The sequence below is a fragment of the Vitis vinifera genome, chromosome 11 (assembly GCF_030704535.1).
Source record: "Vitis vinifera cultivar Pinot Noir 40024 chromosome 11, ASM3070453v1".
In the NCBI taxonomy this organism is placed as follows: domain Eukaryota; kingdom Viridiplantae; phylum Streptophyta; class Magnoliopsida; order Vitales; family Vitaceae; genus Vitis; species Vitis vinifera.
This window is the reverse complement of record NC_081815.1, coordinates 7,818,319-7,887,794: the sequence shown is the minus strand read 5'-3', so window position 1 is coordinate 7,887,794 and position 69,476 is coordinate 7,818,319. Positions and strand designations below refer to the sequence as shown.

The 69,476-nt window shown below is 34.6% G+C and overlaps 3 protein-coding genes and 1 pseudogene across 7 annotated transcripts; 3 read left to right on the top strand and 1 right to left on the bottom strand.

The window, feature by feature from the left end:
* The first annotated feature begins 14,521 nt into the window (after nucleotides 1-14,521).
* On the top strand, nucleotides 14,522-20,153 carry LOC104880705 (elongation factor 1-alpha-like; annotated as a pseudogene).
* A 699-nt stretch (nucleotides 20,154-20,852) lies between these two features.
* LOC100248351 (sister chromatid cohesion protein PDS5 homolog C) lies at nucleotides 20,853-42,294 on the top strand. 3 transcript variants are annotated; one of them, XM_010658296.3, is made up of 14 exons: nucleotides 20,853-20,993; nucleotides 21,249-21,441; nucleotides 27,056-27,259; nucleotides 27,414-27,595; nucleotides 28,813-28,939; nucleotides 29,026-29,223; nucleotides 34,918-35,892; nucleotides 35,984-36,094; nucleotides 38,719-38,801; nucleotides 39,556-39,607; nucleotides 39,713-39,802; nucleotides 39,876-39,919; nucleotides 41,307-41,381; nucleotides 41,463-42,294. In XM_010658296.3, the coding sequence occupies exons 1-14, from the start codon at nucleotides 20,971-20,973 to the stop codon at nucleotides 41,905-41,907; spliced, it is 2,802 nt and encodes a 933-aa protein (XP_010656598.1). In that variant the 5' UTR covers nucleotides 20,853-20,970; the 3' UTR covers nucleotides 41,908-42,294. The 3 variants fall into 3 exon arrangements, with proteins under 3 accessions (XP_010656598.1, XP_010656601.1, XP_010656600.1); XM_010658299.2 differs by having other exon boundaries at nucleotides 20,862-20,993; nucleotides 21,287-21,441; XM_010658298.3 differs by lacking the exon at nucleotides 20,853-20,993 and adding an exon at nucleotides 21,013-21,125 and having other exon boundaries at nucleotides 21,209-21,441.
* A 7,187-nt stretch (nucleotides 42,295-49,481) lies between these two features.
* On the top strand, nucleotides 49,482-53,074 carry LOC100243222 (bHLH transcription factor RHL1). Of its 2 annotated transcripts, none has more exons than XM_010658295.3 (7): nucleotides 49,482-50,544; nucleotides 50,618-50,719; nucleotides 50,852-50,992; nucleotides 51,262-51,327; nucleotides 51,557-51,622; nucleotides 51,704-51,772; nucleotides 52,248-53,074. In XM_010658295.3, the coding sequence occupies exons 1-7, from the start codon at nucleotides 49,900-49,902 to the stop codon at nucleotides 52,677-52,679; spliced, it is 1,521 nt and encodes a 506-aa protein (XP_010656597.1). In that variant the 5' UTR covers nucleotides 49,482-49,899; the 3' UTR covers nucleotides 52,680-53,074. The 2 variants fall into 2 exon arrangements, with proteins under 2 accessions (XP_010656597.1, XP_010656596.1); XM_010658294.3 differs by having other exon boundaries at nucleotides 49,553-50,544; nucleotides 50,837-50,992.
* Nucleotides 53,075-61,133: 8,059 nt separating this feature from the next.
* On the bottom strand, nucleotides 61,134-62,597 carry LOC100255296 (uncharacterized). Of its 2 annotated transcripts, XM_002279674.5 has the most exons (4): nucleotides 62,417-62,596; nucleotides 62,196-62,333; nucleotides 62,018-62,093; nucleotides 61,134-61,607 (listed from the first exon to the last, which is right to left on the bottom strand). In XM_002279674.5, the coding sequence occupies exons 1-4, from the start codon at nucleotides 62,498-62,500 to the stop codon at nucleotides 61,600-61,602; spliced, it is 306 nt and encodes a 101-aa protein (XP_002279710.1). In that variant the 5' UTR covers nucleotides 62,501-62,596; the 3' UTR covers nucleotides 61,134-61,599. The 2 variants fall into 2 exon arrangements, with proteins under 2 accessions (XP_002279710.1, XP_010656595.1); XM_010658293.3 differs by lacking the exon at nucleotides 61,134-61,607 and having other exon boundaries at nucleotides 61,806-62,093; nucleotides 62,417-62,597.
* Between the last annotated feature and the right edge of the window lie 6,879 nt (nucleotides 62,598-69,476).

Here is a 69,476-nt window from a genome sequence, read left to right as displayed (position 1 = left end):
ATGGGAAAATTTTTCAAAATCACTTGAAATCATTAACAAAAAGTAGTCTTGTACACCCTTATACAATTAGTAAATTTGTCTTGTACAGTTAGTGTAATACCCTTATACAATAACTTAAATTTCATACATCATCTCATGAATATCTAACAATAAGTCGGTTAACCATGTTTGCATTGATTTTGTTTTAAAAAAGAAGAAAAATTATTGTATAATTTTGTTTTACAATCATCATAAGTGAGGTACCTATTCAAATGACCATATACAAGTTAGATAAAGTGCATAAGATGAATGTATGCTTAACCAATGTGTGTGAGGAATGTCATCTATCCTCGGTTAGAGGAAATAAACAAACAAGTTTTTCAGAATCACTTAAAATCCTTCATAAATAATAGTCTTGTACACCCTTGTACAGTTAGTATATTTATCATGTACACTTAGTGTAAATATCTTGTACAATGACTCAAATTCCATATACCTTTTACTCAATGTGTAACCATAGGTAGATTAACCATGTTTTCATTGGTTTGGTTCAAAAAATTGTGGAAGATGGAAAAACAAAATTTTCTCTCAAACATCATTAGTGGGATAAGTATTCGAATTGTCATATGCGAATGAAATAAAATGTATAAGATGAGTGTGTGATAGAGGAATGTGTACCTTGAGAATGTGCAATCCTTAGATGACAAGACAAAAAAAAAAAAAAGTTGTCCAAAATTGATTGAAATCTTTCACAAATGATAGCCCGGTATACCCCTTGTATAGTTAGAACATTTGTCTTGTACAGTTAGAACATTTATCTTGTACAGTTAGAACATTTATTTTGTCCAATTGAACGTTTACCTTGTATAGTTAGTATAACACTCTTGTACAATGGTGCAAATTTTATCCATATGCATACATTATGTTCACATATGATGTGTGAACCATGTTTCCAATAGTTTGATTTAAAAAATGATATAAAATGTAAAAACAAAATTTTTCCCTAAACATAATTATTAAGATAAGTATTTGAATTGTTATATGCGAGTTAAATAAAGTACATAAAATAAAAGAATTTGTGGTAGGAGAGCGTATAATCCTTAGATGACAAGAAAAAAAAAAAAAAATTGTTCAAAATATACAGTCTTGTACACCCCTTGTACAATTAGTGTAATAACATTGTATAATGGTATAAATTTCATATATATGCATAAATTATATCCATATGAGTGTGTAAACTATGTGCCCAATAGTTTGATATTTAAAATAATTAAAACAAATAAAACATTATTTTATTTTATTTTCAATGCAAAATGTAATTAAAAATAAGACAAAGAAATTACTTAAAAACTATTATTTAAGCTAAGTTTATTTATTTATTTCCTTTTATTTTTGGAAATAAAGAAAAAAGAATAAAAAATTTATTCAACCATAAAAAATATTAATATAAGATATGTTAAAAAATAGAAATAACCCCAAATTTATTTACTTATTTCATTTTATTTATTTAAATTAGAAAGTAATTTATTTTAATAGATCAAAATGTGCACAATTAATCTATTACTTTGTTAATTATGGATATATTAAAATTTTTTATTAGACAAAAAATAAAGAAAGAAAATAAAATTAAAAAGAGTAATAAATATATATAATTTAGATATTTAATTATTTTTCATATAAAAGATAGTCACACAAAAAACACATAATTGACCAATTCCTTGGTTTAATTGTAAACATACTATATTTTATTATTATTATTATTATTATTATTATTATTATTATTATTATTATTATTATTATTAAAATAACTAATGGAAAAAAAATAAAAATGGATAATCAATGAATAAAATTTAATTCTTTTTATTATTTTCATATAAAAAATAGTACTAAACAAGGTTTTCAATTTTTATTTTTAAAAATAGTTTTCATTTTTCAATTAAATATTTTTTTCAAAAAGAAAATATAAAAAATATAAATCATATTACCATTTTTTAGAAAGTATTTTTTAAAATAGTTTTTGAACATAATTTTTCTTATTTATAATTTAAAATAGAAAATAATGCTGATTTTCAATTATTTATAAAAAAAATTAAAAAAAATGCAAAAATCCAAATTATTAAAATAGAATTATTATGGTTGTGCGAATAGTGGAGTGAAAATTGCAAATTGTTAAAATTCAAATTTTAAAAAAGCTTATGTGAAAGGTCATTGGGTATTTTAGTCCATCATTATTTTATATCCTTAAAATGTAATATATGAAAATTTGAAGGGTATATTGGTCTATTAACATCTTGTATCATTTCTATTAATTATGTAAGTTATATGAACCAAATGTTAATTTTGGGCCCAAAACATAATTGTCTCAATTTTTCTTTTTTATGAGAAGTAATATTTTATATATATTCAAAAAATAAAAATAATTTTTAATAGAGTTAATTTCATTCACTTCATTTGAGGTTTTAGCTAAATACACCTAACCGTCAATGGTTTGAAATTTTATTAAATATCTTCCATATCATTCTCATTTCTAATTTTCATTCATCTTCCTTTTCACTTAAAATAAGGGAGGTATTTGATGAAAGTTCAAACCTATGAGGGCTATATATGTATTTAGCTAAAGCGTCAATGGAGGTGAATAAAATTAACCATTTTTAATATTATATATAGTTAGGATGAGTTTAGAATAAAGTAATTCCTAAATCCATCCTAAGTTTAAAAAAAATATTCAAAACCAACCCAAACTTGGTTTACATTTATTCCAAATTTGTAAGGTAGGTATTAAAAAAATTTCATTCCTCTGCCATCCTTTATAGGGACTGGCTACATGGGTTTAGACTAGGATCTTGAAATAAACTTTTAACTATTGAAATCAACTTTTCAATACCATACCTTTACAACTTGCATCATTTTTCTCATTTTCACATGACATTAAGTTGAAAATATATATTAAATCCATAACTAGGGTCTTAGCCTAATTTAAGTTAATTTGGATGAGTTAAGCCTTTTATATTGCATTAATCATATCATATATATGTCCCTAGGGGTACAAATTTTGGCTCTAATCATCCTTTCAACTTGAACTTTGCTAGTCTCTAGTGAATAAAGAGAGTAAAAAGAATGAAAAAAAATAATTAGCCTTAATAATCTGATTGGAGATGACCTAGCTATTATGCTAGCTAACCTTTGAGTTTCTTTTAATTTCAAAGGAAGAAATTGTTTTGATTTGGAAACAAAAGGACTTAATGACAAATTTGGTATAATTATGTAGTAATTTGATTAATTATAGTCTTCTTTTCTAATTAAATCATATACCAAATATATATAAACTAGTACACACAAGGCTAATCCTTGTTTTTTTTATCAAAATCAAGGTTCTTGATTTCATGATCAAAACACTTGCTCCATGAATAAGGTGGTTGCACTAATCTATTAATGGATTTGTGCAACTTGCACACTAGATGCTCTTAGCCCTTTGCTATAAAAACATTTAGTTATATCATATGGATGCTACTATCAAGATAAATGTTCAAGAACGTTATCTTGACATCCAATTTTCATATCTCATAATTGAGATGTGCTGCAATGGATAAAAGTACTTTGATAGATTTGAGTATAGCTATTGGTGAAAAGGTTTCCCATAATCGAAATTGCTGGGAATCTTAGATTGCTTCATTTCTTGGCCCTAAATTGAATAGGGTGTATGCAATCTATCACTAAGCTTTCTAGATTTAACGCAACGGAAATCATGGAGTCAAAAACCATATAATAACCTAGATCTAGAGATATATTGAGCATACTTACAATCTGGATGTTCCCAAATCAAATTCAATCCATTGAAGTTGTTAGAAAAGTCGTAGATCTCATCTACCTGATGTTTTTTTATTCAATCTCTCTTCACACGGATCCTAACACGCAAGAGAAGTGTGGGTTTCTTGTCCTCCTTAAGGGTCACTAGGGTTCCTCTTTGGAATATCTCTCTACAATATTAGAGGCAAAAATCTGAAGCCTTAACCCTTGAGGACGTATTTATAGGTTTCCATGTGGGTTCAAGTGACTTGAGTTCAAATTGTGCTTGGATCGCCTAATCTAACCCATTTTTAACTCTATTAGACTTCAATTAATTAATTAGCTCAATCTAAAAAAACAATTCATAAGATATAGCACAACTTTATGCTTTTATTAAAATGTCTTTATGCACACTTATGAACTGGAAACCTAAATCCTTTAAATATAATGTGTCACCATAAACTAGAAGCTCAAATGTGAACCATTGGAACCCACAAAAAAATATTGACTATCTTAGAATCCAATTCTGAAGTTGATTCAACACTCCACTAAAAAGAATCAATTGCACTCTAGTTTCCTATGAAATTACAGTGAGGGAAGGTTCAAATCCATGACCTAATATTCATTGCATGTAGATTCCCTTTGAACTAATGTTTGTAATCTAACAAGGTAGTACTATCAATTTATTAAGATTATCTCTTTGATCCTTGAGTTACAAATCATCTTATTATGTGATCAATTGACATACTCTAACTTCAACGACTATATGTCAAATTCCACTAAAAGAATTGCTATGACCATAGTCTTTCTAATCATATATCATTTGGATTGCCCAAGATGACACAATGTTTGAATTCTATGAGATATTATGATGTCTTTATTAATAATACCTATTGTAACCATCCTCTATCAAAAGTAACCTAATCGGTAGGAATCTGTAATCACATTAAGATCTCACCCATAGGTCAAAGCCCCCTATTGATTTTAACACAAACTCAATATCCTGTCAACATTGAGAATTCATGTTGTATAATAATTTCATGAATTATGACAACTGATAATCTTACGTTATGATTCACCATAGGTACTCCTATTAAATGTGAAATTATACACACTATGCAATCACTATAAGAACCTCATCTCATCAATTAAATAACTTAGATAACCAATTAATGTATGAAAAATAATAAAGGGAACCAAAAAACATAAATAAATAAATAAATTTATTAATGAATCTTAATTTGTTACATGATATCATACTTTCTAAGGCTTTATCCCAACATAAACGACGTCGAAGTATAACCTTTAGCTACAACCTTAGTCATATAAGTCTCAACCTTTCCATCTACTCATGTCTTCCTCTTATAAACCAACTCATACCTATGTGTTTTATTCCTTCAAGTGTTTCTATAAGATCCCAAACTATGTCAGAAATCAAGGATTTTAGCTCTCTCTTCATAGTTCCTTGCCACAAATGAGCATCAACTTTGCTCATCACTTCATCATAATCTATAGGATACAATCATCCCATTATGATGAGGTACTTGTGTACTAGAAATCTTGGGAATGGTATGTGCTTATACCCTTGGATCATAGGATCCTATGTAAATCTGAGAGTATCTTCTAGTGAAGGGAATTGTACATTTATGGTTCAAATGAGGTGTGCTTCTTTATTGGGGAGGAGATTGCACACTTATGATCTTGAGGAGGTGTGCTTGGTGGGGCCCGTATAGGGTTGGGTAGTGAGGTGCACTTTCTTACACAGTGTACTTAGAAGGCGTGTACTATTGAAGTGCTTGATTACTGTGCAAAATAAGTTATGCACTTAGGTCCATATTTATGACTATCGCTCAAAGGTGTATAATTCATAGGTGCACTTCTCTAAGCACCCAATTTAGGTTAGTGTTTCCAAGGAACACAATTTACATTAAGCTCTTCATAGTGAGTATTAGGGCCACACTTAAATTAGAGTGCACTATTGGTGAATGTTTACCTTACTTAGGTGTTTCATATCTTATGAACTACTGGAGATGCACCAAAAATGTGTTAATCTTATAAAATTCTCTTTAAACGCATCAAAAGAATTTTTTTTAGGGCACTAGCATCATGATGAAGCAATAAGATTATTTAGAGTGCCTTAAACACACTCAAATGGGCTCTTTAAAGCCATCCAAATGTTGAGTTTGAGTTCTCATCATAATGCTCATACAACTTGTTGCTAGTCCATTAACAACAAAATGTGAAAACGAAGAGAACTCAAACAAAACAAAATACAAGAAGTTCAAGCAAGGCAAGTTAGGCTCTAGTGGTTGATACTTCTTTTCCTAGTTATTAATCCTTTTACTCAATTTATTAACTCCTATCACTTAAGTGTTGACTAATACTCAACAATTTGGAGTTCATTTGAATTGAAGAGTTTTACAAAAGGTTTTTTTTTTTTTTTTCTAACCTAGTTTTTGTCATCTACATGTTGTCACTGTTTCCATCCCTAAACAACACAAGTTTCTTAGGGTTGAGGGGTGCAGTGTGTAGCGTATGAAATTATAGGAAAGAAAGATTGTAAAGAGGTTATATCTACCATAGGTGGTTCATTAAGTGAAGAGTTTATGGTATGAAATGTGAAACTTAGGTCCGTAAGGTATATTTCTTCACCTCATCCCTCTATTTCTTACTTATTATGCAAGAGCAAGCTTGGACTGATGCATTTCAATATCGCCCATTATTGGCTTTAAATGCTTATTATATGGCAATATTATCCTAGAAATTTCTTAATGATAAATAGGGAGTCAGTCATTATTGATACTTAAAGTTTAAGTCTTTGTTGCTTGAATGCTTATTTCATTGAATACTCTAATGGCTTATTGCGGTATCATGATTGCTACAACAATTGGTTCAGTTATCTTGGCTTCCACAATTTGACTTGATTATTCATTTTCAGCTTTTTGTCTTCCCTCATGTAGGATTGATAGTTTGGTTTTCATCATTCTTCAAAGCTACATGTTGTATTTTTGTATGTGATCATGTTTGATTGCATGCAGAGTGAAGCAAAAATTCGTTCTTTTTTTATAAAAAGAAATTAGAGAACTCTTTAGTTTTCTATTCATGCCTCAATTGAAGTTTTGATATTGGGAAACTACAACTCTCTTGTTTATTAAGGTATTGCATAGGAAAGGGTTTTTCCTTTAAAAAGGTTTCACAAGTGAATAAAGAGTTTTGAATATGGGAAAACATGCTTGCACAATAATCAAGGAAAGTACTTTGACATACACATGCAAGAGACTGTGCACTTGTGTAGCATGGGATAAGTTGCTTAATCTAAACTGTGTTCCAAAGTGAACAATTTAAATAGTCACTCTAAGGTACATAAATTTAAGTGCATTTCTCTAAGTACAACTTTTGAATTGATCACCCCCAAATGTGCAATTTAAATTCTATTTTCAAAGTGAAGAAATTGTTCCATGTTTTACAATTATGCAATCTTAGTGCATTAGTTGGGATAACACACTTGAAAGGTGTGTCACTAGCTTTCTATAGTGAGATGCCATTAATTTTCTCTTGTTCAGAAGGATGGTAAAACCCAAAAATACATTGAGAATTTTTTACCTAAGTTCCATGGAGGTTAGGAGATTACCCATTGGTATCAAATAGAATTTATTGGAGATGACTGATGAGTCATGTACTTTACAAAATAAGCACTACAAGAAATAACACTTTTAGTCACGTCAATAATTGTCACCATATGTTACAAACCCGTGACTAAAACCAATTTTTAATTATTATCATATATATATATATATATATATAGAAAGAGAGAGAGAGAGAGAGAGAATTTTTAATTAAATGAAATTTTATCAATTATCAAACACTATTAGAATTCTTTAACATTTAAAATTAATATCCACCTACAAAAATTAGCTACTTTAATTTTCCCATATGAATGGTAACTTAGTTTAGAAAAATATTTTCTACTGCTTTAATTAAGTGAAAGTTAATATTTTGTTTTTATATTTTTAGTTTTAAAGTTTTTTTAGATTTAATTGTATTTTAAATTTTTAAAATTTCTTATTTTATTAATCTCAAATCAATTCTCACGGTAAAAAAAATAAATTGATAATTGATGTTATTAATATATAAAAGGGTCATTTTGGGAAATAATTATTTGAGTTATGAAAAAGTGCATGTATTTAAAAATATTTTTAAATGAGTGAAAATAAGTATAATTTATAAATTTTCGGGTTTTTTTTTTTATATTTTTTCAAATTAGTGACTCAAAACCCACTTTTCAAATAATAATAATAATAATAATTTGAGTAGTTGTAAAAAGGAAAACTTTCTAATTTAATTAGATAATATTTATTATTAGTTTCAAATCTCTTATTTTCTATACCAAATGTATAGGTTACATAACCCATCTTATTATTCTCTTGACAAAAAAATATCAATTAACAATGAGATTCCCAATGTCTTTTATATGAAACTTATTATTAACAATAAATAAGTGAATTAGATCTTAATTGTTAATAGTTTTATTTTGTTACTTAAAATTTAGTTACCACTTTTATTGGTATTCTAAATACGAAAAGAATTATTTATCATATATAAAATCAAAATTGTTTTTGATTTACCTAACCCACACTTGCATTTAATTTTTGTTATCAAATAATATTAAATTGAACTATCATATTTTTATACTAATATATTAAACTTTATTTTACTTTTTATCAAAGCATTGATTGTAAGTATGTATGTATGTATGTATAAAGTCTTTTAAGAAATTATAGGTATAGATAACTTAATAATCATTTAAAATAAATAACAAACTTTGGTCACAGTCGGGTGAACCTGTCACCATAGGTTCAGAATATTTAAAATAAATTATAACCTTTGGTCACGGTCAATGTAAACTTCGTGACTAAACATCATTAAAAAATATAGTATAGTCACGGTTTCACAAAAAACACAACTAAAACACTCATTCATCACATTTTTTGTCATGGTTGATGAAATCACCGTGACTAAAAATATTGGCACCAAAATTTCCCTCCACCAAATATACATATAGTCACGGTGTCAAATAAAGTTGTGACTAAAATTCCTTCTTCGGTGACGATTGATAAAATCATTGTGACTAAAAATATTGGCACCTCCATTTTGTTCCCTAGAAAGTGGATAGACATATATAGTCATGATATTGTCATGGCCATGACAAACTAATATATTTTGGTGACAAGATTTTGTGACCGTCACTAAATAATCATCACTAAAAACCTATTTTTTTTGTAGTGAAGGTTCTTGCATGATGAAATGCTTAGAGAGATAGAGACAAAAATAAATAAATAAAATTAAAATAAAGAAAGTGAAAAATAAAAACTTTTTGCAAGTCTTTGGCTAATGTTCAACTTGTTAGTGGCTTTCAACTTTGTCCTTGCTTTCCATAGGTAGACTGGAGGATTAATTTTGACAAAAAAATCTTCATGTTCTCCCAAAAAAATTTTAGAAGTCTTCCCTTATGGCTATGAGTCACTAAAAAAAAAAATCATTAGAGGAAATGCAGAAGAACTCCCTCATGGTAACTTGAAGCTCAAAATTTTTGGGTTCCAAAAAGAAAAAAGTTGAGAAAAGAATATAATTGGTACGAGCATGCAAAGCAATGCTTTGTTGTTCCCCTATTTCTTAATCCTTACATTTTTTTTTCTATTTTTCTATTTTTCTATTTTATTTTTTAAAAATAAAGATCCTTATTTGTAGCTTGGTAGGAGTTCTTTCCCTTATTTGATTTTTGTTCAAATTTTCTTTCTAGCTTATAGGCTCACAATTTCCTTTAGCTTATCCTTGGTAGTCTCTTCCTTTTGTAGTGTCCAAAAGTCATTTTCTTTAAAGTCCCTACTATAAAGAAGAGAAGAACTAGGTTGGAAAATGGGATGAGAGGCTACACATTGTAGGGATTGATCTATAGGTTCTAGAAGGTGTAATTAAAGGACTAGACAACCCTAAGCAAAAATCTGAATAAAAAAGTTAAATTGTTCAAATGTCTTATCTCATTCCTACTAGAGACCGTACCCACCACACATATTTTTAATAAATTGTTTCATTTGAGGATATGCTATCTTATAAAATGAAGAAGCAACCCTCTAGTTTTCAAAATTATGGTATGGGCAACTAACCAATAAAACCTTAAACTTGTTGCAACAATCATGTAGAGTCTCATTTTTTATAAAACAAAAATTTACAATTTGTCTTTTAAAATAAACAATTTAGTAAAAGGGAAAGAATTTGTTGACAAAAATGTTATGTAAAACAACCCTAAAACTTATACTATGAGGTCTCAAGCTATAAGTACTACTTAGTTTTTTTAAGGAAAATGAAGAAACCTTAAGCATCAAATAATCCACATTGCAAGTCAGCTCTCCTAAAACAAAACATATCTTCTCAAATTCTTTTAAACGAGTATGATGATTTTCATCATTTTTTTTCCCGTAAAATAAAGGTAACAATTAAGTAATTTCAGATTCAATGTTTATTTGACAAAGGCAAAGAATACTGACATGAGAAGGTTTTAAATAATTTCTCATAGCTTTAAGTGATCGATTAATTAAACTAAATCCCTCATTCATCACATTCCTACTACTACCACCTATATTTTGATTTTGAAAATAGACTTAAGGTGATCATGGCCTGGTGTATTGGGCAAATCAATAATTGGAAGTTAGCTTTCTAGACTAGGTTCCTTCAGTGATATTATTTTCTAAATACATCATTCCATTGTAGCAACAATGCTTATAATGCTAGATTTAAAAGTGGAAAAGGATTTAAAGAAAATAAATTAAGTAACAAAAAAAAATGCTACTAAGAAATGCTAAGAAAATAAGTGAATAATGGATTAAATATACTTGCTGAGTTGCTAAGAAAACGAGCATATACCTTAAAATACCTTTGGTACCGTTAATGCTAAAAGTTCCTAGGCAATGGTGCTATTTTTTTTTTTTTTTTTTGTTCAGAGAGCATTTTTGGTTTAAAGGAATAAAAATAATATTTGTAATGAAGGTTAACCCAAAAAAAAAAAAATTAAACTAGAGTGATTGTTGAAACTTTTAGTTCTTGAAACTTAAAAAAAAAAAAAAAAAAAACCAATAGTTACATAATGGTTGGATCGACTTCACAGATAACTTTTTAAATTAACAGTTTTAGAGGTAGAGGATTTTAAGGTATGGGTGTTGGTTGGAATCCCAAGGAATGATTTTGTAAATTTGATAGAAAGAGAATTTAAAGATTGAAAATAAAAGAAAATGATATTCCAATAGTGGAGATTCCTCGAGGTTTCTATTTACTAATTTAGCTCTTCTGCAAAACATTGAACCTATGCTTATAGCTTTAAGATCAGGCCAAGGATTTGCACAACAAAGGTTTCAATTTGACATGAATTGGTACCACCTCAACAAGGGCTTAACTTTAGTGTCATTGCTCTCTTTTGGATTCTTGCAATCAAATGGCTTTCATGGGTTCTTTTTCATGTAAGCATACCCGTGCTTTAACTTATGGAATAATTTAATACTAAGTGCAAACATGTTGGCTTGATTGCTTGACTTGTGGCCCTCACAACTAATGTAACATATTTTTCTACCCATGGTTCTTTCTTTTGGTCATTGTAATCATTGATTGAAGGAAGATTCTATTGAGTCATTGTAGGGACCCCTCCCTCTGGGAAACACGTGGCACGCATCTCACAGTGACACGTGACACGTGTTATCAGCCGGACCATCATCATCCGGATTCCCCTAAGGATACGCATGATGCAGTTCTCCTATCCGGACCACCTCAAGGAAAGACAAATGACGTTTCGGCTTCTCCTATCCAAGGAAGAGCAAACGTTGCGGGCAAAGCACAGACATCCGGACAACCTTCATAATGCATCCGCTCCACAATACATCCGGGTAATCAGCATGTGCCATCCGGATATAATCGTCCAGGTCATCAATTAAAGTAAAGCGAGTCTTACACGCTATCACAACAAACGGCCATGGCCCACATCCTGCCACCTTCAGAGTGAGAAGACAAGATGAAATGACAGCAAGTCACCTCCCACGATCTCTGACAGCCGCATCACCTACCATGGTTTCTGACAGCCGCTCGTAGGGTGATGATGCTCCTACTAACGCCTATTGTCATCATAACAACATAAAATATCTCCTCACCATTAATGAGAGGAACAGTACCCCTGAAGCTGTATATATATGCCTTCACGCGAAGAAGGAAGGGATCCCCCTGGTAACCTCCTAATACCTGGTAAAAGGCCAACTGATATATATCTCTCTCTCTGACCATAGCTAACAGAACCATCGGAGGGTGAGTCCGGACACCCTGTCCGGATGCCTTCTTGCAGGTATAACGACTGGATCAAGGACCTTTATGAGTTGAAATCACGTGTCCATCCATCTGGCAACTACGTGGATCATTAAAGACGCGAGGTATCAACAATCATCACAGGTAAGCCACCTGTGAGCGAAATTGGGAGATGGAAAACCCTTAACTCCTCTCTTACCCCTTGGAATGGTGAAAACTTGGATTGACTTATAAGAAATTAAAAGCTCATTTTTAAGTTCAATAAGAGTTTATATATTTGTTTAGATAATTTTCTTCAAAAAGCTTATGACTTAAAAAAGAAAAAAAAAAGAAAAGAGTCAATATAAAAGCCCAAAAAATATTACTTATTGTAGAAACTCTATTTTAGCTTATATATATTTTTTATATTTAATAAAACTTTTATAATACAAATATTATATTTTAAAAATTTTGTCTTTTAACTTTGGTTTCAACTTCCAAATAAAGTAAAAGACAAGAAGCTATCCCAAACACGATTTGAGTAACTTTTTTATATATAAAGGATCCATATTAAATATAAAGTTGCATTTAAAAAATAATTACATTGATACAAAAGTAAAAACATTTATTAATATAATTGGAAACAATTGAAAAGCATTAAGAAAACGACAAAAGGTGAGATTATATTGATTAAAATCAAACGAACCTAACATCATTAATGTTGTACTAGTAAAAAGATTTCGAGTCTATATACTCCTTGGTTTGAAAGAACATCTTTGTTATTGAAGCAATAAAATAAATAGAGTAGAAGATAGTACATAATTTGGATTTCATATAATTGACTTTATCGTATGAGTATGATCATGGTAACTTTTATTTTAAAATTGAAAAAGTGGAAAAAAAAAATAAAAAGGCCATAAAAATGGGAAAAACTTTATAAAAAGCACATGAAGAAAAAAGAAATTTTTTAAAAAGAAAAATAAAGAGAAATGCATTGAAATGTTTTTTTATTTCATTATAATTAGTAAATAAATTTTACAACCAAATTTTTTCCTTCCAGGCAAGCAAGATACCAACGTGCCACCGTGGGACACATGTGGCACAATATGTCTCCCACCTTTTTTTTTGAAGTGCAGTTTTTTTCACATTGTTTTTCTTTTCTAAAGATGGTAAAATTGGAATTTTTTTTATTTAAATAATATTTTATAAAATATTTATAAAAGTATAGCACTTTTAAAATTGTTTTTAGAAAGATGATTTTCCTTATAGAAATCCTATTTCTAAATAAGATTTTAATTAGAAAAAGTGGGTTTTGACTCAATAATTTTAAAAAATATAGAAAAAAAACAACATAATTTTTATAAATTAGTTTTATCTTTATTTATTTAAAAATATTTTAAAATATATGTATTTTTTTTATATAAATTATACAATTATTTCTTGAAATAGCATTTTACTTAATAATATTAAATGAAATTATACAAAAATTAATTTCTATATTTTAATTTGATAAAAATATCTTAAAAATAAAAGTTACTATTTTATTTTTATATTTTTAGTTTTAATTATATTTTTAATTTTTAAAATATCTTATTTTATTGATCTCAAATAAGTTATTAGAAAAAATTGTCAATGTTGTAAATACGATAACATAAATCTAATTTATAAAAGTTGAAGTACCTTTTTCTATGTTTTTTAAAATTAGTGACTCAAAACCCATTGCTTTCATTTTAATATTAACCTAATTTATAATTTATATTGAAATCATAAGCAATTATGATGAAAATAATTATAAGGTCTATATGTTTGTATCCCAAAATTTTGTCTTTTTGTTTGGCCTGATTCTATTGTTGCTTCCAAAAGATTTACGCAAGAGCCTTAAGGTCCCACATCGACTTTCCTGATTGATGGTCTGCTTTACTTGCCACTTTGTGATGTGAAATTGCTGTTTTTGTTTAGGTCGTACTTGCTTTGCAAGCTTTATATCATGGTCATTCCATCCCCACAAGTTATGTCGCCATCATTTAAGGAAATGATCATGCCATCTTAGGGTTAAATTTTGATAGGTGAATGTAAATGTAAGGAGATGAAGAAGATGATGTGTAGACCCCCATTAAGGGCACGTTTTTTTCTCTCATTTTGTGCAGCTCACTTGCCAGCTGGAGGGCTCCTTGAAAGCCAAGTGCTGCCTCCTGGTTGGTTGCTATGGAATCAGCTTAGTGGAGTTGATGGACGAATGGGAAAGCAACACGAATAGGAGGAGATGCTGGGGATCTGCAGGCCGTTATTGGGTAGCAGGGGACATGCAGGAGAGGTACGTTTCTGTTGAGAGGAGCGTCTCCTGCAGAGAAGAGAGAGGGTTGCTTTTAGAGAGGAAGGTGCTTTTCAGACTGGGGAGGTGGAGCTTTTGTTTGGGTTTTTTTTTAGGAGAGTTGAGAGAAGGGAACAGAGGAGGTGGAGCTTTTGTTTGGGTTTTTTTTTAGGAGAGCTTAGAGAAGGGAGAAAGGGGGAGTTTCCATTAAAGAGAGAGAGGTTTTCTAACTTGGGCATCAAGCCAGAGGGGGGTCTCCAGAAGGTGGTTTTTCGGGAGAGGAGAGTGAGACTTTTCGGGACTTTTCTAGAGGTTATTTCCTTGAGCTCAGGCTGCTACGGAGGGGAGAGAGGATGCCAGGGAGAGTTTGGAGGGGATGATAATTTTAGGATGAGAGAAAGAGGGAGAGAGGAGGAAGTGACCTGAGAGATTTTTTTGAGGGAGATGAAGGAAGTTTGAGCTGTGGGAAGAAGAAAGTTTGAGCAGTAGGAAGAAAGAAGTTGCTTAAGCAAGAGAGAGAGAGAGGTCTCCGCCGTGGGAGAGATTTCGTTCTGGAGAGTTTAGACAGTGATTTTCCTGGAGGGAGACATTTTGGAGGTTGACGTTTACAGAGAAGGCTGAGAAGAGATGAGGAGGGTTGTAGCAGGTTAAGGACCAAGTAGCTTACGTTTGAAAGGAATCGCACAGGTTTAGCATTCCCATACTCTGAGTTTTCCATTATTACTGTCTTGCTATGCATCCTGCTAATATCTGGATATTTGCTCTGGTCATCTAATGTGTTAAACTGATTTTTCATTATTATGTGTTGAATCTCTGTTTCCCTCTGTGTGCATTGCGTGTTCATTATGCCATTTGTTTGCGTGTTGATATCGTTCGGATTTCTCCCACTGGTTCTTTTTTGTGAAGGCTCCCTAAATCTTCATTAAGGTGGAGTTTAGATTTAGAGGCATGGTTCACTCCTATGTATGCCCTGTTTTTTTCTTCACCCTCTTTCCTTTGTTTCTGTGTTTTAGTGTTGGGCTTTTTGAGTTTGGCTATATACCTAGCAATTTTTCCCTCGAAAATGTTCTGAGAATTCAAATGGAGAAGATGGTGGTTTTTGGTGTCAGTTTGGCTCTTTCTTAGTAATGCAGCTAAGGAGAATCTGGTGAAATGGGGTAGTTTCTTCACACTTTCATGATCTCAGTGACGAGGAGTGTTACCCACATTCAGGGCAGGGCCATGTGCTCCGATAGAGAAGGAAAAGCTGCAAGGGTATGGGAGTTTAGTGTATGGGACAAGCTGTGGGTGAGATGCCAGTCACCGTCTTTGGTGTTGGGAACCTAGAGACAAGTTTGTTGTTGAGTCCACTGATGTGTTCACTGACAAGGACAAGGTCGCTGTCCACTTGAAGGGTGGTGCTAAGGAGCCACCTAAAAGACTGTTGATGGCCCCTTAATGGAGGGGGTGCATGGATGCAGATATATAACCTATGATTAGAGCATGAGCAGGGGAGAATCATGGCGGTCAGGGATCAGATGATAGTTTCCTACCTGGTTTTGATGATGGCACGTCATTAGATAATTTTGCTGGGAGCAGCAGATCAGATTACCCGAAGTTTGCCTGTTTGAATGAGAAATTCAAGTCATTGATTGGCAGTGGATATTTGTATAAACTCAGACGCCGGCTTGGAGTTATTAAACACTGGGTTTATTTGGCCTGTATTTCATTGCCATGGATTTGAGCCCTGTTGCCGCTACTGCTGCTTTCTTTAATGTGCAGAGGTATCGCTTGCAGGATATAATTGAGATACGGCAGTGATTTTGGTTTGAACTTTTGAAGGATGTTGAAGGAAAACTTTCAGATCAGTGAGCAATCATCATACATGGTTTTGTTTAGCCATTCTTATTCAGATGATCAGCGCGAAGGGGAGTCTGTTCCATTAAAACCTGGTATTCATGCTGTGGAGAGATTAAATCAGAACACCAGGCCTTCGTCCTTGGTTGAGCTTTGCAGTCGCGAGAGCTTTCATGCCTATCATCACTTACATGTATAACCGTTACTCACTTTCTCTCTCTATTCCACTCTTCACACCCATTTCCTATCATCTTTTCTCTCTCTACCCTTTCATACCCATTATTTTATTTTATTTTTCTACATACCCATCAAACCCGTCCATCTCATCCTCTGTCATCCATCTCATGCATACATCCCATATCCATCAAATCCATTGTTTCATGCCTGTGCCTCATACTCTCCCATATGCATGGCAGCCTTCATTACCCATCAAACCCGTCCATCTCATCCTCCGTCATCCATCTCATGCATACATCCCATATCCATCAAATCCATTGTTTCATGCCCGTGCCTCATACTCTCCCATATGCATGGCAGCCTTCATTACCCATCAAACCATCCGTCAAACCCATTTTCTCACTCTAAGACTTTCTCATATCCATTATCCTTTTCCTCACCACATTTCATAACCATCTTTCCTGAATACCTATTTTCCATACCCAAATATACCTACCCGCATGCATGGATACCACGTATACAAGGTCATTCTCCACATCTCTATGCAGTCACCTTTCTCTAATACCTGATTCACCCAATTTTCTCACTACTCACAACTCCATTCATCACTCTTCATACCCGCATCCCCATGCATATTACCATACCCATTTCTCACTCACCTACCTCTTTCATTCTTACCTTCCATTCTAGCTTCAATGGGATATCCTCAGGTAAATTTGACTGCATTGGTTCCTACAAATGGTCCCCTGATCAAGCCTGCCAGGAGGGGCTTCAAATATGCAATTTCCTTAAGGGGAGGCTGATCATGATCTCTGGCATGAGTAAGATGGAAGATCTACTGCAAGGTGGCAGTGGCGGAGATAAGATCTTTCAGCTAAGGGTTCATGCAGAGGCCACGCACGAGTAGTCTATGTAGATGTGGCAAGTGAAGTCAATGGAAGAGTTGAATCTGACCCACTGATAAAGCTTGCATGGAATGAGTCACAAGATAAACTTTGAAAAGGCCAATATGGTTGGAGAACTCATCAGTCTGGACCGGTGCAAGGGTTTGACTTTTCCTGAGATACTAGATATGATCAATGAGCCCAAAGAGCCCTCAGACAAGCCACTGGGAAGCTGAGAGCAATGCTTCATTCAGCTGAGGAGTCAAGTCCCGAATGCCTCTATACTCAGTTTTCCCTGCCGAGAATGCTGCCATTCAAGATCCTTTGAAACTGGATTGAGTCTTTTCTGGAAGCAAAGAAACTCCAGAAGAGGTCTCTAAGCTCGATTATTAATGCTTTCTTGACCTAGAGGATTTCCTTTATTAACGTCATGACGGCTCCCTGTGAGGCTACTGATGTCACTTAGATTCTATATATGGTCAGCATGGATACCCAGATTGGGTTCAAGTTCTTGCATGCTTGTGTTGGTTTCGGTGGGTCCTGTTTTCAGAAGGACATCATAAGCTTAATGAAAGTCTACTTTGGGTTGTTTCAGATTTGTGCCACTATCCTTTGAACGTATAGTGATTAAAGAATCAGTCCATGAGTTGCCAGCCAAGTTTGGAATCCACTCGATGTCTTGTGGAGATGGAAAAGAATATTGATTGGGAGCCCAAGTAATGATGACCCGCCATCCAATTGGGAAGATCCTGGACTTGGTACTTGGTCATAATGAAGCATTATTCAGACGGGCTCAATTGAAAGCACTTGTCTCCAATCATGGCCAAGAGGCTAGCAAAGTAGTTGAATTCACTTGATGAGACAACAAATGTAAGTGGGGCTCTCGATTTGACTGAGAAGGCTGTTGAGGAAGTTATGTTACCAATTGAGTTGACATTTTCTCAGGATGTCAATTCAAAATGAATATGGGAATATTAGGTGTTTTGCTGCTGCATGGGAGCTTATTCAGACATAATGCAGGCTCGGGTTTCTCCAATGAACGACCTCATCGTCGGTTTGACCTTGAACAGAAGCATGGCCACTATACTCTACTCATTCAACCCACTGGTTATCCATGCTCCGAACAAGCTGGTATTTCCAAAGATGGTCAGACCCGTGAGCATGCTTTGCTTGCCCTCATCCTTGGTGTCAGGCAAATGATCTGCTGTTGCAATAAGATGGAGGCGACAACACCGAAGTACTCCAAGGCCAGCATGATTAAGCGGACAGCGAACCTTGACTGGTACAAGGACCCTATCCTCCTTGATGCTCTTGACAGGATTCACGAGCCCAAGAGGCTCTTGGACAAGCCTTTTCTTCTCCCACTACAGGCCGTTTGCAAGATTGGTGGCATTGGCGCATTTCCTGTTGGTCACGTTGAAACTGGTACTATTAAACCTGGTATGGTCGTCAAGTTTGGGCCAAGTGGACTCACTACTAAAGTCAAGTCAGCTGAAGTGCACCATGAGTCTTTGGTAGGAGGTCTGTCCGGTGACAAATGTTGGTTTCAGTGTGAAGAATGTTGCTGTCGAGGATCTAAGACGTGGCTTTGTAGCGTCTAACTCCAAAGGTGACCCTGCAAAGGAAGCAGCCCAGGTCATTATCAGGAATCACCTTGACCGAATTGGAAATGATTATGCCCCTAATCCTTGGCTGCCATACCTTCCATATTGCGGTAAAGTTTGTTGAAGACTGTCACTAGCAATGAACTCCATTCTCCTCTGCTGTTTCAGTACAAGCTAATGCTCCTATCACTGTTCGCCTCGATCACGGAAGCTTGAAGAAGTAGCTGGTGGATGTTCTTGTGTTGGGATTTGATGTAGTTACAGTGGATGGTTCTCATTTTTTACTTCAAGGACAACCTCTCATGTTCTATCCTATCAGTGGCTCCCCTAAACCCACTAGTATGATATTAGCTTGCATGGCCACCTTTGGCATGCAACTAAGGGGCCACGTGCCATCTTCTATTTTCTCTTCCCAATTTTTGAAAATGATTTCTCAAATCCCCTTTTGTAAATATTTTTCCCAAATTTTGATTTTCAAATAATCCAAATTTTCCCCTCCTTCATCCTTAGAATGTTTAGGTCCCAAAAGTCTCATTTTCAATAAAATTTGGCCACCATTTTCTTTTTAGTGAGCCACTTTCGAATTTTCCATGATTTTAAAATGTTTTAAAATAAACATGAATTTAAATTCTGTAATCCCAAATAATGGAATTTATGGAATTAATTCATGTTAAAATAAATCGGGCTTTGGTGGGGGCCCTACATATGAGACTTCATGATGGATTGACTGATTGATTTATTTATTTGTCATGCATGATTGATTTACTCTATTACTTGATATGCGCTTAACTATATCTGTTCATTGTTCACTAACCATGTTTCATGATAGCGCATTCGTGATTGCCATCCAGGTACGCATCTATTCATATTTCGCTCATTCTTTATACATACTTCGCTTCTCATATTGTGCATGATTGATTTGACTATTCATCGATTCTCATTGATTGCCATGTCAGTTTCATCTTATTGGTAGAGACCCGACTTTAGGGACTTAGAGGGGTGCTACGGTCCATACCGTACCTTCCCGATAAGTAACCTGACCCCCGAACCTGATCCGGTTTTTCACAGACCACCTTTTCCAACATAAGGAGTCACACTTAGGGTTTTTCTTTCTTATTTTGTTTACCCTTTAAAAATAAAACAAAAATAAGTGGCGACTCCAAGTCATTTTTGAATAAATAAAATCAAATTTTTTCAAATAATAAAATCGAGTTTCGCCATCGAGTGGGAAACGCATTGAGCGAGTCGAAATGCGGGGTCTACATGATGGTAATTTAAAATTTTCAAAATTCTATTTATATGAAAAAAATTATATTTAAATTATTTTTGAGCCAATTTTTGGATAAGATTGAGTTAATGAGCAATTGAATAAAGAATGACAATTTATGATAAAGGTTATAACAACCCACGTTCAACGGTATAAATATTGTTTATTTTGTGTTTAAAATGATTTTCATGTTTTGAAAAAAATATTTATATGATTAAAAAAAGTCTATATATATAACTCAAAAACTTTTTCTTAAATTCGACTTAAGATTTTTTTGGGCTTAAAGGATTAGGAGGATCGGTTTTGATGTTATTTATAATAATTTATCTAATTATTTAGATATTGTTCATTTTTTATTCAAAGAGGGATAAAGGAAAGAACCTTTTAGATATAAAACGTTTATGGAGCAATAGTGTGAAGTTGCTTTCACCTTTTAATTTGATCTCTCCACCAGTACAATTTTGTTCCTTGATACCATAGGAAAATTAATTCATTTTCGATGTCAGTAAAATTTATGGAGGGGTATATTTGGAATACCAGGAAAAAGGCGAAACGACTCGGGGCTAGTAACAGTTGGGGCCAGGTGAAAAGTGAAAACAGTCGAAGCCACGCGTCACGCGCCACGAGGGAACAGGCAGTGGCGGATTCCAAACAGACCTTTAGCTATATTCCAAAAAGTTTTCCGGAATCCGAACAGATCCTTCAGATTCTCAATTCGTGTCCCCTAACAAGAGAGGAGAAGAAAAAAATTAAAAAGAACGCCTCAATCTCTCATTTCATGGCTACGGCCCCAACAATTTTATTAAAATGAACGCGTTTCCAAAAAACAGGTAAACGGAATTAAACGTCATTTTCGCATCTGAAAACCCTAGACAGGAAATTTGTGGAAAATAGGAATTTTTTTTTTTAGTTTTTATTTCGGTTTCTCGGGAACCAAACAGGCGGTGGATTTGGTTTAACTGGTACGGAAATTAGAAATCCTTTTCCCGCCTGAAACCCTTAAATGAATTATAAGTTTCCTTTTGCCTTTTCATTTTCCTTTCAGCTTCTCTGGGGCCAAACAACCGTTGGATTTGGTTTTGCAGTGGTGTAAGTGTATCTTGTGATTCTGATTCGTTTCTAGGGTTTTATTGCTGGGGTGAGCCAAGGCTTAGGGGCTCTGGAGGGAGGGAGAAGATGGCGGTTACGGACAAGGAGCTGGAAGAACAGCTCGTGGCTGCAGGAGAAGAGCTACTGAAGCCTTTACCATGTGTGGAAGAACTTCTTAGTCTGCTTGACGTAAGACATTATCTTTGCTCTGGTGGGCAGATATTTTTCTTCGTTTGCAGAGATCTTTGGCTAGGGTTTCACGGCTTGTTTGATTTTTGTTTTCTTTAGTTAATTCTTTTATGAATTATGAAATTTTCTTCTTAGGATCCTTACATATGGTTATGAAGTAACTCTGATTTGTTGAATTTATATTTATTGTTTGTTTTGATGGGGCTTGTTGCTTTGTATTTATGTTTAAATGTTGAAATACTTGTTTTGCTGCATGAATTTAGTTAAAGAATATTGGTGATTGTTCTAGCATGCATGGATTGAACGCCGTTTCTTACAACTTTGTGAGGTTTATCAAATGCTAAAATGGCTGAGTCCAGGTGAATTTAGGTCTAAGGCTGAAAACTGAACCTATCCTGCAAGTGACAGCTATTCATTAGGGTCTGAACCAAAGCTAACTCACAAAATTTTTAGCTAAATTGAACTTTAAAAATCCCTAGAAACTCAACTAGGGGTAATTCTAAATACATTGTCATTGCCATTCAGAGCTATCCCGTGTGATATCCTACAGGAACTAAGGACGTGTCTATTCTTACCATGTTAACAATTTCATGAGAATTCTCCTTGTACTTTTCTTATTGCCATCCTGATTAAAAAAATGCCTATGAGACTCCTCTAATTAGATTCTATCTGCTTCCCCATGTCTGTTCGGAAGGTTGCACTTGAGAACTATAAAATCATGTTATGAATTGCTCAAATGAATTCATCCTCTGTGTTATTATTATTTTTTTAATTTAATATTGGTGGAACAGACTTCCTTTTTTTTTTTTTTTTTCATTATGAAGTCCTACACCATGGCATTTCAGCTATTGCAGACAAATGTGGGAAAGGCACATAGAGGTTTAACGATTACACCAAGGGTCCATTTAATATCTGGGTCTATCCATACAGCTACAAAACAAGTTTTTAAGGTTGGTTCCAGGGACAGGGTGAAGTTTTGGAAGGATAAGTGGTGTAGGGGTACACCTCTGAGGGATTTGTTCTTGAATATCTATTCTATAGCCTCTTCAAATGATTCTTGGGTGGTTGATGTCTAGGATGGTGGTAGTTGGGGCCCTAGGTTCTTTAGACAGTTGAATGATTGAGAGTTGAAGGAAGCTACTGTCTTTTTTGGGAGACTGCATGATTATCCGATCTTTTTAGGTAATGATGATAGTGTGGTGTGGTTGGAGACTAAGAATGATGACTTTTAAAGTAAGTCTTTTTACTCCTCCTTGGCAAGTAAGAGAGTGTAGCCTTTCCTTTATAGTGTAGTTTGGAACACTTGGGCTTTTGCAACAGTTAGTTTTTTTTGCTTGGGAAGTATCTTGGGCCAAAATTTTGACTTAGGATAGGCTCAAAAGGAAGGGTTAGAGGATGCCTAATAAATGTTATTTGTGCAAAGTAGAAGAAGAGACGGGAGATCATATTCTCCTTTGCTATTCGAAAGCTCACATGTCGTGGTAGTTGATTTTTGCTCTTTGATGTACAGTGGGTTATGCATTCCTCAGTGAGACGGATGTTCTTGAGTTAGTGTGGCTCTTTTGTTGGTGAAAAAAAGGAAAAAAGCTTGGAAGACTACTCCCTTAGGCCTTTTTTGGTTCATTTGGATCAAACAATTAAAAGTTCTTTTTTGTATCTTTACTGGGATTGGGTTAGATTGTACATTGGGGATGGATCAATGTCGCTGTTAGATTTTGTGGGCTGGTTAGGCTCTTCGTAGGGGGCAGTTGTTGGTTTTTGTGTTTTTTCACCTTGAATTTTTTTGATTGCTCTGTATACGTTTTGTATGATTTTTTAAATCAATTAATACATCCTTATTTTACTTATAAAAAAAAAACAAAAAAGTAATAGCAATTTGTGGGCAAGGTTCTTGTTTGTACAAATATTTCTCCACAAGTTATAAAAGTGGGTAGTAGTCTATAGAGGACCCTCCTTGTTCCATCTGATTGGATTTACAATGAGCAAAGCACTGTACATTATCTATTTTCTGGCCAAGGTGTAATCTAGCTGGTAAAGTATCTAGAGGATTTTAGTAAAGGTCTAGGATGGAATCTTGCCTTTGTTGGTGTTGGTTATCTTATGGGTATGGGAAAGAGCTACCGTCAAAGGGAAAGAGGATGTTATTACTTATGTCTTTCATTCTCCATTTTTGGGAACTTGAACAAATCTTATACGTTTTTACTAATGGATATACCCATATTGAGTGTCTATAAAAGAAGTTTCATCCTAAATGAAAACATTAAAGCAACATGGTGGTATGGTGGGGCTTCTTTAAATTTCAGCAAGTGTTGGTTTCCTCCCTTTTTGTGGATAGTGACATGTAGTAACCCCTTGCCAATTTCTTCTCCTAAACTAACTCCAAAGTATATTTTGAAGGCAAAACTAAATGGGAGGTCCAATAGGTTGTGGTAGCATTCCATTAACTCAAGTTTGTTGTTGATTTTTGAGTGCTCTTTGAATTTCAAACTTCTTTCTTGTTGAGATGGATATAAGCTTGAATTTTTTCTTCATTTTTTTGATAAGCAAAATTTCAATAGATTAAAGTGCCAAAAAAGGCTACATGAGGTACACAAGAAGTATACAAGTGCGCTTTGAAGCATAAAAAGAAGTAGACCCTCCCCTTTCCAATAGCCTAACCAATTGATAAAATCAATAATAGACAAGTACTTAACCCCTAGACTCCTTTGGTCAATTCTAAAAAGTTATACAAAAAAGAGAACTTTAGCTCTTGATTTGATAGCTTAATAGTTTGAAAAGCCCTTTTATTTCTCTCTTTCTAAATGGTTCAGAACAAACAAAGAGGAGCGATTCCAACGAAACAATCGTGCCAACTTAGATGCATTGCTTTGACTGAGGAATGCAACACCTAAACCACTCCAAACATGGAGAAGATCAATTGCCACAACAAAATTGCCTTAGAGCCATGAAGAAGGATGTGATCACAAGATTTCTCCTTACCTTTGCACATAAAACATCTATTCACCAATGTTTAACCTCTCCTCTTCATGTTGTTCATAGTTAGAATCTCTTTCTAAGTTGTTTTCCAAACAAAAACCACACTTTTGTTGGTACCAAAGAATTCCAAATAAGCATCGTGGGGAAAGATTCTAAATGCCTCTGAACCATCTCCATAATAGAAAGATTGAACTAAAAACTTGCCTCCCTTCCACACTACCTCATCATCCTTATAAACACAAAAAAGAGAGCTTCAATACAATCCAACTCCTAATCCTGGAAATTCCTTAAGAAACGAGGGTTCCAATGCCCCCCATTTTCAACTTGCTTTTAGGCATCACAAACCTAAGCATCCTTTAAGGTGACTATAGCAAACAAAGATGGGAAAAAGGCCCCTCAAAGGGTGGTTCTTGCACCAAATGTCCTTCCAAAATATGACCCTTCTTTAATTGCCCACAATGAAAGAAATCTTACTTTTTAAAGGGTCTCATCCTCTCCTTAAAGCCTTCCATAACCCTATGTTGTAACCCTCCCTTACCTCTAATGATCACCAACCCCCTTCTTCTACCCCAAATTTACCAATGATTACTTGCTTCCACAAGGGCTCCCCTTTTGATATGAAGTTGTCACTTTGCTTGCCTAAGAAAGTCTTGTTCAACACAAAAAGTTGTGTTCCTACTAAGGTCAGTTTTTTTTTGCTTGGGAAGCCACTTGGGGTAAAGCTCTAACAACGACCAGCTAAAAAAGAGGGGCTGGTCTATTCCGATTAGATGTTACCTTTGTGGCGCTGCTGAAGAGACTGTTGATCACCTTCTAATTCATTGCACCAAGGCTAGGGTATTATGGGAGTTGTTATTTAACCTTTTTGGTGTGATGTGGGTTCTTCCATCGTCAGGGAAGGAGATCCTTCTTGGGTGATATGGTGCGTTTGTGGGCAAGAAGCGTGTAAAGGTTTGGAGAGCAGCCCCTTTGTGCCTTTTTTGGACGGTTTGGAAGGAAAGAAATAGGGTTGTTTTTGAAAATGATGATTTTTCGATCCAAAGGTTGAAATTTTCTTTTGTTTGTAATTTGTGGTCTTGGTTTAAGTTGTATATAGCTGAAATACCTAATTCTTTAATTAACTTTTTTGAGTGGTTGGGCTATAGATGAGGGTGTGTGAGTTTTTTGTATCCCTCTTTCTTTTGTTTTACATGCCTATTGTATACTTCCTGTATGCTTTGGGTTAGCCGTTGGGTGCCCTGTTTTTATTAATATACTTTTTATATGCCTTTGCCTATCAAAAAAAACTTTGGCTTACAAACTTTGATCTAATTCACCAAGTGAGGCTTATTTTCAAGAGATTCCCCTTCCCACACAAAGTTCCTTTGAATTTTTTGCAATTTTGGAATAACAAAAAGGGGCATGAAATAAATGGGAAGGCTAGACAAGGTACTTTTGATTAGAGTCAGCCACCCTCCACTCCCCACACGTACACCACATATTGGACAGGTATTGCCTTTTCCACCTTGTAGGCCTTCCATGCACCCTCTCTTCCACCAAGTCACAAATTGTATTTGACTAAAAAACAACACCCAAAGAAAGACCAAGATGCTTGGAAGGTAGTAACCCCACCCTACACACTAGAATGCCCACAAACTCCTTCGTAATAAGAATCCTTTCTACTAGGATTAACTCATTTTTTTCTAGGTTGATCTTAAGTTTCAGAATTGCTTCAAACCATGTCAAAATCAATGAAGATGCAATAGCTGGTCCTTGCAAGCCTCACAGAAAATCAATATATCGTCTGCAAACAAAAGGTGAGACACCTCCACTCTCTCACGGCCTTTGCCCTCCCACCTTAAGGCCTGAAATAAACTCCCCCCCTCCAAACCTCTCTTAAGAAGAAAGCTAAGAGCCTCCATAGCCAAAACAAATAAATAAGGAGATAAAGGGTTTCCTTGCCTCAACCACCCTCCTAAGCTATGAAAAAGGCCAGCTGGGGTCCCATTGATAAGAAATAATTAGGATATAAGCTTGATTTGTCTTTATTTGGTTCAAATTTCACATTAACATTTCACCTTTGGTTTGACTTTCTAACTTGTAACTTCTTTCAAGTGGCTCTTTTTTGTCTTCAATCGTTTCTTTGGATAACTAAAAATATTTATTAGTGTCATATTTATATATTAAAATTTTCTTGAGATACAATTATCATGTAAAAATGGAACTAGGTGATGACAAAGAATATCAGGCAGACTCATTGTAAAGACTCAATACTGCCTGGCAAGCTCTATAGTTTTGGAAATTACCAAAACTGTCAATAACATTATATTTTAGGAACTCAACCTTGTCAATGTCAATTATTTTATTGATCCTCACTCTGAGAATCTGTCTACATATTTGGTGCCACAATATCCTTTGTATGACTTCTCTAAACAGCTGGGAATGTTTTAAAAACTTGTAATTCCCAACTCATGCTAGTGTTGATATCAAAACTTGTAATGTCTTTTAACCTTTATCTTGGTATTCAACTTTTTAATAACTTAACTTTCTTTGAAAAAATGCCTCTTTGTTGCTCATCCACTTGACTAGTTTGATAAGCTGCTTTCATCTGCTTCTGTTTTGCCTCCTGCTGTTTGATCTTCTTTTTCCTCTTCTCTAGAAACTTGAGAGTTTTTTAGCAAAGGTAGAGCAATCTCCATCAAAATCTATGCAAACTGCAGTATGCCCTGCAATGAAGGCACTTGTGGTGAAAGAACTGTTGAATCATTTGGATGTGGATGTGAGAGTTGTTGTTGCATCTTGCATCAGTGAGATCACTAGAATAACAGCTCCAGATGCTCCTTACGATGATGACCAGATGAAGGTATTACCTAACTGTGCCAAATTTTTATAAATGTTTGAGGCTCAAAAATATGCATCACATTAAATTTTTCTTCAAGTTCATGCAAATGCACCCATGCAACCAGAGGAACTGAGAAATTAATAGATACTTCTCTTTCTATTGGATTGACTCACAGGAAATTTTTGAGTTGATTGTAGCAACATTCGAAAATTTGTCTGATACTTCCAGTCGATCATATCCTAAGAGAGTTTCAATCCTTGAAACTGTTGCAAAGGTCAGATCATGCGTTGTCATGCTGGATCTTGAATGTGATTCCCTGATTATAAAGATGTTCAAACATTTCTTGGGAACTATAAGGTGGGAACTTAACTATGGTGCTCGCATGTTCACTTGCCCTTTTATTTATTATTATTATTCTTTTGGCAGTTTTTTTATGTGTGGTAGAAAAGAAATCTCCTGGTACATTGCGATGGGCATTTTGATCAGTGTAACCTTATTCTCTTATAGATGCCTATGAAAAAGATCCTGTCTCTTATGGATGTTCATCTATTCAGGATTTCATGATGTTGATGTGTTTTTCCAAAAAAATATGTCTAACCTAGGAAGATAACTGCACTGCAGATATTTTTTTTTTTAATTAAAATTTATGGTTGTCATTCGCATATGCATTTTAATGCTCCTTGCTCTGGGATCCTTTGGTTAATTTGTTAAGGTGAACAATCTCTAATGAGGCACTTTCTTCATTATAATATTGGTTTTTCTAAACAAATGATACTGCTGATTTGAAATATTAGCATATTTTGGTTCTGACTCTTGGAAGAATTTTTATTCACTATAGGGACTGAAAATAGTGTGAAAAGTTTCAAATCTTGGTGATTCATTTTACTGCTTTTGTTTTGTTTTCTTCTCTGTATGTTATGGAATTTCAGAATCTGTGTTTGGAAGCTTCAAGTTTATTCGGCTCTTCATTATTGGCTCAACACATGCGTTATCCTTCTGGATTCCTTTTTCAAGGAGCTTTAAAGTATATTTTATTTCTATGTATTTCCAGTGAGTTGACTGAATATTAGTATCTAAAATAGTGGGTAACTGAGTTGGGGAAGAAGAAAAAAGAAAGAAATAAAAGGTCAAGCTTGAGGATGCAATAACTTAGTTACTGTTTTAAGTCCATTGTTAGCCAAGGAGATAAGATCACGATGTGTATGACCGGTTCTCACAAGTTACTTTTGAAATGTTGCTTGAATAGCAACCTGGAGAAGCAATTGCATTCTTTTTCCCTTTCTAATGTAATTTAGCCCAATACTTTTGATGCCTGTGTAACTTTTGATGTGGTTGAATGTTGATAATCTTTCCCCTGTTTTAGGTTCTTTGCCTTTGGATTAGCTGTGTTTTATAATTGTCCCAAGTTATAATGGTATTTGCTTGTTCAGTACAGTGATAAAAAAAATAGATATGCAGTTCTTTAATATTCCTTCCATTTATTTTTATTTTCCTTCTTTATTATTGATTAGGTTTGCCTGTTAAGTTTTGTTGTATGTGTTCCAATTTATAGATTGGTCATTTATAACCTTCAGGGAAACCCACTCAGATGATGTCTATTCATCGATGGAGACCATTATGACCTTGGTCTTAGAAGAAAGTGAAGAGGTTTCACCAGAGCTTCTTGCACCCCTCTTGGATAGTTTAAGGGTTGGAAATCAGGTACTTCATTATTCAAGCATCTTTTTACATTTTGTTTGGATCATCTATCTTTTGTTTGCTCTTAATGATATTTTCGTTATCTCCAGGATGTTTTGCTTATTGCACGGAAGCTGGGGAAGAAAGTAATTCAAAATTGTGCCTTGAAACTTAGACCCTACATGATGCAAGCAGTAGAATTCATGGGTTTTCCCTTGGACAATTACTATGAAATTGTTGCTTCCATATGCCAGGAGACATCTGATGCTATAAAGCACAATGATGCTAATGTTTCTAATGAATGTGTGGTATGCATCTTTCTTATTGTTTTCATAACTTCTCTATCATTAATAATTTAATTTTGTTACCTCTGATTTTACTTAGTTTTGATACTCTTTCTGGTCCTATAGGCATGTTATATTTTTATCTATTCCATTAGGGTTTTCTATAGCCTACCAAAGGCACTGACAACTTCTACAGTTTTAACATAATTCTGTATTTTAATTGCACATATACCTGTTCTAGATGAGTCTAACTCCTTGTTTCTACTTTAGGGTTTGGGACCATTGCTTTGGTAATGCCTTATGTATTCCATGTTTTTAATTTATTTTTAATTTTTTTTAATTTCTGTATCTGGAATCTTCTTTATTATGTGTGCTGCTAGGTAAATTTAAGTTTTTAAATAGATTTCACTAAATGGGAAAATATATCAAATGATATCAGGTACCTAGAAAATCAAATGTATAAGGATGACATTCATTTTTATGGAACACTCTGTTGAACACATTTAGTCGAGTTTACCCATAAAAAGTAGGGGTTTAATTTTTTTTTTTTGTCAGAGATTTAAATATCATTATCCAAACTCTTAATCATACTTGACAACCCAAATCCAACTGGGTAGGGGATCTAGGGATGGTAGGTAGATAGGTTTGGGTTGAGGTGATTGCAACTTGAGTCCCACCTGGTTTTATTTTGAATTCAGAAACCTGTCATAAATTTGGTTAATTGTGTATGTGACAACCATGTTCATATGGATACAGCAGGTTATTCTTTTCAACACAACTATTGCGTATATTTCTGTGTCCTGGTGTGGACCACATCCTTTGTGAGCATTCAATCCAACCTAGACCAAATCCTATTATGATTGGGTTCCTGAACCTGACTTAAAGTAACCTTATTACAGACTATTTAATTTCATTAGATTTCGTTTTTTAGATATTTATTTTTCTTTTAAAACTTCTATGTTTTACTATAATAGGTCACTAACTTGACTTTTATTGATTCCCCAATTAATTGGTCTTTTTGTTTCATTTTGGCTATTTAATAATTGATCACCAAGTTGACTTTTGTTGATTCCCAATTAATTGGTCTTTTTGTTGCATTTTGGCTATTTTATCAACTTTCTCAATTTTCATTGCACATGCTTTCTTCGAGTATGGTGACTGGTTTCCAGAAAAAATTTGGAATGATGTTTCTCCTCATTTTTTTCTTTTGAAAATTGTTCTCTAGAAAATTTATAATTTCCTCAAGACTAACACAATGAGTTCCTTAGTATTTTCAGCCTAACATAGCCTAATTTGCTTATTAGGGAAATATGGTAATAATAAGAATAATATCTTGTTTTGATAGGTAAGTGAAAAGATTTTATAAATTAGTGCTAAAGACACGTCACACTAAAGTAGACAAGATGTATATTATGCATGTCAAAAGACAACCAAAGTAGAGAGAACAACAATAACATCTCTCTCTCCTAGATAAAACCCAACCAATCAACAAAATCAAGGACATAACACCTATATCTGTGCACAACTTCACCCGGAAAAATAAATAAATAAGAACTTTTCAAGGCTTGATCCGATTGCTCCTTTTATGGAGTGCCTTTGATTCCTTTCTTTCCATATAGTCCAAAAGGTGCACGGTGGAGCTGCTCTCCAAATCATCTTGTGTCTTCAACCTACAGAGGATTCATGCGACCTAAAAGAGTCTCTTTAACCATGGAAGATATCACCCAATAATGATTTTGTGTATATTGAAAATTCTAGTGATTCTATTATGCCTTAAGACTCACCTCAAGTTGAGGCTATGCAAATTAGCCTTGAAGTTATAGCCTCAATACAGGGTAATTGAGGCTTAAGCCTCAATATAGGGTAACCAAGGCTAAGACTCAATATGGCATAATTGAGGCTTAAGCCTCACCCATTTAGGCTATAGAATCAAGGCTATTGATGCTTAAGCCTCAAATATTCTAAGGGTTTTAATTGTTTAGAACCTTTATGGGCTTTTGATATGTATACACACACACATATACTAGGGTTAAACCTTTTATGAAGTGAAGACTTAATTGGTTTTCAATTAAACCTTTAAATGGAGAGGGAAAAAGGTGATTGAAATAAAGAAAAAAGATCATTGCAATTGATAGATGAAGAAAAAGAATGTGTGCATTAATGTTGACAGTTAGGATAATAGAGAAATTAGATATGATGATGATTAGAATCCTACTAATGATAGTGATGGTATTGTTGAGAATTGTGTAATGAAGTCCTGAGAGAGTTGGATTTTAGAGGAGAGAAAGAATTAAATTTGAAACTATTGACAATAACAAGCAATTAGTTTGGTTATTATGAATTGTATGATTTTCTTATTATTAAATATACGTATGATTTATTATTATTTTCTGGTTTTTATTCTTTTTTATTTTTCTTTAAATTGAGTTTATGCCTTGTTTTGCTTCAAGGCTTAGGTCTCACTTCATTTGAGCAAGACACCTCAAGACCACCTTTATCCTTTTAAAGCATTGGTTGGGGTGTTTCTACCGTGCTTGAGAGATTGCCAAAGCAGAACTATACATTTGGATTTTATGGTTACATTGTCATTTGTAGTGGAGTGATGTAGGACAACCCTAGGATGGTTGCCTACACACAAAGTAGGTGGGCTAGGGTTTTTATTTTTAAGGTGTAAGGTGAGGAATAAGGAATGAAGTTTACGGTAGAGAAAAAATAAATTAAAAAAATAGAGAGAGAGAAGAAACGATGAAGAAAAGATGGAAACTTTAGAGTCTCACTAAGACCTTTTGGGAGTTTCACCTAGAAGAAAATCAATGGAGTCTCACCATTGAGGATTGCAACACTTACAATGAAAAAAACATAATATTATTAATATAAATCAATTCATTCATTTGATTTACATTGATTAGTCTTTAGGCTTCTTTAAGAAATTCAAAGTCTACCAGATTCTAATAACATATTATGATTTATATTATAACCTAATTAGCTAATTCTAATTTGACTCCAATAAATACTATTCTTAATTTAATTCCAATTAATACTAATTCTAACTAATACCGATCCTAATTTAATTTCAAGTAATACTAATCCGGTTCTTATTAAAACCAATACAAATTCCCTTTCTTGATGTATATCTTAGAGATTCATCCTCATCAATTCCCCCTAACTTGAAAAAAAACTAGACCTTGAGTTTTAGTGATTTTCCATAGTCAATTGAAATTCCAAGCAATGCCTTCCACCATTTTTTTCTTCGTCAACTATTTACCATGATAAGACTAAATCTCAAGATCTCTTGGATTTGTTCAATTTCATGCAAACCAAATGCCAAACTTTGAAAAACTTTCCAAAGTTGTAAAATAAGTTGATAGTTCTAAAAATAATTATGTTTCATCAACAAATTTGTGGAGAGTTGCTTTCCACACTCTTCTTATAAATTGTCTTGTGGAAGAATAAGATTCTTCAATTTCCCATATTCATAAGAAATTTCAGTAGATTCTTCATGTTTGCTACTAACCATGATAATGTTTTGCCTTGTAAATTCAAGGACCGGTTCTTCTAAAGTTTTTACAACTTCTTTGAGCACTCCTAAAGATTGCTTTAGGATCGGTTTCATCACCTCTTGTATTCTAGATTCATGATTGACGATTTCTTCCTCCTTACTAGTAACTTTGAATTGCTTCTTAATGGGAGTATCTTATAGCTCTTCTAGTTTCGAGGATGCTAATTTTTCCTCTGGTTGCTTAAGTGGTGGAATTTCTTTCATTTGACAGAGGATCTTCTTATGCCCATTGCGCTCAAGTGTGTAACTGTTCTCATATCCATCATGTTGGACCCTTTCATAAAAAAACCAGGGTCTTCGAAGCACAATATGGGCAACTTTCATTAGCAAAACATCACACCATGTTTATAACTCAAAATTATTATTGAAACTAAATGTCAGTAGACAATGAGAACTTACCAAAATATACGTGTCATTTACTCATGCTATTTGATAGGAATTTGGATGATCTTCTGTCTTTAGATTAAGCTTCTCAACAAGCTCCTCTAAAGCTAGATTGGAACAACTACGTCCATCAATAATCAAAGTACATAGTCTCCCTTGGCAAACAACAAAAGTTCGGAAGATGCTCGTACTTTGCCAATCCTCCTTTTCGTTTAGCCTTGGTATGTTCACCAATGGTTGCATAAAAAGGTTGTAGCCTTCACCAATGTTTGCATATGTTGTTCCACTCCTTAATTGCATATGCCTTAATGCTAAGAACTTTTGTTCTGATACCAAAACTGATGTAGGATAACCCTAGGATGGTTGCCTACACTTAAAGTAGGTGGACTAGGGTTTTATTTTTAAGGTGTAAGGTGAGGAACAAGGAATGAAGTTTATGGTAGAGAAAAAATAAATTAAAAAAATAGAGAGAAGAAACAACGAAGAAAAGATGGAAACTTTAGAGTCTCACTAAGGCCTTTTAGGAGTTTCACCTAAAAGAAAATCAATGGAGTCTCACCATTGAGGATTTCAACACTTGTAATGAAAAAACATAATATTATTAATATAAATCAATTCATTCATTTGATTTACATTGATTAGTCTTATTTATAGGCTTTTCTAAGAAATCCAAAGTCTACTAGATTCTAATTACATATTATGACTATAATTCTAATTATCTTATAATCTAACTAGCTATTCCTAATTTATCTCTAACAAATACTAATCTGAATTTAATTCCAATTAATACTAATGCTAATTTAATTCTAACTAATACTAATCCTAATTTAATTTCAAGTAATACTAATCTGATTCTTATTACAACTAATACAAATTCCCTTTTTTGATGTATATCTTAGAGATTCATCCTCATCAGAGAGACTTCAGGCAGATGAGCGGATTGTTTTAAGATGAGCCACCGAAGGCATGTTGCGATGTTATCTTAATGGACTGTAGATCTATATATGCATATTTGTATATTAGATTCTGTGTGGGGGTGGGGGGTGTTTTATGTTTTTTGTGTGCATATTGGTTTGGTTTTTGAATTTTTTTCCCCCTACTCATTTGTGTGCTCACTTTAAGAGGATGAGAGCAAGGGATTAGAAAGGACTAGTTTGAATGCATCAACCAGCGCATGCAAGACACATAGGCTTTGTTGGGAAAGCATTTTGAAAAACAGTTTTTAGAATAGTTTTTGAAAACTATTCTCTAATGTTTTGCAAAACAAAAGTTTGTTTGGGAGCCTAAAATGTTTTTAACTTGTTTTCTATGTTTTTAAATATATTTTAAAAATAATTTTTATATGTAGTACTTTATTTTTTATCATTCTCCATATTTGTAAAACTTGGTTTTCTATTTTTAAGAATAGAAAACTATTTTTATTTTTTTATTTTTTTTATTTTTTCTGATTGTTAAGCGTGTTCCCCCCCCCCCCCCCCCCCCCCCCCTTTTTTTTTTCCTTTTTTAAAATTTTGGAGAATAGAAAACTATTACCAAACAAAGCCATATATCTTATGTTTTTGTTATTGTGTCTGGTCAAAACATTATGTTTTCTTTTTTGGTGCAGTTAATGTTTGCCCAAGGCATGAAACATATTGTATTCTCTTTGCTTTTGACGTTGAGTTTGTAGTCAAAGACCACGGGCATGCTATAAACAGACAAATTCTTCAACAATACTTCTCCAAATAGTTGGCATTTGAAAGAGCATGGGCAAACTTAATTTTCTGTTTTTTCAGGATGCTAAAGCTCTTGCACCAGATGTTTCATGTTCTGGAGGGCGTGATGGCACAACAAACACATCAGGAAAATTGGTGACAAGCAATGGTACTGTTCAGATTGGGATTAGTGATTCTTTAGTTAATCCAGTTTCTCCTAACAAGGGGCTGGTGCAATCCCATCAAATTAATCAGTCCAAAGGTAATGATGCAACAATCAAGGCTGAACCTGAAAGTGATCCTGTGGATGTTGAAAAATCAGAAACAAAATCCAAGCAGCCCACAAAGAGAAGGGGAAGGAAATCCTGCAGTTCGACTGCTAAAACAGAAACATCTGGCCAGTCTCAAATTGACAGCGGAAAAGAAGCTTTGGAACTTTTGGGACCGAAGAGCTGTGTTGGAGAGATTGGGAGCTCAACTTCTGTTGACCCATCTTCCAACATTGCTGATGTTCCTTTTCAACATGAAAAGGAAACCACTCAAATTCCCTCTCAAGAAGCTGGAAAAAATGAGATGCCAAACCCTTTGCCTTCTTTGAGTGAGGGCCAGCCTGATGGAAGTGCTTCCAAAAGGAGCCAAAGAAGGACAAAGAAGAAGGGAAGCAAGAATCTGGAAGCTGATCTGATTTCTACTTCAGTGCCAATGGGAAATTTGTTGCAGGACCAGGTTGAGGGGGAAGTTCCACCCTCTACAACTGTCCTGACTAAAAAGGAATTTGAGAGAGCAAGTGATTCAGAAACCAAAAGGCAGAAACGAACAGGTAAAAAGGCACTTGTTGAAAATAATGATGATGAGAAAACTTCAACCCTTGGAGATGATGCTATCATGAAGAAGAAAGAATCCAGGGAGAAACAACCAAAGAAGTCTGGTAAAAAGGTGGGCTTAGGGGTTGCCAATGAGGATGAAGTGTCAAGAGACGATCAAGATGGTAAGAAAAATAGAGGAAGAGGCAAGAGCAATTTGAAGAAGGATTTAAATGGAGAGTTGTCTATTAAGGTATTATCTAATTTTTTTAACTCTTGGTTTTTGCCAATTGTGTCAAGTTGAATCAGTCCAGTAAACGCTTTTATCGTTTTGAGCTGTATAGGAAATGTTTTCTTCTGCTAAATCCAATACAAAGTCCCAGAATAAAGAGGAAGGGCACTTGCTGGAAACTCCTAGGACACAATCCAAGAGAAAACGAACTCCAGGGAAGGAGGTGAGTGTGCTTGATTTTCAGGCAGTGTAATCATGTTTCGTGACATCTAAATTTAATTGCATTTCATTGCCTTGGTTTTATCTCAACAATAAATTTTTGCTGCATTTTATACATGGTAATTTGGTGTATTCATTGTCTGAGATTCAAGTTTCTAGATTTATGATATAAGTTCACTATTTTCATTCATTTTTTAAGGTTTTTTTTGGCAGTATGAATTATTAATTGGTTCATACAAATGTGTTTTTATGATGATTGAATGCGTGTCATTGAATATTTTCAATTTTCAACTTCTGCGGCCTGTTGATGTTGCAGAGCACTTGCTTACCATAATCATTATTAATCATGGAAATAGCTCCTTTTAGGTCTCTTGCTTGATATTGCCTATAACTGGTCATACATGTTATGTTGACTGGTTTTGGTTCCTGTATGAATAAAGGAGGTACTGCTATTATTACTACCTGATACACTAATTTCTGATGTGTTATGTATGTGTCAATTAGAAATTGTGTTGTCTCCATGCTGTATTATCTAACTTGCTGATAATGACCAGTATAGCTCAATATATACTGGGTTCATGCATTTTTGCATGACTTGATTATTAAAGGGTATAGCCCAATTCTTGGTATACTGTCTGCAGGTTTTCCCTGTCTCTTACTTCCATTGGTGTTTCAAAGCTCATTTTTACATTTTTTTAAAGATCATATCATCCAACAAATTTCAACTCTGGAAAATGAAGTGAGGAGCCTATAATAACCTCTTGTCTCATGTTGATGCTGACATGAAAATATATATGAAATGCAAAATAGTGGAACTGCAGCTATTATCAAGCAATAGCAACAACACCAAGGAAGATGATTTTATCTTTTAAGTTTTCGCTTCAATGTTTGAGGCCTGAGCAAGTATATGATTGTTGAGATTAACTACAATCTGATTGGAAAACCATCATCAGTTGTAGATTAAACTCATATGGCCTATTTTCTACCTTTTAGCAAACTTTTTATTTTTTTATTTTTTTTTATCAATAAGCAAAAGAATTGTATTACGAAGAGCGCTAAAATAGCGACCCACAGAAGTATAGTATAGAGACACTCACCCCCTTATAGTTGGACCTAAAACAACAAGGAAAAACAAAAAACCTTCTCCCTCATCGTGAACCCACCCAATCTATAAAATCTATTAAAGTCGAAGGACCACCTATCCACAATTTGGTCTCCGACCAAAGTAAATACACAAAAGAAGCTTTCAGCCTTTGGATGAACAACATACTATCTTCAAAGGCAATTTTATTCCTTGCCTTCCAAATGACCCAAAACAAGCAAAACGGTCCCACTTGCCACACTGCCTTCCTCTTTTTACCCACAAAAGAACCCCTCCACCCTGAAAGGGTTTCCTTTACCTTTTAGCAAACTTCTCATCAAATACTTTTTCATTTCATGTGAAGTTTTACCTTTGAGCATTTTAGGCTTAAGAAACTTTCTTGATTGGTGAGATTCTCCTCTCTAACTGTGACTGCCAGTACCAAACCTTGATTTAAATAGCCATTTTTATGTCTACAAATGAACTTCTCATCCAAGGTTTTTGCCCCCTATTTGAGACTGTTTAAAGTACACCTTATCTTTCAGAAGCATTCCCATCTTGTTTTCTAGGCTATCACCACTTTGGAGACGGATAATTTTCCATCTTGGGGTTGATTACTACCATATTACCTTTTGATACTTGATATCAACTTTGAACTGCTAAAAAATTGATACAATGAACTCTTTAAAAGCAACTATTTCTAGCGTTTGCACTTATTGTTAATATGATAATCAAAGGTGGGAAGATGGGTTTCTGAAACTGTATGCATGGAATGGACTTTCTTTTTATTTTAGTTTTGATTATTTTTTATTTGTTGGACTTGATGTTAGAAATCTGATTTGCAATGTGTAGAAAACTTGTACATACTGTGATATCCTGCTTGTGATAATTCTAAAACACATGAACTATTGTTCCTTTTACAGAATACCTTATATCTTTTCTGTGATTCGAATGTATTGTTAAATGTTACAAGGTTACACAGAAGTAAAGAAACCTAAGATGACAATGTACCACTGTGTTTCCGCACATGAGACTTCATTTTTATATATTCAAAATAGGTTGGGCAAGTTGCGATGGTGTTTTCTGTCGAAACCTTTGATTGAGCTCACTAGCTGCAAACTTCTGTAAGCCTTGAATTGCGCCTTCACTTCATCATTACTTGCACTGCTTCCTTTTTGCTGTCTCCTTCGTTCTATGATGAAGAGGGAAAATGGCTAAGTAAACTCCATTGATGGCCTTGTAAATAAGTAAACCTTCAATGCCAAAATCATTTTTCATCTGCTTGTCATATGTTCTAGAAGCAATGTGCTTGTAGAGGTCTGGGTACCCAGATCTGAGATTTTTCTTGTTTTAATATTGTTACCTTTATGGTGCTGCTCGTTCCTTTTTGCTGCCATATAATTATCTTTTTATATCCCTAAAAAATAGATGTTCTTTTGTTTATTCTAGGCATGTGTGCATATGTTGTTTCCTGTCCATGTTTCAAGCTGATCCCAGTTTATCTTTTGGCATGGATCAACACCTGCTTTTTATTTGTTTTGTTTCAGGCTTCTGGGTCACATGATGATAAAAGTCCTGGTGAAGAGCTAGTTGGTTCTAAGATTAAAGTTTGGTGGCCAGACGATGAAACGTAAGGGTTCCCAGCCATTTATATATTGTGATTTCTGATATAGGTTATTTGCCTTGTAATTGCAGGAATTTATCTGCTATTTCCTGATATTGTCTTTCTCAGTTATTGTTGTTTTTCCTTTGGTTTCATTGTTTATTTGTGTCTTGGTTCTTTGAATACTCTTCTTCCTGGATTATACCTTTTGGTTGCACTAGAAGTATTATTATTCTAAACTGTGGGAGATGAGATGTGCATTTTGTTGCCTATGGGACTTTGTTTGTGGTTTCTTTCCAATGGGTTCAGGAGCCCTTTTTTGCATTATTAGCAGATTTTTCCTTGGTGTCTGCTGACTTTTAAAATCGACTGCCTAAGGAAGCACTTCCTTAAGAAGTCATTTTATGATTGGAGGTGCTTCTTGAATCATATTTTAAGACAAGTGATTACTAATGTGACTAATGTGTTTAATGAACTTTTAGATAACAGCTGTCCCTGTTATGTTTTCATGCATGAAAGACACCAAATCATTAGAAGACAAAACACAACTCCAGATGAAGTTTTAGCTGTGCCCGCTTTCTAGTGGTCTTCTTTATGATATGGTTATTTTCAGAAGCTGTTCCTGATTCCTTAAGAGAGGCTTGACTGTGCTTTCTCTATTACACATGCATGTGTGCTGTGCTAATTTATACTATCCTCTTTGAATTGCTCATGCTATGGGCTTATGAAAGCTCAATCATTGAACCTGACAATATTTCTTTATATCATTTGTTATTTGCAGGTTTTATGAAGGTGTTATTGATTCTTTCGATCCTAAAGAAAGCAAGCACAAGGTGAGAAGTCAAGAATTATGGGATGTACACATCTCAGATGTTTCCTCTAAGTATCTATTTACTGTTCTAAAATTTATTCATTATCATGACTGTTATAATCTTTAGGTTTTATATGCTGATGGCGATGTAGAGGTACTGATTCTCAAAGAAGAACGGTACAAGCTTGTTGGACGTAACAGTGTTAAAAAAGATGGGGTGGGTTTATTGACTGGTTTTATGATGTACTCCATATCATGTAATTCCTTCTGATGGTACCTTATGATAACAGGGAAAATCATCTGTTCTTACAAGCCCTGGTGCTTCTACTGATTTGTAAGTGTTTCTTGTCTGATCCTGCCGATCACCATAAGCTTCTTATATTGTATTTGAATTTTAATTATAATTTTTCTTGGAATTGAAATCTTGAAAGTTAATACTGTATGATTGATCTTGAACACCTAGTCAATATATGATAAACTACTTATTTGAATTTTTTTTATCAGAAAATATACTTGAGAAGCAATATTAGAACAAGTGACAAAAGGGTTTACTAAGAATTACTGTATAGTTAGTTCATTTACACCGGCTAAAACTTACCACAATTTTGTCCAAGCTAAATAAGCTTAGCTTGTCTAATTTCACAAATGTTGTTGACTTTTCTAATTCTAGCTGTCATTTTCTGTTAATCTTTTATTTCCTTGTGGAACTTGTTTACAATCTTGATTGGCTTTGTGTCTGCATGCTTCTCTTAGTTCCAACAGGCAAATAAATTCAAACCTTTTATATTATGCTGTCGTCTTTCTTGATCTGGAGATTCTGGACTTGCTATCAGTATTGTAGTATTCATGCAAAGACTCGTGTATTAGTAGGTTGCTGTCGAGCACTGCAAGTATAAATGTGCATGATTATGAGAGAGACTCATACACGAGTCTTTGGTTCTGCATGGTCAAGAAAAACTAAATTCCTTTTTGTAACTGAGATGTGTGTTTAAGTTGTTGAGAAGCACAACATGATTTCATGCTTGGCTGCCAGATTGATTTTAGTGCTTACTGAGCTTTGATTCTTTGACATTGTTTGCTTTCTTATTGATCATGTAAATGTTGAAATATTGATGTCTTTGCATGAAATTAGAAGAATTTGTGATTGGTTTGCTTGCATTATGGCTTTATTGCATTGATGAAAAATATAATACAGCTACTGTGCTGAAGATGTTGGATAGGGCATATATGTAAGACAATATATTTCTGGTATGAGTGATGCTTAATATGGTGTGTATACACCCCTCCTCATTTTGGTTATGTTAGTAAAAGTATCACCTATTTGAGGGGATGAGAGAGTTAGGTTCTAGGGTTTAGAACAGTTAGCCTGTCTTCTTGCGAGGGGCAGTCTAATATTTGTACTGTTGCCTTAAAAAAAAAGTCATTGTGGTTGTCCACGTATTATTTCTTGAGAATTGATATCCCAGAAGACACAAGGAAAAATAGTTCCCTTCATATTGAAAATTCTATATATATATATATATATATATATATGTATATATATTAAGACAAATGTAAGATTTTTCCATCAAAAAACAAGTATTTTGTAAAACTATTTTCCATGTATCTTCCTGCAACCTTAATTGTTGAGCTTGATGCTAAATTTATTGTTGATGAGTGTTAACTGGATTGCTATTGGGATTGGTTATATCTATTTTGTTCTGGTTGGTCTTCTTGATCAGGCACCCAAAGAAGAGGGCAAAAACCAATTCAGATTCACTAAGCATGGAAATGAAGTCAGATATTGCCTCAAAAGAGTGAGCCAATATTTTGAAAATTTGGCTTTCTGAAGCTGTTACCACTGCAGATTGCTGATGTGTCGATTTTTCTTTTGATAGGGTTGGAGGAACTTCAACTGGAAAATCCAAAGGTGAGGCTGCAAAATCCAGTGGTAAGACCAAACGTGCTAAAGCTGGTGGCAAATCCAGAGACAAAACACCTGCAAATGTTAGAAAACTAGCGCATGACAATTCTGATAAATCAAAAGGTGAAACTGGTAAAGTCCGATCTAAGGATTCTGCTGTCAGAACTCCTCGAAAGTCTAAGGATGGCTCACCCAAGACTAGCACTAAATCTAAAGATGGAACACCAAAGATGGCCGCCAAAACCAGGAGCAAAAAACGAAACAAGTCCAATGCTAATGGAAGTACAAAAGCAAGCTCTGGTTCATTGAAGGCTCTAGAAAGTGAGGAAACAAAAGTAGGGAAATCATCAGACTCAACTAAGGAACGGCAGGCTGGGACAGTGAGCGGAAAGAAACGGCAGAGAAGAGTTAGTGGCTGATGCAATGAGCCCAATGGTTCTGAAAGTAATTTTGTTATTTTTTTTTCTGGTCTCTTGTTTTCATCTGGTAAATATATTCTCCATTTAAATTACGTTTAGTTGGGCATAGCATCAATCTGCAGAAGCTTTCAAGCAATTGCTGAAACCTGTATTTTTGTCTGACAGTCTGTAGAATGAAACTGTAAAATTCTGAAAGTGTGCTCCTGATTTTCAGATGGCCGGCCCATGTTATATGGCACACATGAAGCCATGAGTAGTGTGCTAGTTGATGTTGAAGCCTGTATATTTTAACCTGCTTTAACTGGAATAGCTTTGAAAGAGAGTAAAGATCCTGAAAATAGCTCATGTTTTTCCGATGGTTATATTTGAATGCTGCAGTTTGCTGTACATTTTGTGGCTTTATTTATATTTATATATTCCTCGGGTGGACATGAAATGGTCTTACATTTCTTGAGAAGGGAATATAGTGCAGTTAGGCATGGAACTGTATTGTTATAATTTGGAAATTGACTCTTAATGCCTCTGCTAGGGATGCTACAGTGGAGCACTGGAAGCCGGCTTTGGTGGCATGTATAACATCTATCCACATGTACCTCTCTCTTTTAAGATATTCTAGTGACCAAATGGTATAAGTAACCCACCAAGGGAGTTCTTGAGTAGTATAATTAGCATTTGACGGGCAGTCAAAGCATGTTCATTTAAAGTTCCTTTGTGGGGCTCTAAATCTTTATTTCTTTTTGGCTGAACTTTTAGGTATTGAGACAGACAATGAAAAATGTGAGAATGAGGGTGTTATAAAAATATATTGGGTTGGTGTTAGAGTCCCCCCACTAATGCTCCTAATAATTGGTTAATTGACTTATCCTCAATCCAAACCTAACCATTCTCTTTTTCTGTTAGAGGAGGTTGGTACTAATCTTAGAATTAGAAATTTGTAATTGGGGTCATCTCCTACTACCCACTGCCTACTTTCCCCTCCTTGCTCTGGAGTGGAATCCACTTGTTAAATTTTGTATGCACTTAAAAGATTTTGGGGTCCATTTTAGGAGTTAATATTTGATGAATTGTTTCTTAATTATACCATGAATAACAAGCTTTTTCATTATATTCCTTCTTGATGCTAAAAGTGAGACCAATAACAAATTTTATGTACTTGCTCTACCTACTAGCATATCTCCATTTGTATTCACAAAAAAGAAATTAGAATCTTTTTTTTCCCTCTCCATTCCCATCATCCAATACCAACTTGAATATCTTACCAATCCTATCCTTTTCTTTTCTTTTTATTTATTTATTTATTTATATTTTGGGTATCTATAATAGCATCAAAAGGTCAGATTTGATCAGATTTTCACATTTATTTTCATAATTCGCAAACTTAAAATGAGAAATTATTCATAATTTTTATCTTTTTTTTAATATGCTATCATGGACATGAAATGCTTCTTGTGAGGATTTGAGGATGGCCAGCAGCCAGCCCTTAAGAATTATTCATGGAGAACATTGTGGGATTTGCTATTCTTGTATGGTAGATGTTATTATAAAATTCTATCCTCCTCCTCCTCATCATCATCATCTTCCTGCTTTTCTTCATAAGAAAAAGCAAAAACGAACAACATTTCTTTTCATCAGTAGGAAAATAATTTCCAAGAGTTGACCCCCTAATATTAAATTGAACTCTTTAATGGTGAGTTGAGAGATGAGAGAGGAAAGAAGGGGGACCAGATTTATTTCATTCTTGGCTTTCTTTCTCTAGAAGTACTTCCCTTATTTTTTTTATTTTGAGGGACGACCTCATAATTAATATATACATAAAGCAGAGGTACCTTCCTTCCACAAAATTCTAAAATAATAACAGTAGAGAGACTTGTAACATGAGGAATTTCACAAAAGAAAGGATATGATTTACATGTGATTGGAGTTGGAATTTGGATGCCAAATTCTGATTCCACCTCTGTCCAAACATTTGGAATTGGCATATAATTGTTGTTCTTGTTGTTCCTCCTTTGATTGGCTGGTTCAATGAAATGGAATTTTAATTTGAATTATAACAAAAAAAAAAAAGTTTTTTGCTTCATTTTAAATTGTCATCTCAACACATGACGCAAATGTTGTCAGTTCAAGTCAATTATGAGAATAATTTGGTTTCATCAAGCAATAGAAAGATGTGCAGTTTGATCCCCAATGTTTAGAACTATTGGGGAATTCTGATATAATTCTTTTTTTTTTTGTGGGATTATGTTTGTTGCAAAGGGTAAAGGAGGGGGTTGAATAAAGAAACAAGTTAAAGCGTGTACAAATGGATTGGGCTAAGGATTGGAGATGGGGTTATGTGATATGTGTAATGGAAATGGGTAGTCTTTGAGTTGTAAAGACACTCTCTCTCTCTCTCTCTCTCTCACATCAACAAAAAGTGGGGTGAGATTGCTACAAGATAAAGACTTATACCTCCATCTTTTGGCCCTACTATGCTCCCTTTACTCTACCAAAATACAATGACAATTTTTTAAATTTGGAAAAAAAAAAAAAAAGGGTTTATCTATTTTCTTTTTTGGAATGATTTCTCTTTCACTCTCATATGTTTTCTAGAAGACTAGGCAAAACCAGTGGAGGGGTTGTGGGCTTTGGTTGGCACCTTACCCATTTCTTTCTTTCTTTTTCCATATTTTGCATATGTATGAAGAAGGACATTCCACCTAATTACAACAAAGAATCCAAAAATTGTCTCACCCAAGTCATATGGATTCCTTGTATCACCCGACCAAAAAAGGACACGACAATCCCACGAGAAAGAAGAAGAAAGAAAACAAACTTTGGAAATTGTAAAAGGGAAATTATTTGGAGTAGAGGAGACTACATGGTTATGAAAATCATGCTTAAATCTCAAGATAAGGGGAGATATAAAAAATCGAACCATCATAAGAATGATCTACTTCAAAATTTGAGGGTGCATAAATTCATTTCACCCCAAAATAAGGACTATGAAAAGAGACGACCTCCAAACTTGTAGGTTGACCTGATTGACCCGATCGATCGATCTGCACCTAAAAAGACGAGCACAACTACTCTTATCTTTATGTGTCTAAAAGTTAATAAAGTCTGTAATAATCATAAGTAAAAGTGGATATGTAATTTTTGTAATTCAGTAATTTGAGGAATTACTCGAAGTTCCTGTAAAAATTCTTGATAAGGTCATCTTCCCTTAAAAATTCCTTCTTTGTATTCAATAAGCGGAAGAATAAAATTTTCGATTATTCATGAAAAATTTTAGCATCTTCAACAAGTATGATGAAACCATTAAAGACTAAATGAAATTGATTAGTTTAAAATGTGGGATTCTTTTCTTAGTTTCATGCATGCACATCAACTCAACAAACCCAAAAACACTGAACTTAGTATATGTAATTAATGAGAGATATTCCATTAAATCAAGAAGATTCCTTCTATCTTCTATTCCACATTTGATACAAAGAACTAATTTAACTGCTGCCTATTATTTTACACCATTTCTGCATTGAGATTGGAGATTTGATTTATTATGTTGTGTCTTCATTCATGAGCAGCACCCCATTTCCTGATTTTTCTTGATTTTTATTTTATTTTTTTAATATTTTAAGATGGGATAAAATAAAGAAGGGGGGTGCAATTAATGGGGAGATGATATCAAGTTAAGCTTTAGAAGCATTGGTGACAGAAAAAGACATTAAATTAGAAATTAAAATAAGCCCATGCACACACTTCCTTTATTCTCTTTATTTTAAATAAGGGCTCAATCATTTAGTTAGGAAAATGGCATGAAATCATTTTCCACCTCATACCTACCACCATCATCAATTATAATAAGAAAAATAACATAGTGTAAAATAAAAAAATAGAAAAATACATACGACTTAGAGTGTGGGGTTGTAATGATGGATACAATTCAGCCGTTTTTTAACTCGAAAATGGATCACCCAAATGATGAATAAAGACGAAAGTCATGAAATATTATAAAAAAATTAACTTATTTTTGTTAAATTTTCATTGATTTTCAAATGAGATGGTTAAAATATTATCCAAAATGCAGCTGTCCAAATTGAAAATTGGGAGGTTAGGTTGAAACCCTCTTTAAGTAAACCAAGGAGAAAAGAGAAGGGTTGTAGTAGTGCTTTCGGTTTGGGTGGTTGACTGGGTGTAGGGAAATGGAAGAAGTGAAGAGCCGCGTGAGGATGGGGTGGAGACTGGCCGACCAACCCAGCTACTCTTTTCTATATATGTATATAAAAAAGACAACTAGGCGTGTCGCTGTACAATCATGTGTACGAAAATTCTTGTTTGAATTTTACCCGTGTTGACTCACTTTGGGAGATTATTTTTTTTTCTTTTTTAATTAGTTTTAAAAGATCCTTGAGATTTGTGGTGCATATTATGATGCAAGAATTTCTCATGAATGGGGGTTTCAACTTTCAACTTCTATTATTAGCATAGGATTACACTTTTTGGTAAGTGGCATTTTTGACAAGTGGTTGTTTCTAAGCAATTGTTTGGTAGTATTTTTAGTTGAAGTGGCTTTAGTGAAAGTATTTTATATAAGTATTTTTTTTAAAAAAAATATTATCTATGAATTTTTAATATTATAAATAATTTTTAAAAGTGTTTTTTTAAGAGTTTGTTTGAAAAAAAATATTATCGATTAAAAAATGTTTCTGAAAAAAAAAATATTAAGAATGCTTTGAACAATAATTATAAAAAGTGTTTTTTGTATTTTTAATATATTTGAATAATGAAATTTTCTAAGTATTACAAAGGATATAAACACATTATAAAATTACTATCAAATACTCAAATTTTTTTTTCAAAAACACTTTTTTCATATTAAAAATATTTTTTAGAACTATGTGAAACAAACTCTTAATTCAATTTCCTCAATTTGGGTGTTGTGTGTATGTTTTTTTTTTCAATACAACTTAAATTTAAAAAATGTGTTTATAAGGATGATGCTAATTATGTATTTGAAAAAAACCAAGAATCCAACTATTTGTTAGTATATATTTTCTTTATATATATAGATATATATATATAAAAGAACTCTTTTGAACTTACATTAGAAAGATAATTTTTAAAAATTATTTAAAAAATTTTGAACTATTAAAAAATTTTACTTCTTTAAAGTTAAAAATTTTTAAAAATAAATTTTAAAGACATAAAGTAAATTTATAAAAAAAAAAATCTTTTTTTGTATAAAAATTGTTAATTATTTTTATTTTAAAAATTAAATATAAGAAGTGTAATATACAAGTGTGATATAAAGACTATGACGTGGACATCATGGGAGAGTACAAGAATTAGAAAGAAAACCCCTCCAATGCATTTAATGCTGTGATTGGGTTAAGTTCTTGGACAATGACAGAGGAACTCCCCCTAAATATGAATTCAATCAGTAATATATATATATATATATATATATATATATATATATATATGTATTTTGAAACCTAGATCTCATAAAACCTATTGAAAAACCGATGAATTCATCTAGAACTTTTCATTATTATTCCATAGTCTTAATCAAATTATCACAAATAAACCACAAATTCACATTTAAATAAATAAGTGTTTCATAAACTAACTTAATAACTTAAAGTGACTTAATAATTTAATTTAAGTTATTAAACAAATTAAGTATATTTGGTAAAATAATTTAATAGTATGAATTAAAGTGAAAAATAACTTTAAGTAATAAGTAAAAATAATTGACTTATTCTTAAATTCACATATTTATTTTACATTTTTATCCTTGTTTATCTGAATTACCTTAATGATCTTTTTTAGTACTCCACGACTTTTATTATTATCTGACTTCATTTGTTCTGATTATAATTTATAATGATAAATATGTCAATTTGATGATTTAAAATAAAATTTAAATTAATTTTATCAAATAACTTTAACACTTAAAATAAAAATTAAGTAATAAGATTTATGTCAATAATTTAACTTAAAATCAACTTAAATTATTAAGTAATAAGTATTAAGTTTTAGCATCACTCCTTAATTTTTTTTCTTTAATTAGATTCTTTTCTTTTTCTTTTTTACATGCATATATATAATTCAAATTGGGTTAATCAAATTCAATTTTTTTTTTCCTTTTTGTCTCAAAGTATCAATTTATTTGATAGCTTGATTGTTTTTCTTTTCTTTTTACTCATTTTAAATTTTTTTTGATTGTATAAAAAAAAAATTTGACATTTTGTGAATACTAAAAATAACTTATTAGTTTCTTTTTTACTTTTTAATACTTAATAAAAATAAAATATTAAAAATTCAAACTTAAATTCAATTTAAAATTAAGTCAAAAAAACAAACCCCACCTTATAATTCCCTTATATTTATTCTTAAATATAGTGAATATTATAAAAAAAAAAAAGGTGGTCTATTTTTCTTATTTAAAGAATAATTGAATATTCATTCATAATAAATTATGAAATTGAGTGAAAAGCATTTTATTCAACCAAGGTCCAATTCTACCAACTTCACATTTTGGTAATAAAGTTAAATTAGAATAACTTCATGGGATTTTTTTTTTTTTTTTGGGACCTACCATTTATCCCTTAAAAGTATATCTTTTTATCCTAATTTTGTCCTTGTAACTATTTTTTGTACCACTTACCCCTTTCAAATATGGACCGACTCACCTACAACCTTTTTGTTATTTTTCAGCTATCTTACTAGGGATAGACCACTTTATTGAAGACCTAATGACACATGACCTTAATTTCTACAAAAATCCAACACAAGAAAGTAGCCTCATTTTTGTTTGAGGGAAATTAGGCTTATTTATGTAAAAAAAAATAGTTAAGGAATATATAAAATATTGGGGAGAGATGTGATTGGTTGGCCGGTGACATATGTGACAATTGAGTATAGGGATTGTAGGAAAATAAGTGACCTTTAGAAGATGTTGATAGGAATGGCAACGGGGCGAGTTCGGGATGGGTCGCCCCTTCCCAACCCCGTCCCGTTTATTAAAAACAATTTTCATTCGTGTCCCATTTAAAAAATTAAACGGGGCGGGTATGTTCTCATACCCGCCCCGTCCCGTTTAACTTTTTTTTATTTAAAAAATTACTTATAAATTTTTTAATTACATTAAAATAAATATATTTTATAGATAATAAAATTATTATATTTTTTATAATTTATTTTATTAAAATTTTTTATTATTATCTATATATTAAAAATAGTAAAATAAAATTTTAAATTAATTTTATATATAATCGGGACGGGGCGGGGCAGTACCTGAATCCGTCTCAGGTTTAGAAAAAAATCTTATATCTGTCCCAAACCCGTTTATTAAAATTAAACCCTATTCCATTAGGTGCAATGGGTACCTGAAAAAACCTGTCCCATTGTCATCCCTAGATGTTGATCCTATATTAGATTGATTTTTTTTTTCTTTTATATGAGATTTTTCACCATTTTTTTTTAAATGAAAAATATTGATTATTTATTTTTAGGAAAATCTTGATAAAAGGATACATTTGATGTTGGGGTATGATATGTGATATGGGGTTGGTATTGCTCAAAGAAAAAAGAAAAGAAAAGGAGGAAATGATTGTATGTGATGATAGAAATTATGAAGGGAAAGTGGAGAAGGAGAAGAGTGAAGTCACGCGCTTCAAACATCTGCGTACCTCCTCCTCAACCCTACCTCCCTCAAATGCCCAAAACACACAAAAGACTTTTGCTTTTGCTATTTAATATGAAGCAAGCCAGACCTTGAGACAAAACACTGAGACCACAACCTCTTTTTGATTATCATATTGCATTCCTCCCATGTCTTCTTCTTCTTCTTCCTCCTCCTCTTCTTCTTCTCCTTCTTCCTTTTCTTCTTCCTCCCACTTTCCCTTCAACTAAACCTCAAACCCCCCAAACTCCACATCCTCGCCAATTCCTCTCTCTCTCTCCGGAATCTCTCCAATCCTCGTTTTTTTTTTTCTTTCTAAAGATACTATGCAGCCTTGTAGTAGAGAAATGCAAGCCATCAACTCTCTCCTAAACCCGTCTCAAATCTCTCTTCAAGACCTCCAAAATGGTCATCATCATCATCATCATCATCAACATCAGCAGCAGCAGCAGCATCAGCATCACCCCCAGATCCCTAACCCTTCTCAGATTCAGCTTCCCAATACCCACTTCGATTCCTCTTCCCATGACGACTTTTTGGAGCAAATGCTCTCTACTCTCCCTTCTTGGTCTGACCTCCCCGCAAACCCTAAATCTCCCTGGGAACTCAATGCTTCCAACCCTATCTCCATGCCTTCCAACAAGTCTAGGGATTTGTCCGACGATACCACGCCGTCTAATCCGGACAACGTTCAGTTCGCTTTCGACGAGTCCGCCATGTTGGCCTCCAAGCTCCGCCAGCACCAGATCAGCGGGAACTCGTCGGCGGCCAAGTCGGCGTTGATGCTTCAGCAGCAGTTGCTTTTGTCACGAGGCGTCGCCATGGGTAGGTCCCCGTCGAATGGGTCCGGCGCCGGTGAGTCCGGCCTTCTTCAACTGCCTTTGTCACTTAGCAACGGGGATTCTTGCCTCGTTGACCGATCACAAAACGACGTCGTTGATGGGTCCTCCTCCTTCAAATCCCCCAATCAGGTAAGGTCTTTGCGGAGAGAGGAAAGCGATGGTATTCATGTAATTATGGTCATTTACGGTTTTGTCTTCACAGGGAGGAGACGGTTCAGTTCAAGCTCTCTACAATGGCTTCGCCGGAGCTCTTCACGGCTCCGGTCAAGCCTCCAACCAAGCTCAGAATTTCCACCATCCTCAGGTCCATTTTCTTACTATAAATAATAAATCATTATTTTGTCCGTACGGCAAAATCCAAAAACCAGACTTGTACGGTAATTACATTGATTTTAGGACTATTTCTTTCGAATTTTCACAGGGTGGATCAATGCAGGCACAGAACTACGGAGCTCCGGCGACTGTGATGAACCAGACACCGGCGACTGGCTCAGCGGGTGGTGCTCCAGCACAGCCCAGACAGAGGGTGAGGGCAAGAAGGGGTCAGGCAACTGACCCACACAGCATCGCTGAGAGAGTACGCTTCACCCTCATCTTTACCATTTTTTTTTTGTTTTTTTCATTCATTCTGTTTGGCTGCCGAGAAAGTTCAGGCAAAAAGTATAACAAAGAAAACTACGGACGACATTTTTTTTTATAAATTTTTTGATGGGAAAAATTAAAGGAGTTCTAGACATGAAGCTGTGGATCACAATTTTTCTAATAAATAATAATTGATAATGGGTGAAAATTTGAAAAGGTAAGTTGTTGAGTTGTGAAGAAACGGATTCTGTTTAAACGTGGCAGTTACGTAGAGAGAGAATTGCAGAGAGAATGAAGGCACTGCAGGAACTGGTTCCCAATGCCAACAAGGTAATTCACCCAACGCTTGTAATTATTATTTTTATTTATGGAGGGAGGTGGGGTTGGTACGTGCGGACGTCGCTCATGGCAGCGACACGTGTAAAAGAATTTTTATATGTTTCCGTGCGTATTTCCCGGCCCGGTCTCGAGCAGTGCGGCGAGTCATGCGTAGCGAAACCACCTATTTTATTTTTACTTTAATACGAAATCGATAATGTTGGGTGGGGTGGAATGACAGACGGACAAGGCTTCAATGCTGGATGAGATCATTGACTATGTCAAATTCCTGCAGCTCCAAGTGAAGGTATTCCTTGTATTTTATTTATAGTATTATCATAGTTCCCATGGTTTTAGTTTTTTAGGGGAGACGGTGGTGGTGGTGCAGGTACTCAGCATGAGCAGGTTGGGCGGTGCCGCAGCTGTTGCTCCCCTCGTTGCTGATATGTCCTCTGAGGTTCGTTTTTTTATTTATTTATTTAAATGAAGAGCACAAATCTGAAACAGGATGCAATTTGGCTTGTAGTAGTCCAGTCACTCTCAGTTAAACGACGTCGTTCTTTCAATCCCTTTTTGGTCTCTTAGAGACGTGTGGATGTGTATGAAACGGAAATGTAGGCGTCACAAAATACTTGAAAAGAAGGAACAAAAACACCCACCACCATTCTCACGCCTTTCTCTTTCTCTCTCTCTCTCCATGTCATTCACATGATAGTCTCAAATTCATAATCAGCAGCACAAAACGACAAAAATAAAGCAGCACGCGTGCCCACTTTCCACCAGATTCCGCCCCTTACTCATCGATTTCATTTTCAATCACACCATCCGCTTTTCCTCCTTTTTCTTTTCTCTCGTTCTATTTTAAGATACAAATATGCTAATATATGTATGTGGATGGTTATCGATGAGTATTTTTTTTGGGTGTGTGGTAGGGAGGTGGTGACTGTATACAGGCTAGTGGGACAAGCGGCCCTACAGGAGGAAGGGCAACGAACGGAACACAAACAACCACATCAAACGACAGCCTCACAGTGACGGAGCACCAGGTGGCCAAACTCATGGAGGAGGACATGGGTTCCGCCATGCAGTATCTTCAAGGCAAAGGCTTATGCCTTATGCCCATCTCCCTCGCCACTGCCATCTCCACCACTACCTGCCACTCCAGGAACCCCATGGTGGCTGCTGCCGCCGTCGCCGCCTCCAACATCAACAACGGCAGCCACACTCACCCACTCCTACCTAATTCCAACGCCGATGGCCCCTCCTCCCCCAGCATGTCCGTCCTGACCGTGCAGTCAGCCACCATGGGGAACGGCCTGGCCGACGCGCCCGTAAAAGACGCTGCCTCCGTTTCCAAGCCCTGATCACCTGCCGCACTTACTTTACTAGATGTCGGCCGTCAAAGTCTAGGGAAATAAGGTGGTGGTGGTGTTGTGACGAGACTAGCTTATTTACGTAGACTTTGGCTCTTCTCATCAGCTAAGCTAACTACTACTAGTAAGTAGTATTGAGTATCACAACAATACCCTAGTCCCTAGTCCCTAGTCCCTTTTCCTACTAATTATCATCATTACTTTTGTTTTTTTTCTTTCTTTCTTTTTTAATTAAATTCAAGTTTTGATGATATTTATTATTTTTGTAAGTGTAAGCCATGAATATGATGTATGCCGATGTCTGATGTGGTATTTAGCAGCTCGGATGAAGCTGCCCGTTACTAATAATAGTAATAAAACTATTATATGATAACTTATTACGAAAACGAGAACACTAGTTAGCGCCGCAGTCAACAACATGGCCCTCCGCTGATTCTAAACATGGAAGTATTGGAAAGTCAAAAGGCAACCCCTAGTTTTCATGTGGGGTATTATCAAGCTCAGTTATTTATGCTTAATAATAATTAATAAAACTAAAAGCTGAGTTCTACTCTGTCATATTTCTTTTTTAAAAAAATGATTCCTTTCTTACTTAGCTTCACCCGACCCGAGTAATCCAGCTTTCAGTATTTTCAAGACACGTTATTCTTGGTTATTATCATATTAGTCTTTTACTTTTTATTCACTTGCTATTTTGATGCATTATGTTAGCGCCGAAATGCGTGTTTGGGAAGAAAGTAGTCCATAGTAAGTTTATCCATAGGTTTGAAGGGGAGATAAGGTGGTGAAATTTCAAATACCATGATAATCACCCACTCTCAACCCCTGATAAATCCAATTTTCATTAAAATATGAAACATTTCACTCTTTTATATATATATATATATATATAAATTATTATTAGTTTCAAATCATATAAACATGATTTGACTTTTTATAACCATTTTATTTGATTAAATATTAAATATATAAATTAATTAATAACTGCAGGCTAAGAAACGGTGGGCCAAATTCTGTTGACCAAGGTGACTGGGGGGCGACTCAAAGAAGGATGGCCACCCTTCATGGCTTCATCTCAGCCGAAGCACGTGGTGTGCACGCTCCAACGGTAAGCAGCCAGGCAGTTACGCTCGCGCGTGCACCCATTTGGTTCAATGAGATTAAATAATCTTTTACAATTTCGTCTGTTTTCGTAGTGAAATAAATGAGTAGCCACTGAAATGGAATCGGAGGTTTCTTTTTCTTTTAAATAAGGAATACGTTGTTTTCCTGCCACCACTTAATTTGTTTCATTACTACCACCTCCTTTTCTTTTTCTTTTTTTCTTCTGAAAACAAACTTACAGCAAGCAAAGCAATAGTCAGTCTTTCTGAATTGAAGCTTTTTCCTACGAGACCCATAAAATTTTATTTTATTTAAATAAAAAAGAAAAGAGGGAGAAGCAATGGTCAGCAGCTTGTTGCCAGCCATGCCAGCTCTCTCTCTCTCTCTCTCTTCATGGAAAATAGAAACCAAGAAAAAGGGAGGAGAGTTAGTCCAGCATCAGGTAGGATTTTTGCTAGAATGTGGGTGGAGGAAGAATGTAGACGGAAAGGGAATAATCCCACAAACCAAGCAACCAATAAACCTTCATAGACCTAAGAAAAAAGCCTATAGTCCAAATGGAATTCTCCATAAAAACTATACCAAGTCATTGTTTTGTTCATTTTGGGTAGAGTTAATCAAATATTTTGAAAACAATAATTTTATATAAACTTGATATATGTTTGCTTTCTCAAAAATATGACAAAAACACAAATCAAGGCGTAATTGTTGTCAGCTAACAATGTTTTCAATAATCAAAACATCACCCACTAAAATACACTCAACAAACTATTACAGAAATGTAAAGACAAAGGAAGTGATGAAACTTTTGATTGTTAAATGAACTCAAGGGAGTGTCCAGCAATTAAAAATAGACAGCTCAAGGCATCTAAAGAAAACAAACAATCTATATTTGTTTATATGGGCGGCAGGTGTGTTGAGTTAATCCTCCTTTTATAAAATGCATTATGACAGAGATTTGAGAGAGATACGAATGAATGCTCCCCTGACCTGGCACCTATGAATTGGAAGTTACTCAGAAATTCCATACACCATAAAACTTAGAATAGAAGATCTCTCTTATTCATACTAAATGTGATCATGATGTGTATACAGGATATACAGGCACAGGAGGATAATAGCAAGACATGAGTTCCACTACTTGGAGCTGGTCAATGCCATTCCAGCACCATCAGCCCCTTTTAAAGAAAACCCATCAGCAAGTTAAGCAATCATTCCGCCAAGACTATGTAAATTGGTTGGCATGTATTTACTCAATTCAGAATGGAATATAAACATGCTGGCTGGTGGTCAAGACACCGAACTTTAGATGTCCACGTAGTATAAAACAGTGTCTGAAAACTAAAATTGGTGACTCTTATCAAACTTTTACTTCAAAGTCAAAACACACCTCTACCAATGCTCTTTCATTGCTCGTTGTGGTGGCAGATAAAGGAAGCTGTGTGAAATTCAGCTATATCCATATGAACACATGGCAGTGAAAAATGGCCAAATGAAGCTCTAGATAAAAGGGAATGGGGGAAGAATTCGTGTAACTAACCACAAATAGCAACAGTGTTCCACCAACAATGTGTGAGGCTGTTCCAGTCACTAGTTGATTGAAATCTCCATGGAAATTTAGAGTTCGTTTGACAACGATTTTAAAAAGCACTTTTAACATAAAAGGAGTCCTTGAAGAGAAATCAAGGGTTTGACAAAATTTATCAAACACTTCAAAAAAGTTGAAGATTCACTTGTAGAAGTGATCCCTTAAAGGTACTTCGAATATAAACACTGTTAAATGCACTCTTAATTTGTTACCTTAGTACTTTGTTGATACAAAAATTCCCAAATATAATACAAGAAAGGGAATGGGGTATAGTTCGTTGGAATTCAAAAGTGCAATAGAGTCTAAACAATTAGAGATTAGAGCCAAGGTGAAGTGGCAGCTGAAGTTTAGGAAAGGTAATTGAGGAACAAGGCTGATCTAACACTACAAAAACGTCTAACCATTGGAAGTACTAATTTTAGGAATCAATAAAAAGAATAAAATTGATCAAGGAACTCAAAATTGAAAAAAAAAAAAAAATGAACAGGGCAACAAATGTATTGGAAAAAAGAAAAAAGAAAAAAAAAGAACAATCATAGATGATTCCAATCTCTATGCATCACAAAAATAAAATATCATTTCCTTGTACCCTTTTTCCCTTAGCAAAATGAAAGAAGAGAAAGGTCATTTATAAGTAAACTGTGTGCAGAACTTCGGTTTTTCAATCATTCAGGAGGACAAAACCCAGCTTCTGAGAAAATTCTTAAATCAAGCAACTGTTGATAAACTTGCCCTTTTTCAAGTCCAGAAATGAATATAAAGAGATCCCTCTGTGAGAGGCAGGAATAAAGCAAGGCAATATTTTTGAGAGGAAAAGCAAACAAGAACTTCAAAAACATAACATTAAGACCTCTCTTAGGAGACTAGCTTGGCCAAGAAAAATGAGGCAGGACCCACTCTGTGTTTTACGTTCAATGGAGGTTTGTAAATCTTCTAGTAGTACTGCCGATGCTGAGAACCACCAAGAGTGGCCTTTGCCAACAAATATAAAATCCTGAATGGCCATGACTGGCATGATGCAAACATGCCCAGGTTGAAAGCTCTGATCCCAATCATATTAAATAACAACTGTTCACTATCTGAGTTTGATACATCTTACCATCAACAAAAAGAAATGAATCCTGTTGTTTCTCAAAGATTCATTTTGTCCTTTAGGACATTTCCCGAGGTGATTCTCTCTAAATCTGTTTCCACAAGCTCTAGACACCAAGTTAGAAATCAACTTGTCACAAGGAAAGCATTTTTGTCACAATCTTCACCTTGATAAGCTTCTGGTAAACTTCTCAGAAGCGATCTTAAGAACTTCTATTTTCAAGCTCCTTACAGAAGAGCTATAGCCAAAAAAGAACCAAGCTGTTTTCATAAGCAAGTTAGACCACACTTCTTTTCTTCACATTCTTTTTACTCATAAGATTTCAGTAAATTTATCAGAAGCAATTAATCAGGAATTTGAATTTCATATACCTCGTGAAAATCTATTGGTCATGCAGCTAGCTCTATTCTTAAGAATTAAGCAGTCTATTTTCATACAATGGATGTTGTGCAATGTTCAACTTAAGACAGCATGAATTACTAAGTATTGGAATGTGTACAGTGTACACCCTGATTTTTGGGGTTCTAGTCAGACTCCATAAAGAAGAAATAGAGAGTATTACCTTTGTGGAAGGGGCACAGTATAATGACATTGCAAGTTGATCCACCTACTGGAATTCTGAGTTTTTATTGTATGGCATGCTAACTTGTGAGATAATCAGTGTCTACTGCCATGGAATTAAAATCTCACAAAAAGCATTAGCCAAAAAGGTAGTATAAAAGTTTGGTGTCTTAACCAAGCATTAGGTGTGACAGTTGGCTGATCACTGGCTTGAAAGCATATGATTATCCAGCATGCATAAAAGCGCTAAGTGGGCCAACAAACTACGGGGACTCAATAGTCCACCAGATACCTTTTTCTCCATTATGAGAAGCAAAGAGCTATATCAAAGGGATAAAACCGCAGAAGGTATCGCCAGTGGAGATTTTATTTTTGACATGCAGAACACTATTAAAGCAAACAAGGAAGCTAATCCAAGCAGCAGATGTTTATGCAAGAAAGAAGTTGCACTTTAGACAGATCCAGATGCTCTGATCCAAGCAATTTTAACTCCCACCATTCTCTCAAGGTGAGACCTTAAAAACAGAATAATGATGCACAACACGAGGAGACTCCACATGTATTCTGAGGATGGAGAACAGAGGATCAAGAGAGCACCAATCTAATCTGGGTTTTAAGTATATGATTGCCGTTCAGTTTGCACCTGTTTGTAATGGTAACCACATTCTTATTGCATGCTACTGTTTGCGAGATGAGGGAAAGTGGAAGAATGCTATGAAGGAAGTGATTCTCAATGCACATAAACAATAGCTTGTAGAGCTACCTAAGGAAAGAAAAGCTATCAGTTGCAAATGGGCCTTCAGGAAGAATGGAGCAACATTACAGGATGAATTAAAAACTTCAAAGGCATGCTCAGACAGGAAGAGACTCACTCCAGAAAAATCTAGTCTCCCATGCTGAAGCAGACTTGTTTTTGGATTATGTTGCCATGGTACTTAAGTTTGATCTTGAGGACATTTGAGTTCAAGAGATCACTTTGTGAACCTAAGCCACCTCTAAGTAGTGGCAGAAGCATTTGATTGTTAACAGAGATGCTCTTAAATGGGTGTTCAGAAAAGAGTTTCTGGTGGCTCTTTACAACCTCACTAGTGATAAAAACCCCTGGTCCTAATGGATTTACTATGGCATTCTGGCAAAAACTGGGGGTACACAGCAGAGACATGATGCTTCACTGAGGGATCTTCCTCCTTTTGTTTCTATTTGAGAAAAGTTCTAATGCTACCTTTGTGGTGTTGGTGCCAAGAAAAGGTGGGGCAGAGGCCATAAAAGATTTTAGGCCAATTAATTTGGTTAGTAGCTTGTATATTCTGCTGACCAAGGTCCTAGCAAACAAACTTAAAAAGGTAGTTGGAAAGTTTCGGATTCTTGGAATGCCTTTCCGGGAAAAACAGATCATGGTATTATATCCTCTTAAGGGGTTTTATGGTGGGGGCAAAGGATGAAAGTTTGGAGTTTTTCCACTTGCCTTATCCTGGTGACGCTTCATTATTTTATGAGGTAGATTTTGATCAAATCCATTATTTGAGATGCATTCTCCTTCAGCTTGAGATGGTTTCTGGTAATTTGGAAAAGACACGGTTGACTATTGTGAAGAATTTGGAGTTAGCTATTGAGTTTGGGGTGCACAGCAGGTACTAGGTAGTTTGCAATCCAACAATTTGGGTTTGCCTTTTGGATGCTTCTTTTGAGGTTTGCTAAAAGGTCTTGCAACCTAGAAATGGTGGTGTTTCTCTATAGATAGTTGGCAAAAGCATCATGTCTAGTTCATTTATCTATTGTATGTCCTTTTTTGTGATGTCAGTGTTAGGTTGCAATGTGCTTGAGAAACTTCCCATGGGGACATAAGTGGGAATGCGAAAAGGAAGGTTCACTTGGTTAATTGGATGATTGTTTGCACTTAAAACTAGAAGGGTGGCTTAGGTATTAGATGCTTGTTGATTTTAAAATTGGAAATCTTAAATAAGTGGCCATGGAGATTGCTTGTGAGAGAGGACGACTGCGGAGGAAGGTCATATTGGGCAGATTGAAGAGGAAACATGGGTTTGGTGTCGTAGAGAATACAAACCTTTGGTTCAGGTGGTCTGGGAAGTTGTCTGAGATAGGTGGAATGTTTTTAATCCTTTTACTAGTATGTTCCTAGGTAACAGGCAAAGAAAAAAGTTTCAGACTGATTTTTGCTGCAAGGAGTCATCTTTGAAGGATCACGTTTTCAGTTTTGTTCGGTATTGGAGCTGAGAGAGAGGCAAAGTTAGCAAATTATTGACATGTGGAAGAGGGTTGTGATTGTTGGAACCGAGGCCCACTAGAAATTTTATTAAAACACCCAAAGGTGTTTATGCGGGTGAAGGAAAGATGGATTAGTTTGGAAGGGTATCTAGGGGCAGTTGTTTTACTGCTGAATTCTATCATAGGGCCCTTTATCCAACAAGGCCTTCTTGGGGATCCTTTGTGCCTTCAAAGGTTGGCTTCTTTGCTTGGGAAACAACAGCAGACTGGTTTAGGACTTCAAAAGCCAGTCATTTTGGGTTATCTGCACCCTGGGGCCTTTCTACTGAGGAGAAAATAGCTACTTGTTTCTGGTTCTGTGGTTGGCATCATGAAAAGTTTGTTGCCGTGGTTTATATAGTAGACCAGACATCTCTCACCAAGTTAGAGCCATTAGCATGTAAAAATGGTGACTAAGAAAAGACCATGGCATGGAAGGAATTTATAGATGTTGGTTCTTATTTTTACAAGCATAAGTCAAAAAAAGAGTCGACTGGCACAAACTGTCTTAAATTCATTTTGGCTAGTAGGCCATTAGTTGGTGATCCGGTAATCCCAAGTTGGTTCATCTATATCTGAGACAGTCTACGATAATTGTAGAGGCAAAGAATATGGCTCTGGGGTTGCCCAGGTTGGTCATAGAACTGAGGAAGAGGCAGTATCAAACAGTACTGCACTGTGACAGCTAGAATGCTTTTCACTTAACCAAGAATAAGATCTTCATTTCAAAGCAAGGACATTGCATTGACATGCAAAGCATTATTGGCTATTGAGCTAATGATAGATAACAACATATGGACGTGAAAACAACAAGAAAAAAAGACCTAAATTCCAACTATTTGGGCAGAAAATATAATGACACAGCCGGTTATAGTTGACAAGCCCAGAAGTTCTCTCAACGAGGCAGTCTTTTCCAGGATCAGTGAACCAAGTTACTCAGGGAGCTGAAGGCAGGGAACCTTGCTTAAAAGAGGTATAGTACTTTGACAGCACAAAGGTGTGAGACATTCTATAATCTATAGTGCAAAAACCCTTTAGAGGAGGGGCTTCCAAAGTGCCATCCAAGGTTGCTTCTTTGCTTGGGAAGCGACTTAGAGAGAAATTTTGACAATTGATCATTAAATAAAAAGAGGATAGACTTTGATAAATAGGTGTTGCTCATACAAGAATCAAGAAAAATAGACTAACCATATTCTCATCCAATGTGAGTGGTCATACAATCTTTGGTTTTTTTATTTTTTGTTCGTTTAGGATGGTGCTGGTCCTTTAGAGGAAGGTCCATGATTTTGTCACCTGGTGGTATGCTGTTTTGTGGACCAAAGAAAGAAATTGGCATGGAAAGTGACCCATTTATACTTGTTTTGAACCATTTAGAAAAAGCGAAATAGAAGAATTTATGAAGGCACTATGCAAACTTTTTCACAATTAAAGACACATTTTTAAAGCCTTTGATCTCTTGGTCAAGCTGTTTGGCGATTGGAATCAAATATGCTTTACATGATTTTGTGGTTAGTTTGTGCATGGAGTAGCAATTGGTGGTGTTTTGGTTCTTTCTTTCTTCACCTTGGTGTGCATAGTATACTTCCCTTGTGGTAGTGTGGTGCCTCCATTTTGTTAGGCACCTTTTAGTTCATATTATTTTTTTGCCTATCAAAAAAAGAGAAAAAAGGCCTAAAAGTCTCATTCCTATTTATGGAGTGCTATTTACGTCCCAATCAAGGTAAACATATAAAATGTTTTATGACTCTGATTAATGTCAGGTCAATATCCCTCTAATGTAATTTTGTGTTTTATTTGTTTCAATGCTTTAGATACATACAAGATGCTATCTATAAATCTACAAAAGATGAAGCTTTATTAACAATAAGCAATGCTTCCTCATACAAAGCCTTTATAAACCACTTAGGCAGTGGAAACTAAAAGATGAACTTTATTCTTTCAAGTGCTCATGCAGCGACCCAAGTCAACTGCCTAGAAATAATTAAGAAAATGGCCAGGAAAGCATACAAACTTCAGGAATCAACAAAAAAACAACATCAACAAGTTTGACATATATGTTCATTATTCATGATAGAAATACATTTTGTGAGATCCACATATATTGGTGCTTAAGTTCATTGATAATGCCAGCAACGTTGCAATCCAGGGAATCACCAGTTTCCTAGTGTTGCATCAAAGCCCAAAAACCATTCAAGAACTCCTCACTCTAACTTCAACTTGGGTTAATGATAAAAGAGTCACCCAATAATTTATCACATTGATCCATTAAACATTTGCTTCCATCTTCCTTAGGCAAAGCCTCACAACCCTGCCAAAGTGGATCAACCCAACCTATGAGCGTATATTACACTTCAAGTATACCTAGAATATTTGTTGCTCTTGAAACTCAGTCATCAATTTTCATAAGGAAATATTTCACCAGCCAGTCATTCCTTCCAAGTTGAGAAAACCATTATATAGATAATATAAAGATTAACATGGAAATTTAAAAATAAAAAATAAAAAATACCCACAAGAACAAGCAAAGATTTTCATATTTGACCATCACTATTCCATCTTAAATTCATTTTACATTGCAAAAACCAAAAAACTTGACGCAGGACAACAGATAATTTTTTAACAAATCAGAAATAGACAAACTGGAATTCAAAATAGAAAAAAAATAAAAAATCAATCAATCTCTCTTGAAAGTATAAGGTTGTGGAAGCAACAACGGACCTCTTCTGGATTCATTATCATCCAAAAGCCTCTGAACTCTCTTCTTGGAACAATACTGCCGATCAAAATGCTTCACCTAAAGACCAATGCAACAACAAAATCACATCAGAATTTCAAAACTAACTAAAAAGGAAAAGGAAAAAATAGAGGTGAGTCAACAAATGGTTTTGATACTGACCCAAGTGGGTCGACACTGGCTCACATATTGAGCCCTTGATTCCTTGCATTCGACCGGGTAGAGGAGACCCACTGACGCGATTTCCGTGGGTTTCTTGTTCGATTCCTTTTCCAAACATGCGTAGAAAGCATCACGTGCCTACTGGGTATAATCGATTGATCAGAGTACAAATTCAAATTCAAATTAGAGAAGAGAATGAAAATGGGAATGAAGAAAATGACCTTGTAGCAGGCTTGTCTAGCCTCGGAGAGAACGTCTGTATGGATTGTATTAGGGTTTGTCGATGCATACTTCTCCAAAGCCATTGCTCAGCTTCCTTTCGCCTTCTTCTTCTTCGTCACTTCTCTGTATCTTCACCTGGAGCCCATTAAGTTGCATTAGGAAATGGGTCGTATGGGCTGGGCCCAGTCCGGAGATTGGTCTTGGATGTCCACTATAAAGCTTTAAGTCCATTTCCTAAAGAAAAATGATTAATTTTAATTCCAATAGATTCTAAAGGCTCTCTAATATATTTGTATTTATTATTTCAAAAGAGTAATAGAAATATTTTTGAAATTATATTAATAATAAATCATGAATCTCATTAAAAAGAAATATAAGAGCACATATTAGAAAAAAAAGAAAAGAAAAAAAAACCAAGATTTTAATAATATTAAGAATAAAAACTTATGCTTTCTTAATATTATTAAGAAATCACATGTATTGGACTCTTCATTATTGTGATTACTTGAGTTTCAGAATTGTGTTCTTGTTGTTAGCTAGTCCCCAAGTTCAAGGACTTTAAATTTATAGTACATGAAAAAAATTCCCAATAGTTGAACCCAATGGAAGTGGATGAAAATCTATTTCAAGAAAAGGAAATAGAAATGAAGTTTGTTTGTAGTTTTGATATTGAATTTTGAACTAGGGGTTGAAAAAAAAAAAAAAAATTAAACAAACAAAAAATAGTTAAGATTTTGATTTGCTCTAGGCATTTTTCTCTTATGACACTAAGTTAGATAAGCACCATACCATAGAGTTTTTGCTCTCTTTGCCCATTTCCCCCTCAATACACCAAATACTAATTCAAGTCAGGCTTTATGTTTATAAAATTTATGACCCATATCTATATTGACACTGTTAGAAGGGTTTTCACCTCCTCAATTAATTGTACAACATAAGATCGATTAGGTCTTATAAGAGCTCCACACCTTGATCATCATTCCATCAACTACCACCCGTTCAAGACATTTTCAAAGAGAGATGACACATGGTGACAACGATAAAGGTGTTGGTCTTTACCCTAACTTGCCTTAACTAAGCTTTGATGAATTGAACATGAACCTAATGTCACGAACTTAGTCTTTTTCTAAGCTCGTGCGACACTTAGACAAGTCAAGACATTTGGTTTTGCTAAGTCAGCCTTACTCCCGATGCTTAACTTGCTAGGCTAAGATGCTCACGACTTGGAAGCTGAAGAATGGAAGCTTTTATTGCTCAAAGAAAGCTTTACAAGTGCTTAGGAAGCTTACTTGCTTGGTTAAGAAGTGATTTGGGTGGTGTCTTGCCTAAATGAGGCCTTTACCTATTTATAAGCACCAATGGAACTCTCTAGAACCCACAAAAGTTCCCTACTATTCTAGAATTATCTATAAGACTTTATACAAAAGTTATGTACAAATATTTACAAGACATGTTTGGAAGTCTCTAGAATATTCCATTAGTTCCCTTATCTTCCACCCTTGATATAGAGAAGTGTGGGTGTCTCTAACCATTTTTAGAACCTTTCACACTCTTTCATCTTGTAGCTAAGTGTAGATGACTCCAAGGGTCTCTAGAAGCTTCCTTCCCCTATATAAGCCCATGGGAAAGGTCATTTGAAGCATCTTCTGACACTCTCCCCCACTCCTGTTGTCGATGTCCCCGTCGTTGCCTCAACTTGAAACCTCTCAATGTGTTTCTAGAACTTTCTCAAGACATCCACATGTTTCTAGTTTGCCTATTTCTTAGGTAATCATTTCCATCAGACTAGATAGTCTATCACATGAGAGACCTCTTGTCTCCTGGTGATTCGTTCAACCAAGATATTCTTCACCTCCTTATCCCGTGAGACCTTGAATGAATGTAGACACCTACACTTTCAATGCTTGGAGTGTTGCTTCCTCTTACCCATTGAGTTCACATTTCCCTTGGTAACCTTGTCCATGTGTGGGCAGGCTACCTTAGCTCACTCCGCTTTTACATTCTTTACTTGCACCCCTGATAGAAAAGAAGTCTTAGGTGTACTACGCTTTGGGTTGACTTTAAGGGCACCTAGTAGTTGCATCAAGCCCATATATGCTTCATCTTCCTATTCCTTCTCCTTGATCATGGCACTTAGTGCCTTCCTCTTTAGACAATCTCGTGCCTAATGTGGACCGTCACACAAGAAGCACTTTATTTTATGCATAAAATGCTTTCTTTTCCCCTTACCTTTTTCTTCTCGGACGTTAAGCGTTTTTTTTTATCCCATTTTAGGAGCATTGTGGTCCCTCGAACCTTGTCTCCCTCACCCATGACATGGTTATCCTTCAAACACTCAACCTTGGAGGAGTCTCTCTTCTTATAATCTATCAAAGACTCCACTACTGTCATAGTAGTGGCTAAGTCTTGAACACCTCGACGCCTTAATCACTGCTCGACTCATTCTTACAGGTTATCCATGAAATTGAATAGCAACTCCTCCTCAGTCATATTAGGAATCTCAAGCATAAGCGAAGAGAATTCCTTAACATAGTCGCGAATTGAGTTTGTGTGCTTGAGACACCTCATGTTCTTTCTAGCCAAGTAGATAGAACTGTCTCTTGATCTCCCTCTTAAAGTCATCCCATGTGTCTATGGTGAAAATGCATTTTTCTATATCTGTGAATCTCCGACACCACTATAGAGCAGCCATGTCAGTAAGGTAGAGGGTCGTAGTCCTTACCTTAATCGCCTCGTCAATTAGTGTGATAACCTCGAAGTATTGCTCCATATGCCATAAGAAGTTATCCAACTCCTTGGGATCCTGCTTGCCACTAAACCCTTATGGCTTTGGCACCTCCACCCTAGATGTCTCCTGTGTGGCCATGACTCACGTGGACACAACAACCTTGTAGATGGTTAGCTCTTGTAGGGACTCCATGCGTGTAGCCAAGGCCTCCATCCTTAACTTCATGCTAGCAAACATACTCATGACCTTGTCTTTGAAGGACATGAACTCCTCGTGTGACACCGACTAAACTTGTGAGACAAGCACCCCCTCGTGAAGGTCCTGGATTTGCTCACTTAGATCCTCTAAGCCTTTTCCATGCCTTAATCAAGTCCACCTTCTCTTGGGTGCCTACCATGGCTAGCTTCACTTTGGCTAGCCTTGCCTCTATGTTGGCTAAGGCATCATGAGATTTATCCTTCTTGCTTCTGCCCCATGCAGCAGGTTCAGTCTTCCTCCCCTGGGTTTGCTCATTAATCTCATCCATGTTGGAGCTCGACATGCTTCTTTTACTATGCCTACTTCATAACCGCACTCCGATACGAACTATCACGGACGTAAGCCTTTTCCTAAGCATCGAGAGTAAGACTAACTTAGCATAATCAAGTGTCTTGACTTGTGTAAGTGTCGCGTGAGCTTAAAAAAATGCCTAATTCCATGACACTAAGCTCACCCTCACCTTAAACAAGAAAATCACACACCTATGGTACCAAGGCAAAATGATAAGATTAAAAATAAAACATTAAAATTAAAAATAAAAATATAAGATTACAACTACACTTAGAGGAAGATGAGTTTTTCCTTTTTATTCCTCACATTCTCTTACTCTTATGCTATTCTACTCATTCTTTCTTTATTTTTATGGAGTGAAGTTGAAGAGCTATTACTTGAAAGGTAAATAGAATGTCTCTTATTTGAATAGCTTGCAATATATACAAGGTGACTTCCTATGACTATCAAGTGTAATGTATGTCATGCTAGCTGGGGCTTTGGTGGTAACTCTAAATTGGCTCTCAAGGCATTGATAATGCATCCGTGGAGCTCACTAGCAATAGAAAGAGTGAGAAGATGAGAGTTGATAATGCGAAGAAGTGAATGGAGCTTCAAGTTTGGAGCTCAAATCTCTACTAGGAGAATAGAGAGAAAGAATGAAAAGTAGAAAGAGAGAGAGAAAGAGAGAGAGAGAGAGAGAGAGAGAGAGAGAGATAGAGAGAGGGAGGAGATTAGGAAGGTCTCAAGGCTTTTTAGGCTTAAAAGAATGAACAAAAACAAGAAAAAATTTGAAAATTGCAAAGAACAGTCATCTAGTTAAAAACTCTAATCTAGCAAGCCCTAGTGTTTGCTCAACTAGCCTAGTATAACCTAATGAGTAGGTTTTTTTTTTTTTTTTATGGTTTTTGAAGGGAAATCAAGATATATTGAATCATCTTTCTTTATGGGTTACTAATGACTACAAATCTTTGTTGTAAATAAAATACTAAAGTCTAAATACATGATAACTTTGGCAAAAAAAAAAAAAAAAAACATAGGTAGAGTTACCATGACTTTGTAGTATTCTAGGTTGTCATCCTTTGATATTAGCTCTAATATGCTTATTTGTTTTTAGATTCAAATGATTAATTATTTACTAAAGGTAAAAAAATACTTAATTCAAATAAATCATAATAAAATATGGATAAAATTTTTCAAAATAAACCTATTTATATTAAAGAATAATTATTGATTTTTAATTCAATTAATCAAGATTAGGGATCCACAATCTAACTTCGAGTATAAACCTTTAGGCGAAACAAGGGTATATAATTTAATAGTCTTAGAATAATTAAAATGCATGGTCTAACAAGATCAACCTAAGTCTCACACCTCAGAGTTGATCTGTATTATAACTTTTAATATTTTATTTCATTGAATTACTTAATAAATTAATGAACATGAAATCTAGGTTTAGGTTTAAGGTTTTTAGGTTTTTACCACTCTGTGTAGATTTGTCTTATGATATATAACAATGACAAAACATTTGATAACTAGGGATCAAGAATTATTTAGAATCCCTAGTATTAAGGAATATGCAATTGTACCATCTCCTAAGTCAACTAACTTTAGAGGGTGTTTTGATCTCAATGCTAGTTATCTAACATTTCATTCATTCTATTGTTTCACCCATTGTTTCCTTTTGGATCTAACCCTAGGTTTTCATGTTTCATCCTAAGATGGTTTTTTAGCCTCTTATGGTCATGTCCTCACATACATAGGCCATAAAAAAAAAAGAAGAAAGAACCATTCTTGATTTCAAAGAAATTAAAAACAATAATTTATTCAATAATAAAAAGAAAAAAGAAAACAAACCAAGAAAAACTTTCAAAGTCTTCTTCTCTCCTCCTAAAAATCATCAAGCCATTTCCACTCCTAGGAAAAATACAGAAGTTCCTAGAAAACCTAAATATCGAGTTTTTATAGTTTCCACCAAAAAAACCTAACGCGTGACATGTTCCTATTGGCCACTTATTTTACAAATAATTACCTAAAATGATTAAAAAATAATAAAATTATGATTTCTAGTTATGTTGGGCCCACTTAGGGCAGATGGAGTGCCCAAGATACAATTCCCGAAGTAAAGGAGGTGAAATATCAATGTGGTAGTCTATGATTTCAAAATTGGGATAATTTCAAATTGGATTTCAAATTCATAAGTTGAATTTTGAAATCATTTTGAAATGGTCATTTAACTCTACACAATTGTCTTTAAACAATCATAACTTCTTTATTTCAACTCCGATTTATACACCATTTGAAGCATTAGATTTTTGACTTCCGGAGCTTCAAAATGATATATGGATTGCCTAAAATGGACTTTACAAAGTGCTCTAAACTTTGCCTTAAAGCCAAAACACATGTTACTACCAGATTTTGAGTTCCAAATTTCCATGCAACTTGATGAATTTGCTTCATGCCTCATTGCCCATGTTTACATGCCTTATTTCTTACTTCATAATGATCAATCCTCATCTCCCAAACTCATGACATCCTCGTCTTGCCTTTCCTCATAGTCCATGAGTCTTGACTTACTCATTTCCTCATTTAACATTTTCTTGATCTTTCAAAATATAAAGTGATTGAATTTGCACCCTTTTCTTCCCTTGAACCTAATATAAATCCCCAAAATGCAAGTTAAACTCATGGCTATGACCTTAACATCGATTTGGGTCAAGTAAAATGATTTGAAGGTATTATGGTGTATAAATCATATTGAATACATGTCATTAGAACACATATTTTTTATTAAATCATAACTCTTTCAAAGTGGTTTGTTTTAATCACATTTGACCATTTTTCCTGTCAAGGCTAGATAAACTGATTAAGATGCCTTATATTGATAAAAACATGACAAATTGAGTACTCTTAATATAATTCAATTGTGATAATAATAAGCAACTTTATGCTAATTAATGATCTTGTTACTATAGTATTTATGTGCATAAGTAATAAAAACATTAATAACATAGTTCTAAGGTGGTTTAATCTATTTTTTTTATTTGATTTTTGACCAAATTGTATTGTTGCTCCTGTGGTGTTCTTTTTTTTTTTTTTTTACCATTAAAATGTTATATCTATTCCTTAGTTAACTTTTTTGAATGCTTCATTTTTATATTTTCTAAAGTTTTAAGCTCAAAATCTACTTTTTTTTTTTTTTTTTGCTTATATTAAGTTTGTTTTCTCTATCAAATTGTTTCTTTCTTTCTTAGTAATCAAAATTTTAGAGAATTTTGAATTTAGACATCATAACATATACCCTTTTACCCCATCTGCAAACTTGAAAAATATACACTTCCTTACTATTGGTTCTAGCTTGCCTTCGTCCTTCACTCACGTAAGCAAAAACAAGACAAGAAAAAAAAGTATCAAATTTGTACATTTAGTAAGGGAACCAGGTCATACCTTTTTAGGAATCCTATAATCAATAGAAATTGTTGAAGATACATCCATAAGATAAAAAATTGAAGTAACTACTTAGCTCAAAATCCTTCAACAACTCTATATTTAAAAGCATATAATGTGCTCTCTCTAAAAGAGTTATATTAATTCATTTTGCAATACCGTGATGTTATGGAGTATGACTAACCATGCAATGTCTCAATATATCTTCGTCTGAGAGAACTCATTAAAATCTTTTGTACATGATTCTTATTTCTATTAGTTCTCAAGAGCTTACTTTGTTTTTCCATATGCTTTTTTTTTATGATAGCCTTATACCTTTTAAATTTTCCATAAACATTATTATTATACTTCCAAAT

Excerpts from the sequence above, each read along its gene's own strand:
- LOC100243222 (XM_010658294.3), top strand. The coding sequence starts at position 49,900 with ATGCAGCCTTGTAGTAGAGAAATGCAAGCCATCAACTCTCTCCTAAAC. Across the intron at positions 50,720-50,836 it reads AGAATTTCCACCATCCTCAG|GGTGGATCAATGCAGGCACA; the intron begins GTCCATTTTCTT and ends GAATTTTCACAG. Across the intron at positions 51,773-52,247 it reads TTGCTGATATGTCCTCTGAG|GGAGGTGGTGACTGTATACA; the intron begins GTTCGTTTTTTT and ends GGTGTGTGGTAG.
- LOC100248351 (XM_010658296.3), top strand. The coding sequence starts at position 20,971 with ATGAACGCGTTTCCAAAAAACAG. Across the intron at positions 39,803-39,875 it reads ACAGTGTTAAAAAAGATGGG|GGAAAATCATCTGTTCTTAC; the intron begins GTGGGTTTATTG and ends TTATGATAACAG. Across the intron at positions 39,920-41,306 it reads CCTGGTGCTTCTACTGATTT|GCACCCAAAGAAGAGGGCAA; the intron begins GTAAGTGTTTCT and ends CTTCTTGATCAG.
- LOC100255296 (XM_010658293.3), bottom strand. The coding sequence starts at position 62,500 with ATGGCTTTGGAGAAGTATGCATCGACAAACCCTAATACAATCCATACA. Across the intron at positions 62,334-62,416 it reads CTAGACAAGCCTGCTACAAG|GCACGTGATGCTTTCTACGC; the intron begins GTCATTTTCTTC and ends TATACCCAGTAG. Across the intron at positions 62,094-62,195 it reads GCCAGTGTCGACCCACTTGG|GTGAAGCATTTTGATCGGCA; the intron begins GTCAGTATCAAA and ends ATTGGTCTTTAG.